General features: G+C 41.7%; 3 protein-coding genes across 8 annotated transcripts; 2 read left to right on the top strand and 1 right to left on the bottom strand.

Annotated features, from left to right (window-relative positions):
- Window positions 1-11,864: 11,864 nt before the first annotated feature.
- On the top strand, window positions 11,865-14,186 carry LOC121615332 (tripartite motif-containing protein 16-like). Its single transcript, XM_041949647.1, has one exon. The coding sequence runs from the start codon at window positions 11,969-11,971 to the stop codon at window positions 13,658-13,660; it is 1,692 nt and encodes a 563-aa protein (XP_041805581.1). The 5' UTR covers window positions 11,865-11,968; the 3' UTR covers window positions 13,661-14,186.
- Window positions 14,187-22,163: 7,977 nt separating this feature from the next.
- On the bottom strand, window positions 22,164-61,152 carry amph (amphiphysin). Of its 6 annotated transcripts, none has more exons than XM_041948528.1 (23): window positions 61,020-61,152; window positions 56,603-56,683; window positions 53,876-53,930; window positions 53,362-53,456; window positions 51,415-51,510; window positions 51,221-51,328; window positions 50,503-50,588; window positions 44,832-44,907; window positions 44,040-44,122; window positions 38,378-38,516; window positions 35,529-35,648; window positions 35,368-35,451; window positions 34,843-34,869; window positions 34,594-34,617; window positions 33,871-34,098; window positions 31,616-31,645; window positions 30,415-30,456; window positions 26,451-26,717; window positions 25,832-25,876; window positions 25,011-25,061; window positions 23,544-23,732; window positions 23,303-23,404; window positions 22,164-23,183 (listed from the first exon to the last, which is right to left on the bottom strand). In XM_041948528.1, the coding sequence occupies exons 1-23, from the start codon at window positions 61,086-61,088 to the stop codon at window positions 23,079-23,081; spliced, it is 2,202 nt and encodes a 733-aa protein (XP_041804462.1). In that variant the 5' UTR covers window positions 61,089-61,152; the 3' UTR covers window positions 22,164-23,078. The 6 variants fall into 6 exon arrangements, with proteins under 6 accessions (XP_041804462.1, XP_041804463.1, XP_041804464.1 ...); XM_041948529.1 differs by having other exon boundaries at window positions 35,529-35,639; XM_041948530.1 differs by lacking the exon at window positions 33,871-34,098.
- A 4,692-nt stretch (window positions 61,153-65,844) lies between these two features.
- Window positions 65,845-69,404, top strand: inhbab (inhibin subunit beta Ab). Its single transcript, XM_041949556.1, has 2 exons — window positions 65,845-66,262; window positions 68,626-69,404. Exons 1-2 carry the CDS (start codon window positions 65,845-65,847, stop codon window positions 69,402-69,404), a joined length of 1,197 nt encoding a protein of 398 aa, XP_041805490.1.
- The last annotated feature ends 2,685 nt before the right edge of the window (window positions 69,405-72,089 follow it).

The raw sequence follows: 72,089 nt of genomic DNA, 5'->3' as shown, positions 1-72,089 counted from the left end.
TATTTTAAACAAATTAAATATGTTTATGACTCCTCCCTCCAAAAGGTCTTCACTACGGCAACCCAGGGTAGTATTCACACAAAAAATTGTGTTTATTTGATCACATGCAAACAATGCAGTATGAAATATGTGGGTGAAACTAGTCTAACAATTCAGGTCAGATTTACCTGTCACAAATATAATGTCATAAGACAAAAAAACACGGATCGCCATGTCGTAGCCCACTTTATTTCTCATGGTTGGAGTTCAGTCCAGGTCTCTGTATTACAGTGTAATCCACACTGGTCTAAACAACAAAGACGTAGATCAGAGAGAAATTGGATAACTAAATTGAGAACGATTTACCCACAGGGATTAAATGAGAGAATTTATTTCAGACCTTAAAAAGCTAATAAAAGGTCTTTTTTCCTTTTCTATGTATGATGTTTGTATCGTGGCAGGACGTCTTACTTGTATGCCTCAAAATGTGGATAAGTTTCCTTTCTTCCTGCATCTGCAGTCTCCCTGGAAATACCTGCAATAAAATGGAAGGTCATTATTAATATTATGGGCATGATGATTATTATTTATATCATTATTATGGTCATTATATTCATCATTATATATTATATATTGTTATACTTACCTTATACTTACCTTATACTTACCTTAACCTGATCCTTGCCTTTTTCCTAATCCTAACCCTCCCCTGTTCTCCTGACCCTAACCCTAACCTCTCTTGACCCCCTGGCCCTAACCCTAACCGTCATTTTGACCTCTCCTAACCCTCCCCCTAATATAAATACACAACTATTAATAAATAAATAAATAATAATTATAAAAGTAAATGAGGGTTTCCAGACACGGGACCTGATGGACGGAGAATGCACTGGGCTGTGCCACGCCTTCGGCGTGGCACGGCCCACACTTCCTCCATCCTAACCCCCCTCCCCCCAACCCTAAGATAAATATATCTCTTTAAAAAGCTAAATAAAGTTAAAACCTAAGATAAATATATCATTTACAAGCTAAATAATAGTTAAAATATAAATATAATTCATAAGGAAAGTTAATAAATACTTAAAAGACAAATAGTTCATACAAAGGATAAATAAATTCATATATACACACACACAAGGAAAGCACAAAAGTTTATTTGGGTTTATCTGTGGAGGAGAGAGGACATGATTATTTTCGGGGGTGCCATAGGGAAAGAGAAGGGGGTGCCATTTGTCTGTGTGCCGGCCTGAAGAAGACACAAACAAAAGTCGAAACGCGTCGCCGGTTGCACACAGACCAAGAAAACAGAGAAGAAAAGAAACAAAGAGAACAAATAAAAGTAAAGAAACAGAGAAACAAACAAAGGAAAGAAAAGAAACTAAGAGAAACAAGTATAAGTGAAGAAACAAAGAGAAACAAGAAAAAGTAAAGACTAAGAGAAGTATAAATAAAGCCAAATGAAGACCAAAAAGGACAGTAAGGGCAAGAAACAGAAAGAAAACCAAGCAGAGGAAAGAGGAAAGGGAAGAACAGAGGACAGATAAGCCAAATAAGGAAGGACAGATAAGCCAAATAAGGAAGGGGAAAACACACTAAATATATAAATAATAATAATAATATAAATAATAATATATATAACAAAGGCGAACATGTCAGTGGGGGCCGCTGATCTCCTGGTCTGTGGCCCGTGCCTTTTGTCTCCTCCATCTGGAGGGGGCAGTTCATTCCCTCAACCTAACCCTAATCCCAGCCCTTTTCTTAACCCTCACCCATATCCCTATATAGATAACTTAATAATAAATACATAAATACATAAATTAATTAATTAATAAATAAATAATTAAATAAAATATTGTGTGGGCATATGAAGGGTTAAAAATATTGATTGGGCACATGGAGGGTTTAAAAACATTTATTGGGAATATGAGGAGTTAAAAAGTTCAACAATTAAAAAATTAATTTCTTAAAATATTAATAAATATAATATAAATAAATAAATAAATATAATATAAATACTCTGAAAGGGTTAAAAACATGTTTAAAACTAAGAACATTAAAAAGAAGTATGATCCAAACTAATTGGCCATATAAGGGATTAAAATAGAAATATTGATTTGGCACAGTAGGGGTTAATTGATTTAAAAATCTAAAAAAAACAGCTTAAAAAGGGTTAAATAATTCATGTTTATTGAAAAAAATCATTCTAATAAATAATTGACAGTTTATTTCATTTATTTTTAATGGGGTTAAAAAATCAGTTAAAAAGCAATAAAACTATATGTACAATTAGTATAATTTCATTAATATATAAGGGGTTACATAAATTAAGTTTAAAATTTCATATAATATAAGGGAGGAATAATAATTTAAAGAGAGTGGATGCTAAAAACCTTAAAAAAGTTCATGCAGTGTGGCTCTTTTAAGAAAGGGGCGTTACCCTGAGTGAGTGTGCTGAGTGCAGACTGAGCAAAGCCTCACTCTGCATTTGGCACTCGATGAGGACACACTGCTTTTGCTGCTCTGCCTGCCAAGCCACTTGTGCTTCTTTGGTGTGCATTTTACCTGAAGAAGATATAGTTTTTTCGAAACGTCGTTTATTTGCACACCCTTCCTTTGTTGATTGTTTTGTTTATTAAGAATATTTAATTATTTTGTTTTTAAAGGGTAATTTCCCTGTTTTTTGATTTCTTTTTTGATTTTTTATTTCTTTTTTCCTTTCCCCTTTGGGAAAAAGTGTTTTTTGTTGTTTATTTGGTTTTATTGTAAATAGTTAAAAGAAAAACAATTAAAAAACTTACAAAAAAATCATAAAAACAAAAAAATCATTAAAAAAAAGTAAAAAATAACAAAGAACATACAAAAAAATTAAAAAATAAGAAAAAACAAAAAAAGTAAAAAACAAAAAATAAAAAAATAAAAAATTTATACAGACATGGATGATTGGGCAGTGGTGCGTCGGGGAGGGCGTCGCCCGCGCGCCCGTCCGGATGATTGGGGCCGGGGGAACGGGGGGTTCGTGGACTGGAGGGCCCGTGCACTTGCCTTCCCTTACGGGGGAAGGGCTCAGACCCACTGTCCTAAGCCTCACTCTGCATTTGGCACTCGATGAGGACACACTGCTTTTGCTGCTCTGCCTGCCAAGCCACTTGTGCTTCTTTGGTGTGCATTTTACCTGAAGAAGATATAGTTTTTTCGAAACGTCGTTTATTTGCACACCCTTCCTTTGTTGATTGTTTTGTTTATTAAGAATATTTAATTTTTTTGTTTTTAAAGGGTAATTTCCCTGTTTTTTGATTTTTTTATTTCTTTTTTCCTTTCCCCTTTGGGGGAAAGTGTTTTTTGTTGTTTATTTGGTTTTATTGTAAATAGTTAAAAGAAAAACAATTAAAAAACTTACAAAAAAATCATAAAAACAAAAAAATAATAAAAAAAAGTAAAAAATAACAAAGAACATACAAAAAAATTAAAAAATAAGAAAAAACAAAAAAGTAAAAAACAAAAAATAAAAAAATAAAAAATTTATACAGACATGGATGATTGGACAGTGGTTCGTGGACTGGAGGGCCCGTGCACTTGCCTTCCCTTACGGGGGAAGGGCTCAGACCCACTGTCCTAACCTCTTTGACCTCCCGGCCCTAACCCTAAAGGTCAGTGGGACCCCTACCCTCTCCTAAATTTAAGGTGTCTGGAGACTGCACTCACCACGGTGGTCGAGGAGATCCAGACACGGGACGTGATGGATGGAGAGTGCATTGGACTGTGCCACGCCTTCGGCGTGGCGCAGTCCAAAAAATCCTCCATCCTAACCTTTAACCCTATCCTTGCCTAACCCTAAATCCCCCTACCCTAAAATCCCCCTACCCTAATATAATAAGCTGACTAATAAATATATAAATAAATTCATTATAAAAGACTAAATATAGGTTTAAAAAGATAAATAATTCATTATTACAAGATAAATACATTCATAAAAACCTAAGTATGTGGAAGGATTAAAAACAAGCTCATTTTGGTTTATACTGGGGAAGGAAGAGGATGTGCTTTGGGGGTGCCATATAAAGAACAGATAAGGGGGTGCCATTTAAGAAAAAGAAATACCTGTGTGTGGGGCCTGAGGAAGACTAAATAAAGCTCGAAACGTTGCCAAGAAGACACACACAGAGGAAGAAGAAACAAAGAAAATGAAGAAACAAAGAAAACGAAGAAACAAAGAGATACTAAGAGAAACAAAGAGAAGCAAAGAACAAAGAGGAAAAGAAATGAAAAGGGGTACGAAAAAAGTTCCGTATACGAAGTCAAAGTAATGAACATATAAAAGGAAAGTAAGGGCAAGGAATAAAAGGACAACTAAGTCAATAGAGAGAGAGAGTAGGGAAAGACTAAAGGACAGTACAAACCAAAGAACAAAGGGGAAAATAAAACACAACACTAAATAAGAAAAAATATTTTATTAATAGATAACAAAGGCAAAACTGGTCAGTGGGGGCCACCTACCTCCTGGTCTGAGGACCGTGCATCCTGTTCCCTCCATTTGGAGGGGGCATTTCTATCCCTACAACCTAACCCTTCACACCACTCCACTCCTCTCTTCTTTAATACTCATCTCCTCTCCAATCCACTCCTCTCTTCTTCCCTCTTTACCACTCCTTTCCTTGAACATTCTCAAGTCTGCACTCCACTCCTCTCCTCTCTTTTATTTTTGTTTTCACTCCGCTTTGTCTGGTTTGGTGCCACATAGTAAAGAGGAGAGGAGAGGAAAGCCAAGGAGAGATGAAGAGAGGAGAGGAGTGATGAAGAGCGGAAAGGAGTATAGCACAGACAAGAGGAGAGGAGAGGAGAGGAGAAGCCAAAAAGTACTTGTTTGAAATTGTTCTAACACTTCAAAAATGTGTTGTTTCAACAATTCAAATGAATTCAGTATAAACTGTTCAAATAAATCCAATTCAAGTTAATTCAATTCATTCAAATACATTTAGTTGAAAATCACAAATTCCAAAATTCAAAGAAATTCAATTCAAAGAAATTCAAACAATTCAAAGAGTGCCTTTTTAATGCACTCTTACACTTTAAGGGATTGCCCCTTTAGTCTCTGACTGGTAGGAATTCCTGAGCAGCCGCTCTTCTATCCAGAAATTGACAAGCCCGGAGGCACAAGGTTTGAGGACTCAAAATGCAGACCACAGACAGCTCAGCAGAGTTTCAAAATAAAAGGTTTTATTAATTCAAAGCGCTCAGGATAAATGGCGAAATGCAAACTGATAAAGAGACAAAGTACAACAGAAAACGCTAAGGATAATTTGGCAAAATAAGAACAAAGCTAGCAAAGGCTCAAAAACTGACTCGATAACAAAGTACTAACAAAAGGTGCAAGGTAGAACTAATCTCAAGGCTGGATACAAAGTAGCAAACAAAAGATACAAGGCTTGACTAGATACAAAGTAGCAAACAAAAGATACAAGTCTATACGGATAACTAGACTTACAGGGACACAGAAGACAAGGATCATGGAACGCTAGATAGCAAGGCGAGTACAGGACAAGGCACAAGACAATCTGGCACAGGACAAAGGGAGACGCGGACTATATATACACGAGGTAACAATGAACAGGTGGAGACAATTAGGGCGGGACAATCAGACAGGCGGGAAACACACCGGGAAGTCAAAGGCCTGAAACGAGAGGAGAGTTAGGTTTCACAATAAAACAGGAAGTGTATGACAAGACATGACGCTCGTGAACAAAAACACAGAAATAAACACTGCTCCATTTGAGCCATTTACCAATCACAATGGACTATTTACGATCCCCATCTTCTTAATATATATATTAACTATATATTAAAATACGTAATATGTAATATATATGTATATATATGGAATATATATATGGAATCCATCACTTATTGGACACGTTACATACGTCAAATGCGTATTTTCACATTAAAGTCTTTTTTTCCGTTTTACACTTTTCGGCCGCATATTTTACTTGCATAAATGTACTCAGTTATGATCAACCACTGCCGGCTGCTACTGTAAAGTTTCAGCGGCTTTAATGAACCTTGCCTGACAAGAATAAACCTCTGGCAGGAATCTGTGGGGGCTTTCTGGGGCTTTAACCCCTGTGTGGTGGTGACGTTATGATATTACATACAGAACGCTGCCTGAATTCTGAGCTAACGTCGGCTAAAGGATGCTAACGTTAGGTTCCGCCCTCATAACCGAACCTTCTTTCCAGCTCTGTCTGTCACACGGTTCACTATGGACCGTCACAAAAGTAAACACTTCAACGTACAACTCTACTTTTGTGTCTGAATGTCGTCTTTTGTTCAAGAAAATGCAACTTTCCAGCTGGCATGTCGGACTGCCAGTAAACAGCTTGGGCGGAAGTGCGCCTTCTTCGTCTTGGGCTAAAACGGAGCGGGTTTGACTTGCTGCCCCCTACAGGCTGTATGTCATAGATAAGCAAATAGTATTGGAAACTAGAAAATTCCCTCTGGGAAATTTTGAAAGGGACACGGGGTGTGTTCGAGCCGACAAAATTATCTACGTTTTAAAGTTTGAATGAAGTCTCTAGGACCAAGTATGCCCGAGCAGCGGACAATTGAAAAAGGCTGAAATTTGAGGAAATTTCCCCATTCATTTCTTATGGGAAATTTATCGCAGTTGTTTGCGTCTTACGTCGGCCTTCGATGGTCATAGCTCGAAAACCGTAAGAGATATCAAAATGTGCCGAGGGTCATTTTGAGCCGACAAAATTATCTACGTTTTAAAGTTTGAATGAAGTCTCTAGGAGAAACTATGGCGAAGCAGCGGACAATTGAAAAAGGCTGCAAATTGAGAAAACGGCAGATATCAGAGGTAGTCAGTCCCTGATTAATGAATTGCTCTCAGCTGTGTTTCTGTGGCTTTCTCCTTGTCTGTCTCTGTTGATCACCTCAGCTGTCTGTGTCTGCTTCTCTCCTCTGCTTCATGTCTCTGTTAACATGAATTAATGAACTGAATCAATAAACATGAATGGAGCTAATGCTAACGGAGCTACCAGACCTAACACTAACGGAGCTAACTGTGCTAACAGAGCTAATAGAGCTAACGGCGTTAACAAGGGGGCGGGGGGATGGGGTTTTCATTATGCATTTGTCTGTGTGTGTGTGTTTATGTATCTGTCATTGTGTGTGACTGCGTATGTGTGTGTCTTCGTCTGTTTGTGTGTGTGTGTCTGCTTGAACTACACAAGCAGCCCAATCTGCTCCTACATGGAGATGTGTATGGTATATGTGTGTCTGAATGTGTGTGTGTGTGTGTGTGCGTGCGTGTGTGCCTGTGTAACTTCTGCCCCACCTGCTGATAATTACCTCTGCACCTCTCCCACTGTTTACCTGTTCCTGTTCAGTTTTGACGTGCTGTTTTTAATCACTTTTTAGCTGTTGGTTAGCCCTGCTTGTGTGTGTGTTTGTGTGACTACTGTCTCAACCTTTTTGCGAAACTGCTTTCTGAAGCTGAGTTTAACTGTTTGTTGGACGGAGATTGTTTTCAAACAATGCCCTTGTTTTGACTGAGCTCGTTAAGATAATCACTCTCAGGCTGGTTGTCCTGCAGATGTGTGTGCGTGGGTTATTGACCGGTGTGTGTGTAAATGACAGTTGCACCTGTTAAACTCTTCCCTTGAAAAGCGGCTTTTTCGCTGTCGGTTTCTTCCGAACAACTTGCGATTGTGTCAAAACCGTAGCTGCTATCAAAAAACCGATTACACTGTGAGATGCGGACAAGTCTGGGCCAGATGTACGTGTGTTTTATGTCCAGATATTCTTTAGAAAAATGACAAAATGGTCGACTTAAAAAGACTCTGCGACTCAGAGAACAGGAGTTTGTATTGTATGCAGTGAGATTTGGGTTCGGCGAACCTCCTGAACTAAATCCTCTGGTGAGAGAACCGTACCTCGTATCAGAGTGTACTATAGATCATCGGACTCCTGAGAACTTCCTGAGTCCGACCATCTCCTCGTTTTATTCCTGACACAACAACTTTTCGTTTTATGGCGATCTAAAGACAGGAGGCATTTCTGCTTTGCTCACAAAACAGCTCTGAATTTTAACATGGGACTTAATGGGAGAACAGGAGGGCGCTGGCTGCACAAAACGTCTCACTATTTAAATTCAGTAAGTCTCTCGGCTTTTTCGAGGACATCACACGAAAGAGGACAAGTTTGTCTACAAACTGGTCCCAAAATTATGCGTGTAGAGTGTAATTTGTGGCCGTAGCGACGAGAAAAAGAGAAGATTTTCAGATCGTTTTTAGACTCTGTGCCACTCTAGCACGCACTCTAGCACGAACATTCCGCGCAATACACACCCATTATAATCTCAAAATTTCCCTCCAAACGATCACTGTCATTGAACAGTGACTGATCAAAAACTATACGACCAATCAAAATGTGGATGAACACACCAATAGACCAGACTTGGGTCTACATTTTAAAGTTGAAATGAAGTCTCTCGGTGAATGTATGCCTGAGCTACAGATGTTTGAAAAACTCCAATTTCAATCTTGTTTTTTTCACCCGTCCCATTCATTTCTTATGGGAAATTTATCGCAGTTTTTCGCGTCTTACGACACGAAAAACTGCGATAAATTTGAGAAAAGTAATAGCACACCGATCCCAATCAAACCGCACGTTTTGATATATAATTTGCCAGGGTTTTCTCAAAGCTGCAGGGCGAGTTAAGGGACGAAAACTTGGAGGAGGATGAAAAATAAGAAGAAGAAGAAGAAGAAGAAGAAACGCGCGGGATAGTAATAAGTGACTCGGGACGTTGCCCCGTGTCCCTAATTAGTCCAAATTGGTGTGTTTTAATACATTTGAATCAAATCCACATGATTCACTTGAACAAAAACAATAAAGCAATAAATCATATAGTTAAAAATTACGGCCAATAAAAAAGGAATTGTGTTTTTCAAATGGAAAAATGTGACCCAATCACCGAAGAAGAATGACAATATTAGAAAATTCTGCAAAACTGTCATTTAGCGGCATTTTTAAAATCTTTGTTTCTACAATGTCTGCCCATGGAAAAGATTTGGTCATTACAGTCAAGTGACGGCAGCAAACTTCGTCACATCTCCTGCATGAAAGTCTGATCCACCCTCCACCACACGCCTCCTCTCCTCCACCACCCTACATGTAGGCCACACGACTTCCAGCATTAATACTGAATGCTGCCATTGCATGTTAAGACAAATATACACGTATTTTGGGACTATTAGGCTGAAAATGGATTTATGAAGGTTTCTTGTCAGAAATAAATAAAACAATAACATCTAAACTAAGTCAGTGATGCAACAAAGCAAAGCTAGAGAGAAAAATAAGAAGCAAAAAGCAGAAGCTGTGTCTAAAGACTGGAATCCTGGAGTCTCATCCACCCCCCCAGAGACGCGATACATTACATTAATGTAACACATACAAATCCTCTGCACTGTTATGTTTGCACATTGCACATATGCGAGAGACCCCACCCACCCGTCACACAGCCTCTTCAGCCTGCTGCCATCAGGGAGGAGACTGCAGAGTCTGCGGGCCAAGACCAGCAGACTGCGGGACAGCTTCGTCCACCAGGCTGTCAGGATGCTGAACTCTCTCCCTGCCCTCCCCCTCCTCCACACAAACACTCAACCTGGACTATAACTTCCCCCCCAACACACACACACACAGACACAGACACACACACACACACACACTCACTCCCTGGCTGGACACTGAAATACCCCCCCACCACCACCACCACCACCACCACACACACACACACACACACACACACCCTGGACTCTGAATGCCCCCCACCACACACACACACTCTGGACTCTGATATGCCCCCACCACACACACTCACACACACACACACACGTATACACCCTGGACTCTACAAACTCTCACTGATGTGAACCCCTCCCCTCAGGAAAACAACACACTGTCACTTTATTGACCACCAGTTGTTAAGCTAATTCTTTTTGCACTACCGTTTACATTTGCACTATTACATTCTCAATGTTTCATTGTTTAGTTTGTACAATTTTTACTTAGTCTGTACAGTTTTTATCTAGATTGTACAGTTTTTACTTACTTAATTTGTACAGTTTTTATTTAGATTGTACAGTTTTTTTTTGTTTTTTTTTAATCTCTTTTCTAATATATGTCCTGTCACAAAGGGTTGAAGAGTAACGCAATTTCGATTCTCTGTTTGTCCTGTACATACTGCAGAATTGACAATAAAGCTGACTTTGACTTTGATATTCTTTATCCTTCATACTGTGAAACTTTGCACATTCCTTGGACAATGTCATATTCCAGCACAGCTGCACAGCTTTAAAACAGATATATTGAACATATTCTTGAAAATATTCATATTTTTTCATATTTGTTATTGCTTTTCCTTTTATATTTGTGTTCCTTGACTTGACACCACTTGCTTCTGTCTTTTTAATTTTCTCCTGCAATGTAAATTATGCTTCGGTTTCTCAGACCCACGCAGAGTTTAAGTCACAGCATTAACTTACACTATGCTTATAAAGCAGCTTTTATTTCAAGCCGACTCAATTACTGTAACATTCACAGTTGACTTTAAGGTCCTCCTCCTCGTACACAAAGCCCTTCATGGACTGGGACCGAGCCACATTGCTAACTCCCTGGTTTATTATGTTCCTTCAGGAACACTGTGTTCATCTGCTGCTGGTTTGTTGGAGGTTTCCAGAAGCAACTGACACGGTGTGATACCACATCTATTTAAATCTCTCTTTTCTGAAGCTGTTTGAAGCTGCCATGTCTTTCTGCAGCAGGTCAACAACTGAAATGTGAAAGTGATGCACAACACAAGAGGGTGCCTTCATCCCGCTGAGCAGGGACGTAGTGGAGGTCAAAGCACCTCAGCTCACTTTGGTCAAAGTGCAATACATCTTTATCAGTGCTGTGAAACTGCTGTGACGCCTTTAGAATCATATTTTCATAGAAATAAAGTCAAAAAGTGATTGCTTTTGTTTGGTCTTATGGAAAACAGGCTGATTGATTTGATGGAGTTTAGGCTGTACTCTGCCCTTATTTAAGCTCAGTAACCTCACGTGTTTGACTTTCTTTTAATAGTCATCTGCTTTATTTTCTCTACATCTCGCTTGTGCTTGCAGTCACCAAAGTTCAGCTTCACGCCGATGTGTTTGGTTTGTATTAGAAGGTTGTTTTAATGCTGATGCGTTGTGTGAATAACTGTATTGATAGTCAAAGCATTAAAACCAGGAACTAAAGTTGCTGACGTTGATTCATTGTGACCAAACTGAACGGATAGGTATAAAACTGGACATTTTGCAGATTCATCCAGTCATTACAGTCTACAGCTGAACTGCAGAGACAAACGATGATCTGGTGCATTCAGGTTCTCTGGGATTCAGACATGTAATATTCTGAAATGAACCTGTTTGCATTAGAAATAATTAAAGGGCTTCACGATTTAAATTCTCCATTTTTCATCCACTGGATTTGAAATATTTTAATCACTAAAAAACTCGAATCAAGCTGTATTTTAGGAGAATAGAACAGCTAATTGTTAAATCTGGTGAGCGTCTCCAAACCCTCTGATTGTAATCAGAGTTGACCTCCTAAAAGCTGAAGTGAGCAGTGGTTTGAAATGAGAAATGAGCTCTGTTGTAAACAAGTGTTGAACACACAGTATCTCTCTCAAACTGCTCGTCTTCCTGAATGAGTCAGAGCTCGATAACCCCTCCCTCTTCTGCCTGCTCTCAAACACAGCAGCTCCGCTCTGTCCACGTATTTCCTGGTTCCCTCCCCTTCAGATCTACAAGTTGAAGATGGGTGTAACCAACATGTGGTGCGGTGCAGGAGCTGACAGGCCCCATTCACTGCAGAAACACATGCTGTTTAGATCAGAGCTCAAACTGGTTTCACTTCTGAGAAAGTGAAACTCAGACAGTCGTTGACACTGAGAGGAGAAATGGCGCAGAAAGGAGTTCAGCTGGACCAGGAAACCTTCTCCTGTTCGATCTGTCTGGATCTACTGAAGGATCCGGTGACTATTCCCTGTGGACACAGCTACTGCATGAACTGTATTAAAAGATTCTGGGATGAAGAGGCTGAGGAGAAAATCCACAGCTGCCCTCAGTGTAGGCAGACCTTCACTCCGAGGCCTGTCCTGGTGAAAAACACCATGCTAGCAGCTTTAGTGGAGGAGCTGAAGAAGACTGGACTCCAAGCTGCTCCTGCTGATCACTGCTATGCTGGACCTGAAGATGTGGCCTGTGATGTCTGCACTGGGAGGAAACTGAAAGCCCTAAAGTCCTGTCTGGTCTGTCTGGCCTCTTACTGTGAGAAACACCTCCAGCCTCATTATGACGCAGCTCCATTAAAGAAACACAATCTGGTGGACCCCTCCAAGAAGCTCCAGGAGAACGTCTGCTCTCGTCACGATGAGGTGATGAAGATGTTCTGCCGTACCGATCAGCAGTGTATCTGTTATCTCTGCCCTGTGGATGAACACAAAGGCCACGACACAGTGTCAGCTGCGGCAGAAAGGACTGAGAGGCAGAGAGAGCTGGAGGTGAGTCGACAAAACATCCAGCAGAGAATCCAGGACAGACAGAAAGATGTGAAGGTGCTTCAACAGGAGATGGAGGCTATCAATGGCTCTGCTGATAAAGCGGTGGAGGACAGCCAGAAGATCTTCACCGAGCTGATCCGTCTCATGGAGAAAAGAAGGTCTGATGTGGAGCGGCAGCTCAGATCCCAGCAGGAAACTGAAGTGAGGAGAGTCAAAGAGCTCGAGGAGAAGCTGGAGCAGGAGATCACTGAGCTGAAGAGGAAAGATGCTGAGCTGAAGCAGCTCTCACACACAGAGGATCACAGCCAGTTTCTACACAACTACCCCTCACTGTCACCACTCAGTGGATCTACAGACTCATCCGCCATCAAGATCCGTCCTCTCAGCTACTTTAAGGATGTGACAGCTGCTGTGTCAGCAGTCAGAGATAAACTACAGGACGTTCTGACAGAGGAATGGACAAACATCTCACTGACAGTGGCTGAAGTGGATGTTTTACTGTCACAACCAGGACCCAAGACCAGAGCTGGATTCTTCAGATATTCATGTGAAATCACACTGGATCCAAACACAGCAAACACGAAGCTGTTATTATCTGAGGGGAACAGAAAAGCAACAGCAACGACTCAACAACAGTCTTATTCTGATCATCCAGACAGATTCACTGGTTGGTTGCAGATCCTGAGTAGAGAGAGTCTGACTGGACAGTGTTACTGGGAGGTGGAGTGGAGAGGGACAGGAGTTTGTGTAGCAGTCGCATACAAGAATATCAGCAGAGCAGGGAAGTGGAATGAATGTAGATTTGGACTAAATGACAAATCTTGGGCGTTAGATTGTAACAAAAACAGTTATAAGTTTTGGTACAACGAAGTGAAAACTCCCGTCTCAGGTCCTCGGTCCTCCAGAGTGGGAGTGTACCTGGATCACAGTGCAGGTATTCTGTCCTTCTACAGCATCTCTGAAACCATGACTCTCCTCCACAGAGTCCAGACCACGTTCACTCAGCCTCTCTATGCTGGACTTCTGTTTTGTTACACTTTTCGAGACTCTGCTGAGTTGTGTAAACTCCAACAGTCAGAAGTCATTTAAGGGACAGTGGGTTAAATTGTGTGTTTGAATTGTGAAACTTGTCTTCATGTTTGTTGCTGAGCGCTGATTGTTGTGGCATTGGTTCACTGCACAGAGATCAGCTGTCAATCAAACACTGTGGGTGGGACATGTGTTGTGTAAATGTTTGAGTGTGTTTAGGTGGAGCTTCTTCCTGTGTCTGTTCAGCCATGGAGGCTCTCACTGCTCAGGATGATCGCTGTTTACCTGAACTGACTTTTCTCTGCATGAAAACAGAAACTTCTCTGAGCTCTACATGTCTGTTGAATATTTCTGCTGATTTATTTGTATGTTGTTTCTCCTCCACTGCACGAGTGTTGAGAGAGAAAGCAGCAGAACATCCTTTATCGTACATGTTCTGTTCTCACCACTTTGTACATTTGTACAGAAATCTGTGATACATTTACATTTATTTGTGTGGCAGAGCAAATGTTGTCATTGAACAGACTTTATTGATACAATGTGTGAACAAACTGAAGTAAATCTTGAATAAAGTTTTTTTCAAGACCGTAAACTGCATTTTGTACTTGTCTTTGTTCCAAGACATCATACAAACCTGATGGAGAAAATGTGAAATTAATATTAGTTTTTTTTTTAATCACGTGCCTAACCCTAACCCTTTTTACAGCAGTGATTTTCTGTGTGCACTTTGTCATTAAAGATGATTTATTACACAGACTGAAATAAAATAGAACATTAGGGAGTTTGGGTGTGAAGCTTTCTGGAGTCCTGACACACATGAGACAACAGATGTTGTGTCGTTGAGGACTTGAGCTCCTTTCATTTGTTGCTGCGTTGATTTTCATGAAGATGAAGCTGCAGAATGAGGCTGTGGTGTTGATGTTGTTTAGCTCTGTCACCTCACAGCCAGACCGTCCTGAGCTGAACAGTTTGAATTCAGACTTCATTCAAACTTCATGTGATTCATTTTGTCCAGGCGCTAATCTGTCGATCCTTCTGTGACGAAGAGTTTTTGTTATTTATCCTCAATTGAGAACAAATAAATGCATGAAATGGGGGTGGGGTGGGTGGGTTCCTGACAACTGGGATTGATTTATTGCATCATCACAGTTCAGTTGCTCCTTTTCCAGCACAGAAGTTCTTGAAAAATGATTTCATGGCCATGATTACATCCACATGAAACGCTGCATTCAGTTTAATCAGAGTCAACATCAGACGTTCTTTAGAAATGAATTCATGCATCAGAGTCAACATCAGAGTCTGGATGTCTGAAAGCAACATGTTCAGTCTCATTTTAAGTCATCGGCATCAGATAATTTATGGTTGGTGGATATTTATGTTGTTGTTTATGTTGTTGTATGAATCTACAGACTGGTCCAGGATCAAAATCTGTCCTTTCAGGATGTGACAGCAGATGTATCAGAGGAACAGATGGAGATCACACTGACTGAGGTGGATGTTTTACTGCTGCAACCAGAGCCCAAGAGCTGGATTCTCAAACTATTTGTCATGACCTGCGCCTTGCACGTCGGTTTTTGTTTAGTGATCTCTTGTTGATCTTTTGCCTCATTCAGTTTGTAAGTGTTCATTGTAGTGTTTTCTTAGTTCATGTTCGTTTCTCTGTTCAAGTCTGTGTTATCCATCATGTCTTCATAGTCATGCCATGGTTTATGTAAGAGTTTTTGTATTGTCTTAGTCTCAACCCTTGCCCTGTCTTGGTTGTATATTAGTTAAGTTTCCCATTGTGTCTTGTCTTTGCCTGGTTTTGGTTACTTCCTGTTTTATTTTGAAGGTTCATGCTATGTGTCTTTGTGTTGCTTTACTTCCTGTGTTTTCCCTCCTGTGTGATTGTCTGATGTGTTTCACCTGTGTGTCATTTGTGTTCCTCCCTAGTGTATTTAAGTCTGTGTCTTCCCCTTTGTCCTTGTCGGGTCGTCGTCAATTTACCTTGTCTTGTCCCCTTGCCGTCTATCACAGCCACAGTCCTTGTCCTAGCCTTAGTGTCCATAGTAAGTGTTTGTGATTTCTTTGTCATGTCCGCGTCGTGTTCCATGTAAGTTTGGTTCTAGTTTTGTCATTGTTTCTTGTCGTTCTTGTAGTCTGAGTATGCGTGTTTCTTTAGTGTTGTCTGTGTAACCTTGCTGTCTACGTTCTCATAGTCATAGTTCAAGCCATAGTCCGTTAGTGTTTGTCATGTTTCATGTAAGTGTTTCTTGTTGCGTTTCCTTTGTTCATGTCCGTGTTTCGTCTTTGTCTTTTATTGTCCACAGTTCTAATAAGTTTTTTGCCTTGTTCTTGTCTTTGTTCTTGTCTTGATTTATGTAGGGTCCCTGTCCTTAGCGTTGTTTCTCTCATTAGTTTATGCTCCATGCCCTGTTCCTTCCATAGTGTTATTTGTTTGTAACGTTATAATTTGTTTTCTGTTTTCTTGTCATAGTTATAGCTTAGCCGATTCTCCTCATTTAAGAGCGATTTTCTGTTTGATCTCTTATTTAGATTCCTATTCCTCCGTTTCATAGCCCTTTGTGTTTTCCTCCTTTGGGAGCGTTTTTGGTTTTCTAGTTTTGTAACCGTAGTGTTGTCGTTGTGCCATGTTTCATGTATGTGTGTTTCTTGCATTGTCTTAGTCGTGCCATGTTTTATGTTAACATCAGTTGCTAGTCTAGTCTGTGTCCTAAGTTGTCTTGTTCCAAGTTCTTGTTTTCCCTGAGATTTGGGTTTTGTTGAATTAGTTTTGTGTGAATAAATTCGTTTATTACTTGGAATCTAGCGCCTTCCTTGGTTTGTCTGTGTTCATGTCCTGAGTGAGTTTTCCTTTTATTGTATTCTCCAGAGTCTTGTCTGTAGCTTCATTGTGTTGCGTGTTAGTCTATGTTCCCCGTGTGTCTGCACCTGGGTTCTACCCATAGTTTCCCCAGTCCCTGACAGTATTCACCTGAAATCACACTGGACACAAACACAGCTGTTATTCTCTGATGGAAGAAAAGGACAGATAAGCAATACAGAGAGTCCTCCAGAGTCCAGACCACGTTCACTCAGCCTCTCCATGCTGGACTTTGATTTTTGGTGCTCCTGTTGGAACCACCACTGAGTTATGTGTAAATAGACAAGACTTTATTAATCCCCTGCTAGGGAAATTTGAGTGTTATAGGCAGCAAGAAATAGTAGTTGTAAAAACAACAGAATAGAAAATACAAAATAAAAGTTGACTATATGTACATTTATACAAAGAACTATAAAAAATACATTTCCAGAGAATGCTAAGACAGTTGCACAGTTTTGAGAGAAATTGCACATGATGGGTTTGGAAAAATTAGGTGCAGTGTTTGCTCTATTGCACATTAATCAATATATATATGTCACAGAGTAAAAATATATATTGCACAAGGTATTTCATGTGTGTGATTGCAGGCTGAAGTTACCATAAATCACACATGAGTGCAACAGCAGTGTGAATATGGACCCAGAGCTGCATTAACATGCTGGAGTTGAACTTTCTGACAGCTGATGGAATGAAGGACCTGTGGTAGCTGCGACGCTGGCAAGGCTCAAAGTACTGGACTCAATTGCACGACTCAGACACTTCTTTCAAAAACAAAAGGCTTCCAGCCGATTTATTACAAAACTCAAGGTGATAATACAAAATAGAACAAAAGGAGTCAAAAATGCAAAGAAATACTAAAGTACAACAAAAAGCGCTAAGGATATTCTCAGGAGACAAAACCAAAAACAAGACTCTTTTACTATAATGTAGACTCACGAGGACAAATGCTGGACTGTGTAACACAGGGTTGGCACGAGACAATCTGGCACAGGACAGGGGAAACGCAGACATCATATACATGAGGTAACAAGGAACAGGTGGAGACAATCAGGGCGGGGCAGACAATCAGACACGCAGGAAACACCAGGAAGTCAAGGGCCTGAAACAAGAGGAGAAATAGTTTTCACAATAAGACAGGAAGTGCAAGACACCGACCAGACAGCAGTGAACAAAACCTCAACAGACCCGACGAGACATAACAGTAGCGTTCCTTCTTAAAGGGTGGATGCAGCAGTCTGTTGCTGAAGGAGCTGCTGAGGGCCCCCACTGTGTCATGCAGGGCGTGGGAGGGGTTGTCAATGATGGATGTCAGCTTGACTAACATCCTCCTTTCGGCTGCCTCCTCAGTGGTGTCCGGAGGGCAGTCCAGGACATCTGGATCTGAATACTTCTTCCGCCACTGGAAATCAAAACCCAGTGCTGTGAGGAGTCGGTGGTTCATCTAAAATCAGTATAACTGAGTTGTGGAAACAAAAATCAACAGACATTCAGCTTCAGTCGTCGCTGTCTGACAGAAAACCGCACAGAATAAAACAACTCTCCTGTCCTGACACATTTCCTCACACTGGTGAACTTTCAGTGGAACTCTGTCGCCTCCTGCTGGTAGAACAGTTTCTCGCAACTTGTAATGCTGCTTCTGACAGAAAGGACCCTCCCCTCATTAAGTCTCTAAGCTTTGCCCTCCCCATGACTGTGCTATGTGCTGTATATTTACACTGATAAGAGCTCACTGGCAAATGCTTGTGTTCTATGTGCAAGTTGAATGTAAGCACTCTGAACATCAGAGAAATAAGTTGTGCACGTGAATGTTACCACAGAGAACCCAGTGTGGTATTTATCTCCTCAATCACCTTTATTTAAAAGGCTGACAAAGACAGTGAGATGTCTCTGAGCTCCTGTGCCAGTCTCGGTTGTCATTAGTAAGTTATTTGGACCAGAAACAAAAACAATAAATCATAGAGTTAAAAATGACGGACAATGAAAAAGGAATTGTGTGTACAATTCAATAGACAATAAAAATACACACAAAAAAATCAACAATAGATAAACAGAAACAAAATAAAAACTACAGAAGGCTATGCATATTATATACAAACAGCATACAAATAAAAATATTGGCCAAAAAAATCCAGTTTATTTCCCCGTACTTATTTATTTGTGTATTTTGTTTTTCCATTTCTTATGCATTTCTGCTGAATGATGGAAATGACGGTAATGCCCCATAAAGTGTGTCATCTACGGTCTGATGGACATCAGAGTGTATAAATTGAATGTACATGCCTTGCGTATCGTGGATCTAAGACATAGATGTAAAACACTACATGTGATGTGTCACAGCGACTTGCCATTTGGAGATTGTAAATTACAAATCCTACTATGGAGACGGGCCCTGGTCTGCCTCTGATTGGCTAGTACCATTGTTGGTTGGGTTGCAAAGGTTTAGGCATGATGAGTGATGATTGGTTACCCAGCTGACTAATTGTTTATAGTTTTAGAGCCAAATGAAATCTCTTATCTACTCTATAATGATGTGTGGAAAGGGACAGCGGCCTCCCTGGTGTCTTTAGTTGTTTATGTGTTGCTCATCTGACCCTCATACTTTCTGTCTATAGGTGGGTATTGTCAACAACACCCAGGTAAGATGGTGGAGAGTTATCCCGTGAGCTATGATGTAACATTGCATGTAGGGCCCGTCCAAAATTCCGTCCTAACATAGAAATAGAGCATGCTGAAGTAGTAGGAGATATTTCAGTGTGTCACACGGCGTAATAAGAAGTAAACAGTATGTGCGGTGCAGACTATTTCCAGTGAATATTTCAGTATGCAAACACTGGACACTATGCCAGCACACATATCCCACAATGCAATGTGGCATTCACAACAAGAATGATGGCTAGACGCTACATCATGAAAAAAGATTGGAGTAATAGTTGCTTACCTTCACACCACTCCACTCGTCTCTTCTTTAATACTCATCTCCTCTCCAATCCACTCCTCTCTTCTTCCCTCTTTACCACTCCTTTCCTTGAACATTCTCAAGTCTGCACTCCACTCCTCTCCTCTCTTTTATTTTTGTTTTCACTCCGCTTTGTCTGGTTTGGTGCCACATAGTAAAGAGGAGAGGAGAGGAAAGCCAAGGAGAGATGAAGAGAGGAGAGGAGTGATGAAGAGCGGAAAGGAGTATAGCACAGACAAGAGGAGAGGAGAGGAGAGGAGAAGCCAAAAAGTACTTCTTTGAAACTCTTCACACTTCAAAAATGTGTTGTTTCAGCAATTCAAATGAATTCAGTTTAAACAGTTCAAATAAATCCAATTCAAGTTAATTCAATTCATTCAAATACATTTAGTTGCAACAAATCACATAAAACCCAAAATTCAAAGAAATTCAAACAATTCAAAGAAATCCAGTTCAGTTTTTAAAAAGATAAAAACTGACTCAACTTATGGAACAAAACTTTTTCACTGGAGTCTCACATGAACACTTACCGTCAGGTGCAGCAGCTCTCTTGAGTCCCCCACTGCCACGCTTTTCCTCTCATTCAAAATCCTCCCTGAGTTTTTCACCCACCTTGGCTGAGGGACGGTGGGGCAAAGCCGAGGCTTTTTACTTACCTGAGGGAGGTTTCAAAAAGTATGGAAGGAACATACCATACCAATAGTTACCATAGCAACCACAGGGACATACCACAGTGGTTACCATGGCAACCACAAGTACATGTGGACATCAAAGGGTTTGTTCAGTTTTTAAACTGTAAAGTTAGTAGAAACACAAAGGAGTCCTGAAAGATATTGTCTAAAGCAGTTAATGAATGTGTTACTTTGCCACTAGAAACAATTTACTGATGTTTACGTTTCCATTTTAAGGAAAACCTGTGCATGAGTCAACGGAGGCCGAACGAACAAAATCAAAGATTGGGTTAAACTGGAGTTTATCTGAATTGAATAACTTTGTTTGCCAAAGCTACCCTGGCATCAGTTTAAATTTGGTAGGCTTTGAATTGGCCAGGGCTGGCAAAGGACGCAAGATCCAGAAATTACAAGTTAGTTCTGTGAGAGATCTAAAAGCATGTGTTGGCAAAAGCAGACTTTACAAAGTGCCATGAGCCACTGTCTTGCAGGCATGGAATTTTATACATACGGATTTATGTTTCTGTCACAGGTACATAAAGGACAAACAATAGTGTTTCTGTCACAGGGCCACCTGTCTTTCAGGTTTGGAATTTTATAAAATGGATTTATATCATACTACAAGCATATATATATGTTCTCTATAATGTCTATGCCTTTAACTGAAGTTACCCTCTCTACCCTCAGGTAACATCACCACCCTCTGCCGTGCTCCAGAATTCATTCCCACCACTCTCTACAGCTCCAGCAGTAGCTGAGACCTCACAAGGGTAACTCCTGCTAAGGAAAATGTGCATTCAGATGAGGTCCATATTAAAATGATTGACATGTTTTTGTCACAGGAACATACCATAGTGGTTGTCATGGCAACCACAGGGACATACCACAGTGGTTGGCATAGCAAGCAGTTCAGAGAAGAAAACCCACAAAATAGATCCATTCCGTTATTTCTAGCTGCAGTATTCAGGCAACGAGGCCTTTATGAACAATCCAATTTTTTAAAAGGAAATGCTTCTGACCCTGTGGGACACTCAGCTGAGAGCATCGAGGGGCCACCAAGAGGCAGGGGATGGGACAGACAATAGCTCGCCTTGCAGCAGACGATCAGCTTTATCCCGAGATCCAACTACAAGATTTTTACTGGAGCAACTTTAAGACACACTATTGGAGCTGGGCACCAGACTTGCCCTTTAATTGATTCTTGTTAAAGGATTTAAAGTGTACGCATTCCGATTACAGGGCCTCGAAAGTCAGGAGTGGCTAATTTGCCGGGACCCGCCACCCAGTGATGAGTTCTGTGGAATGGCAAATAGGGCAGACGCGGTGTCTTGGTCTTGGTACCAGGAGGTTGGCCTTGGAGGGGGGTGGTGGGACCAGGGGGCCCCCACGGGCACCGGCAACCCTCTCCACACACACACTCGCTGGCCGTGGAAGCAAACCTACAGGCCAGAGGAACCATCCACCGAACACCAGCGCTGAAGGCTGGCTTTCCAATGGCGGGTCATTTTTTGCAGATCCATCGGGGGTTGCTGACCTTTTGGTTGGAGCGTTTTGAGGCCGGAAAGCTGAGCAGGCTTGGCCACCCTACCAGAGTGAAGCCAAACGTGGGTAGCGAGACTCCAGGATTTTAGCATCTCACGTTTTTTTTAAATCTGGGTTTCTGAAATCGTGCGAAAGGTTGCTTGGAAAACCAGGTAAAACCTCAGCCCATCCGTGGAGAAGGCAAAAAAGAGCGAAGCTGTATTTCAACAGCTTCTCGCCTTTCTTTCAGTTATTTCGCAAATGCTTCTGAGCAGCTTTGGGACAATGTGTGAAGAGTACACTCTAGCATGACTTGACAGTGATCTAAGACTGATCGGTACATAATAATGTCAGGTAAAATCTGATGAATACTAACTGTTCAGTCATTATGCCCAAGTCTGAACTTGGATTGGCCCAACAATACTTTGACAAATTGTACCTTAATAACTTATTTATTGATCTTCACATTAATGTTTATGGTATGTACATCACAAACGTCTATATTGAGATTTAACCATCAAAGGAACTGACATCATATTTAATGATCTACATATCTGTTTAACTATGGAGACTTTAAATATACCAACAACATTGATTGCATATCATATTTTTTCACACCATCCCTGTGATCATACACTTGTGAATGAACAACTGGTAACCTTTAGATGTCTGATTGGATCCATTTCTTGCAAATATACTCTTCATTAAACGTGACTTATACAGCTACACAATGATGTTTCAATCGTGGGATAGACTTTATTTTTTTCACCTTTGAAAACTTGTTCATGCTGGATGTGGACTGGATTCTTTACCAATTCTCAGGTAATGAATATCAAGATTATTTTGGCAAAAACACTAACACTCATCCATGAGTTAATTCATTATTACATCTGCCAAAGAAAACATCACCACACACACTCAAACGTGATATTACAGAAATACACTAACAGTGACTCAAGGGTAATAGTAATGATGTATCTGAAAACAAATTAAACTGAAAAGTTTCATGTTACACTCAAGAACATTTAAAATGATCACAGCACTACAGATTCTGGTATATTCCACAGCAGAGCAACAAAACCAGGACCACACACCCGGTGCAAAGAAGGTAGAGTTTTTCTTTTCTTTTTGGTTTGTTTTCTTCTGCAACATTTTTTCTTCTTTCTATAGGTGTGGACATTTCCAATAAATCATACATTTTTTTCTTTCAACAACAACAACAAAAAACATGTCTCAGTTCAAGAGAGGGGTAGACCGTACTATCACATCATGCTTATTAATTTCAGATATTATAATAGTACTAGTTTTCATTATCATGAATTATACTTTCAACAGAATTTCATCTACCAGAGAAAAGCTTTGTGCTGTCCAGCTGCAGCAAGTTATAAGGTGTTTGCAAGGGTTGGCTACATGCTGACTGGACAGCTCGGACACCAATGTCTTAAACTTGTTAGCTGAAGAGACTTATTACTCCAAATGCTGAATAAAGTTTTCTGGAAAAAGTCCTTTTTGAGCACCAACTCCATGTGTTAACCAGTCACTTTCTTTGATTCCTGTCAGCCAGCCGGCATCCTGGAACAACAACAAAAAATCACTACCAGCCAGAATTTCTGTTAAGATTATTCATTGGTTACTTCCAGGATGTTTGGCCTCAAACAACTGGAGTTGAAAATAGCACCAGCCACTCTCACCTGATCCTCTACTGAAGCAGTGGGAACCACCAACACCACATCTCCTCTCTTCAGTTCAAGCTCATCTGCATTTGCAGCCTCAAAGTCATGCATTGTCTCTACCTGCAGGAAGAAAAATGGTGTCAGTACCTCAACTGACAACAGATTTGATTGTGTGCACCAATTCTTTATGTACAGCAACTGTGTATTTCTTGAATTTGCAGCTTTAAATCTTAGCAGTTTCTATGTGGAGGAGTCACACCTTGTAGAGAAAGCCATCAGGGAGTCCTGACACTCCACTAGATGGACTCATATGTTTTATGGTCTGGTTCTCAGCTGTCACACCATTGTCACTGATTGCGGTGGGAGAGATGATGTCAGCATCTCGATCGTCATCACCCTCATTACTGGAGGCAGGCTCAATCACAACCGAGGGGATCGGCATCTTTTCCTGCAGAGGACAAGCAGCACTTTGCTCTCATATTCATTCTTTTGACTTTCTCTCACAAACGCACATACAACAAATATTAGAGTACAGGCCAAAAGTCTGGTTTGAACGCATTGAATGAGAAGGTGTGTCCACACTTTTGGCTTGTACTGTATATGTGCACATACAGATAATTCTACATAATTTAAAAGTACATTTACAACCCTGTTTCCACAAAAGTTGCCATGTATGCCATGTAAAACATAAATAGAAACAGGATGTAACGATTTGCAAAACATTGAAAGCTCATATCGAATTGAAAATAGCACAGAGACATTAAAATTGCTGAAAGTGAGAAATTTTTTTGGACAGGTTTCAAAAAAGTTGGGACAGCAGCAACAAAAGAACATCTCACAGTTAATGATGAGTGATTAAAGTGATTAAAATGATGTAAGAATTTGGACCCCAGACCAAGCTGTTTTTGAGATACTTGCAAGAATGTAAAGGTGGTGGTTATAACACCATCTTCAGGCAAATAAAAAACATCCAAGATGGCACCAGGAGTGGCTGCCTTGGTGGTGTTCTCTCTAGTACTCTGTACATTGGTGAATGGGTTAACTTTGCAGCCAACCTTCCCATTTTAGTGACTTTTTAGTCTTAGAGTTTTGCTGTGCAAACACTTCTACTGAAGAAGATGGAGAAAAAGAAGAAAAAATGAAAACAATGAACAATAAGGCTTGATTCCTGGATGCTGAAAAGGGATCTTTTTGGTTGAGGTAAGGACTCATTCATTTGTAGTTGAACTGTTGGTTTTGTATTGAACAGTGACTGTGTCCTTGGTGGAGGTCTGACAGTATTTTCTAGTTAAGTATCTACTTATTATGGACTTTACATACTTATACATTATTATTTTCCATGTTTTCACAAGTCTGTTAACACAGTTTGTAAAAAAGTGAAAATATGAAACAATAATCAGCTAGTCATCATTCACAGCAATGCTGTCCCCAGATGAATGTGGTTTTAATGTAGCTTATTTCCCTATGGTTGACATCACTGTCATGATGGAGTTACCTGCTGGAGAGTGGTACTGCTAAACATGAACATTACACCAGATAATTTGCTATCAGCTCCTAAATCACGGCTAAAAAATGTATCTGACCTTAAATAAAATCAGATGCAGACCTTTGAGTAACAATTTGAGAACCCCTGAAATAGACTATGCCAATTTTGAAATAATTTATTATTGAATTAATTTTTAAAATAAGATTTGAGTGATATATTAATTCGTTAAGTGGTAGTTACCGATGGGGCTGCTTCACCTGGAGATGTGGTGGCTTCATCAGCAGTGGGAATCTGTGTGCAAACACAAATGATTTCATTAAACAGGAACAGAAAGTTTTTTACAGTCACAAACCACAATTTAGAGTAGCTGTTAGTTTACAGCAATATGAGTTCGATTATTTCAGATAAAATATCAGTGTAAGTCATGAGTATTTAGATCAGAAAGAAACAACAAAACTGATCTTGTAAAACAATAATTTGATGAATTATTGTAGAACAAGATCTTTTACTTAGGTTACAGGGTCAATAATGAAGTTATAAAATGACATAAGTTAGAGTTCAGTGTTCTGTAGGGGTGGTGTCCAGTTTCTGTTGTCTTAAATCTGACCTTGTCCTTAAGGACTGATCTTCACATTAATATATCTTTAACAGTATTAAGTTTGACTTTGTGTGTGGCCCAGTCATCCTAATTTTTTATACTAATTCTCAAAATTATCTTTGTAAATTCCTCTATTTCTTTGCATAGCCGTTTACTGGAGATATTATAGTTCAGTATGCTTCATGTAGACTCACAAAATCAAATTGTCTGAAATATGATTCAGAATGCCTTAGAAAACTCACACAAAACATTTATACAGCGTGAAAGTTGCATATGAAACCAGAGTTTAAAAAAAAAGGCACATGAAGTGTTGGGTGACACAAACTCACAAAATAACACACTCAGAACTATTTATTGTTTAATCAGTTTGGTCCAATGATAAATTAACAGCTGCATTTTGAGGACTAAATTCTGACAAACTTGACAAAAGCCAACAACAAATAAAAAGATCGGAGGTACATACCTCACCAAGCTCTGCCTTTTCAGAGCCTGGAGATCCAACAGTTGACTTTGGAGAAGAAATCACATTTTTTCAATTATTCTTTAAAAATTACAAACTCACAGTGAGACGAACTCTAACCATAAACCTACCATCTTTCCACATAAACTGATTACAACAATTAATTCAAAATCTGAATATGTAATTTAGTGTTAAATGTTCATTATTGACACAAAACTAATGATTTGGATTAAAAGATGATAATGACATAATGATGAAGATGAAATGGTGATCCTATGAGATGATGATGAAGCTGTTGTGATGGTGATGATGACGTGATGATGAAGCTGCTGATGACAGTGATGACAATGACGATGATAGCGACGATGATGGCGACGATGATGATGATGATCCTGATAACGATTGTGATGATGATATTGTGGTGATGTTATTAATGATGGTATGATGACATATATAGTAATGATGATGGTGATTATGAAGAGGGTGATGATGATGGTGATGATGATGATGATGATGATGATAGCAAAGATGATATTGTAATGATGATTATGATGGTAATGATAATGATGATGGCGATGATGATGATGATGATGATGATGATGACATAGTGATGTTAACTCACAGCATTCTCCTCCATCATGCTGCCAGGACATTCTGCTGTATCTTCCTCACCAGCAGGGGCAGCTACAGGTTCTTCCACCTCTTCTGCAGCAGGAGAAGCTGGATGTTCGCTTGCCTCTCCTCCAGCAGGGGGAGTTTCAGGTACACTGGCAGCAGGGGGAGCCGGAGGTTCCTCACCAGGAGGGGAAACTGGAGGATTGTCTTGTTTCTCAGCAGGTTCTGTCTCTGAGGCTTCAGGTACCTCAATTGGTTCAGCATCAACTTTGTTCTTTGGCAAAAAAATAATGTGGTTAACCCTAAAACTTGTGAAGTATAATAAGAATAATGCATTTTATTTATAGGCGCCTTTCTGGACACTCAAGGTCACCTTACATAACACAAAACAAACACAGAGTTCAAGATAAAATACAATTTAAAAAGATTTAAGATAAAAGAAATAATGAGAGAAAATTGGACAATGGTGGTGGTCAGATGGAGTTCACTACTCTGAACAGATGAGGTTTGAGTTTGAATTTAAAATGTGGGAGTGAGTCAGTGATGGGGAGCCAGTGGAGCTGTTGAGAATGAGTGTGATGGATGAAGGGGGTGCGTGTGATGATACGGGCAGCTGAATCTTTGAAACAGTTGTAATTTATAGAGGGTTTTGTGTGTGACGTCAAACAGAAGAGAGCTGCAATAGTCTTGTGAACAAGAATGGCAGTGAGTGGGGAGTGAGAGAAGCACGGGGGCGGTTAATATTACATAAGTGGAAGTAGGCAGACCAGGTGACATGGTTAATATGGGAGGTGAAGGAGAGGGTGCTGTCGAGGATGACACCCAGACTCTTCACCTAAGGGGAGGGGAGATGGATGAGTTATCAATGGGAATAGAGAAGTTATGGAGTTTGTTTAATGTGGATTTTGTGTCAATTAAAAGAAGTTCTGTCTTATTGCTGTTAAATTTGAGAAAGTTTGAAGTTAACTAGGATTTTATTTCTAGGAGGCAATTCGTTCGTGGAGAAGGTGCAAGTGAGGAATCAGGTTTGGTTGAGATGTAGGGCTGGGTGTCATCCACATAGCGGTGAAAGTGAATATGATGTTTACAGAAAATGTGACCAAGAGGGAAGGAGGTAAATACTGAACAGCAGGGGCCCCAGGAAAGAGCCCTGGGGCACACCTTTGGTGATAGGGACTGCATTGGAGGTGAATGATCTAAACTGAATTAACTGAGCACGGCCTGAAACATATGAATGAAACCAGTTGAGAGGTGTGTTGGTGATAACAATGGAGTAAAGTCTATTCAGAAGAATGGTGTGCAAAATAGTGTCGGAGGCCACACTCAGGTCAAGCAGGAGGAGAATGGATAGTGAACCGGAGTAAGCAGCAGGGAGGAGGGCATCAGTAAGAAGTGCCATTTCAGTGCTATGGAGGGGATGGACACCAGACTGGAATTGTTCATATAAATTATTGCAGGATAGATGGGTATGGAGTTGAGCAGCAACTGTTTCAAGAATTTTAGAGATGAATTAAAGTTTCGAAATGGGATGAAAATTGTTGAGGTTGTTGGGATCTGAACCAGGTTTCTTGAGTTTGTACTAATTCTGTCTCTCTCTCTGTCTCTCTCTGTCTCTCTCTCTCTCTCTCTCTCTCTCCCCCACCCAACCGGTCAAAGCAGATGGCCGCCCACCCTGATCCTGGTTCTGCTCGAGGTTTCTGCCTCCTAAAAGGAAGTTTTTCCTCGCCACTGTCTCCAGGTGTTTGCTCATGAGGGAACTGCTGGTCTCTGTAGATGAAGAGTTTGGTCTGCACCTGCTCTATATGTAAAGTGTCCTGAGACGACTTCAGTTGTGATTTGGTGCCATATAAATAAAACTGAATTGAAAAATTAAATTGAATAGAGGGTAGGGTGAATGCTGAAAGTGAATTGGTCCGGGTAAATCGAACTAGCACAGATTAATACGGAGCAGAAGTGGGTAAAGGTTGGTAGTGGATATGTTCGATTTTTGAAGTGAAGAATGGTATGATAGTGTTACAGAAATCAGAGGAGTGCAAGTGAGGAGGAAGTGAGTCTGGTGGTTTTGTAATATTTGTCAGGAGGGAGAAGAGGGCCTTGGAGTGTCCTTCATTTGAACGGATTAAACTAGAGTTATAGATGGATTGTAGATTTGGCTTTCAATATGCAGTCTTTGTTGTGGAGAATGTGGTTTGAATACATGTCTTTGTGCACAGTGAGACCAGTTTTCCTGTGGAGTCTTCAAGTTGACGTCCTTTTGCTTTTAACTGTCGAAGAGTGGAAGTGAACCACGCTGCAGTGACAGTTAATGAGACAGATCTGGTTTTGAGTGGAGCAAGATTATTTAGAAGGTTATGGAGGCAGTTGTTGTAGTGGGAGAGCAGTTCATCTGGGATAGAAAAACTGTCAGCACTGGCAAGGCTGTTGATGTCCTTAATTAAAGTTATAGCACGTGAAGGGTTGGATTTGAAGAGTAAAATTGTGAGACAGAAAGACAACAGTATACGGTCCGAGACAGGGAAGGAATGTGCTTTGCAGTCAACAGGTGTAACACCTGACCAGCAGATTAAATCCAAAATGTGTCCTTTGATATTTGTGGGAAAGTTAACATAAACTGTCCAAACAGGATGTGAAGTCTTTGGCGAGGAAAGGTGCGTCAGGAAGACAGCAAAGTCAGGAATAAAATCCTTGTTGGACTTTGATGGGTGATACAGAGTGGCAACGATAGTGGGAACAGGTCCAGAGAGCTGACATACAGTGGCCTCGAATGAGTGGCAGACAGGAGCATTCACAGGTGCTATCCTCCACTTCTTTTGGTAAATTATTGCAAGACCTTCCCCTCGGCCGGAGACACGTGGTCAGATATGTACACAAACCCCGGAGGAGTGGCATCATTGAGAAAGGTAACGTCATTTGGCCTCTGCCACGTTTCAGTTAAACACAAAAAGTCAAGCTTACGGTCAACAAGGAGATCCTGCACAAGATGCCCCTCACTGGTGAGGGAGCGGATGTTGAGGAGACCAAAGTTGACAGTAGTACTACTGAGTTTGACAGCCGTGTTAGCCGACCTAGCTAGGCAGGCTAACACACTGTGATCAGCACGACGACTGGTGTTCTTCAGTGGACGTTGAGCAGTAGACCAAAATTACTTGATGGAGTTGGGTTTGTTGTATTGAAAGTTCTGACAGAACAAATGTATTTCTCACAAGGCAGGTGTAGGATGTCCGGGTGCAGAGGCAGAGGTGGTGGTGTAAGTGGAGCTTATGAAGCTCAGCAGCTGAGTACTGGAGCAGTGCTGTCGATAGATGATGACAAAAGACAGGACAGTCCAAGCGAGCACAAGCCACACAGTTAATCCACATAGTGGTCAAAGGCTCTGACAACGGTGGAGGCAACAGGTAGGCTAATCTTGGCCCAAACACACACAGACACGGATGTCAGTTCATATAGTATAATAGGAGGACTGGATTAACAAATGGTCCACACAGAAACAACAACTCCAAAGTCCACAGATGATAAAATTAATTAAAATTACTTAAAAGAGGCCAGGGAGCAGCGGCAGCTCAAAACGCGCCAGTGTCGACTCCATCCAGGTCCACCCGGCACTTTAGCCACAAACATTTTGTATAAAATGGAATAAAATGCTCATAATTCTTTAGAGGTGTCTAAATGGAACATTCATGGCTTCACACCGAATGAAGCAAATGATGGAAAACCACCATACCAGCTTTAAAAAATTACTATTACAGACAAAGATTTATCAGAATATGTTTTGAGGAAAACAAAAAAAAAACTGTAGATCAAACAGAAAGAAGAAATAAAAATGACAAAATGTGTGCAACAAACAGATTAAAGAATATAAGTTGTAGTAAATTAATCAAAAGAAGAAGAAATTGACACACCATTCCTCATATACATGCATATACTACCTACAATAAAATATTGCACATGATGTACTAAAGTTTCAAACTTACCATCTTATCAAAATCAGCAAAAAATGATGGGGGGGTGGCATCCTTCATAGTGCACATGTTGAAAACACAGAAGAGTCACAAATGTTGGTTAGGCACAGGAAATACAGGATTGTTTAACCTTCACAGAAAATGAAGAATATTAATATAATATTAAGATACAGGACATTCACAGACAATACTGAAAGACGAGACATTAAGAAATGGGAATTAAGAGATGAAACATTAAGACACGAGATATTGAGAGTTCAGACATTTAGCAATGAGATATTAAGAGACGCTATTAAGAAACAAACAAAGGATGAAACATGAAGAGACAAGAATTAAGAGAGGAGGTATTACGAGACGAAACATCACTGGATGAGATATTACATGAAGAGACTAGATATTAAGAGATGAGGCGTTAATAGATGAGAATTAAGAGACGAGATATTGAGAGAAAAGACCCAAGATATTAAAAGACTAGATACGAAGAGACATTAAGAGATGAATTATTACGTGACGAGATACAAAGAGATGAGATGTTAAGAGATAAGACATTAAGAGATGAGGCATTAAGAGATGAGCTATTAGGAGATGAGATATTGAGAGATGAGATACGAAGAGACAATAATTAAAAGACAATGTATTAAAAGAAGAGGCACTAAGAGACAAGAAATTTAGAGACAAGCTATGAAGACACAAGATTTTAAGAGACGATGCATTTAGAGATGAGGATTAAAAGACGAGACGAGATATTAAGAGACGTCTTAAGAGAAGAGATTCTAAGAGAAAAGATATTAAGCGACAAGACATACAGACACGAGATTTTATGAGACACAGAATTCAATGATGAGAATTAAATGTTGACCAGATGAGATATGAAGAGACTTGACAGTAAGTGATGAGGATTAAGCGACGAAATATTAAGAAAAGACACATTAAGAGAAGAGAGTTCAGAGATGGCATATTCAGAGACAACATTTTAACAGATGACAGAATAAAGGACATTTCTGGGGAAATTGTCCTCTGATGGTTTCATGATGTAAGCATGCAGTTAGGGTCAATGTCTCTTTTAATGTAACACTTCACAGGCTGACTGACACTCCTCCAGTAACGAGTTAACTAACTGGTTAAATATGAAATGATCATCTTTTGCTTGTAGTGTCTTTCATAATTTCATCAGGACATTGTGTGCAAATTTAGGTTTACTTTGAGAAATTACCTGTGAAAATCCATTAAATGCATCGGTCACCTGAATTGAATTGCAAAGACACAGAATCAGTATTGAAAACCTTCAGGAAAGATTCATGAGTCGTACAGATGGATTCGGAATGAAAACTAAAGTATGGAAGGAACAAAGCAAGCAAGAGGAGAGGCGGGAGGAGCTCAGGCTGGGATCCAGGTTTTAGGCGACTACTTTCACTTTGTTTCTCGATATGTGGGAGAGTAGAAAGTAGGAAAAGGGTTTTCATTTTGTTCTAGTCTACTCTATGCTATAATCTACTACACTGGAGAGGGTAGGAAGTCCAATACCTCTTCCTTTTCTGTATCTAGCTCTTGGTACAACTTCCCAAATCTCCGGTTTGCAGCCTCATCTTCGGACATGTCTGAATTTTCTGGTTCTTTTTGAATTCTGGGAACATTAACGTCTTTAATTCCTTCTGCTGCTGAGACAGGCGCAGAGTTTCGTTGAGCGATGGAAGAGTTGAAGCCACTGCTGTCACTAACTTCCTGCCAGGAAGTGGTGTTGGAGGCTGCTGGGAAACTGTTGGCAAAAGGGTCTGTATCCCACCCACTTCTTCCACCTCCAGTGGCCACAACTTCACCTTCTCCGGAGGTCTCATCAAATGTAAAACCACCCCCCGTGTCCCCAAACTGTGTTTCAGCAAAAGGATCTGAATCAAACGCACCTCCTCCCTGTGTTTCAGCAAAAGGATCTGAATCAAACGCACCTCCTCCCTGTGTTTCAGCAAAAGGATCTGAATCAAACGCACCTCCTCCCCGTGTTTCAGCAAAAGGATCTGAATCAAATGCACCTCCTCCCTGTGTTTCAGCAAAAGGATCTGAATCAAATGCACCTCCTCCCTGTGTTTCAGCAAAAGGATCTGAATCAAACGCACCTCCTCCCTGTGTTTCAGCTGAAAGAACAGACTCAAACGCACCTCCTCCCTGTGTTTCAGCTGAAGGAACTGAATCAAACGCACCTCCTCCCTGTGTTTCAGCAAAAGGATCTGAATCAAACACACCTCCTCCCTGTGTTTCAGCAAAAGGATCTGAATCAAACGCACCTCCTCCCTGTGTTTCAGCTGAAGGAACTGAATCAAACGCACCTCCTCCCTGTGTTTCAGCAAAAGGATCTGAATCAAACGCACCTCCTCCCTGTGTTTCAGCAAAAGGATCTGAATCAAACACACCTCCTCCCTGTGTTTCAGCAAAACGATCTGAATCAAATGCACCTCCTCCCCGTGTTTCAGCTGAAGCATCTAAATCAAACGCACCTCCTCCCTGTGTTTCAGCGAAAGGATCTGAATCAAACGCACCTCCTCCCTGTGTTTCAGCAAAAGGATCTGAATCAAACGCACCTCCTCCCTGTGTTTCAGCAAAAGGATCTGAATCAAACGCACCTCCTCCCTGTGTTTCAGCTGAAGGAACTGAATCAAACGCACCTCCTCCCTGTGTTTCAGCTGAAGGAACTGAATCAAACGCACCTCCTCCCTGTGTTTCAGCAAAAGGATCTGAATCAAACGCACCTCCTCCCTGTGTTTCAGCAAAATGATCTGAATCAAACGCACCTCCTCCCTGTGTTTCAGCAAAAGGATCTGAATCAAACGCACCTCCTCCCTGTGTTTCAGCAAAAGGATCTGAATCAAACGCACCTCCTCCCTGTGTTTCAGCAAAAGGATCTGAATCAAACGCACCTCCTCCCTGTGTTTCAGCAGAAGGATCTGAATCAAACGCACCTCCCTGTGTTCCGGATGTAAAAGCTTGTTGGTCTTGTTCCCCTGCAGTTTCAGAACATTCTCTGTAAACTGATGTGAGATCAGTTTGTTTCCCTGGCAGCTCTTCCTCAGCTGAACAGTTGCCTACTTCACCACTCTTTGGTAAAAGCTGTGTAACCCCATCAAATCCACTTCCCCACCCCTCCAAGGCGTTCACTGGGCAATGTTCTTCGCATGAAATTTCATCATCAGCACTTGCCCAGCCTCCCCCCTGACCTCCATCACCCCACTCCTCAGCAGTCTCATATTCAGATCCAGACCCATCTGGAGACCTAGACCACTTGTCTTGTCTGTCCTCTGTGCTGTCCTCAATCTGTTCACCATACTCATTGGTGAATATAAGTCCTGGGGTGGACTTCCTGCGGTCTTCCAGCCATGCTGAATCTCCCTCTGAATCTGCCCGCCCTGTTTCATCTTCATCACCTTTGTCTGCAGAGGGTTGAAGGCTGGGAATACATTGAGAGTCCGAGCTGCTAACCTCAACTTGAGCTGCTGTGGCTGTCTCACTGTCCTGAGGAGGTGTAGTTGTGTCTTCACCTGGCTGCCAGCCGTCTGCCTGGGGCCAGCCCTGAGCCCCACCCTGTGCCCCACCCTGTGTCCCCTCCGGCCCTACAGCAGCAGCCTCGGCTCCTGAAGTAGCATCTCCATTAGATGACAATGAACCAAAGTCAGCAGACCAGTCGGCGACGAAGCCGTCATCTGCAGCCTGCTTGGGAAAGGCAGGGAAGGTGTTAAAGTTTGTGCCCAGCCCCCACCCCAACTCAGAGTACCAAGTCTGACTGGAGGGCCAGTGCATGAAAATACACAGACTTTTGTTTTTTTAAGACAAAGAACAATGTAACAATCAAGGGACTAGTGGCACAAACAAAGACTGATATAATACAATATCAAACAGATTCACTTCGAATTCTTTTGGCAAATTAAGATTCTGTTAAAGAACTACAAACACGGCTATCAGAGAGCATTTTTCAATATTTTTGGAGGAAAATTATTCGTCAATCATTCATTGAAGTGCCATGCTTCATGTATGTCATGATTGCACTGTTTTTTCAATATTTTGAGGGTTGTTTTTTTTGGGAGGGGACATTTGAACACGGGGATACACAATGTATGTAACAATATCATTGAGTGTGTTTAACTTTAAACTTGCTCTTCATCAGCAGTGAATGATCAGATGTGTTGTGTAGATGTGTGTACTTACAGGCTGAGCTGTTTGGGCGTTTGCCTTTAAAAAAAGTGATAAAATATGGTTCATATCTACAGACAAACATATTGCACAACTGTAAAGTTTTTTGACCACCTTCACTTTTCATTCATCCCCTACTCTCCAGATAAGTGACATTTTACCCTCAATAATAATTTGAGAATAAATATAGGTTTAAATATGATAACTAACAGTGTAAAGTTATATCCTTAAATAACTTAAAATGAGACAGAAGACTTTACTCACCGACCACATATCCCAAGGTACAGCTGTCTGAAAAGGCCAGAGTACAAGCTGTTAATGTACATGAACCCATTTCAAGCTGATGACAAAGTCATTTCAAGAACAGCTCCTGATGGAGTAACAGAGACAGACTGGGAATGATAAACTATACTTTTGACTCTGATCAGACATCTCCACTCATATGTCACTAAATGTAACCTATAATGATGGTTAACTTTTACTTATTATTGTATATTGTTCCAATGCCAAGAGAGTAAATATCAAAGTCATTAGAGCACCAATGAACAGCGTCATCATCAGGTGATCAGTTAACTGTCTACCTGTCAAGCAATCGGTCACCTAAAATATGCTGAGAGCAGGTGAATTATGCAAATCTGCGAGTTTTTTGTAGTCACTGGTTTAGTAAACTATAGTTTTAACACCGTCGTTCAATCAATAAGACCAGTGTGTTGATGCAGCTTCTGGTGCTGGCATTTCTTTATTCAGTTAAACATGTTCATGTGTACATGGCTACACTGCAAACACAACCTGTGGTATCGGTGAAACACTTTCGTCTGGCTGAAAAGCGTCAAAGTCCAAGTCGAGAAGGGATTCTCCTGGTCGTTCGTTGGGCTGCGAATACAACACGCTGTGCATTAGTTGTCTGGTTTTATCAATGAACACATTAAACCTGTGACAACTTCACAGACCTGTGAGGGTGAAGGTGCTGGCAGAAACTCTCCTCCAAAAAGGTCGATGATCTGCTCCTCTGCCACCTCCTTGGTCGGTGTGACCTTTGGTGGTGGGGGCACCGGTGGTCCCTTTTTAAGCTGCCAAAACATATGATGACCCATTATGAAATCAACTCCAGAGTAAGTTTGATTTAGCAGCACGTCTTTACTTTTTCTGATCTACGTCACTGTTTAATGTGATAAATCAAACAGAATGGATGGAGCCACACGTGGACGATACCGAAACAATGACACCACACGCTTTGCCTTTTATTGTTAAGATGAACTACTATTATTTAAAACTGGTTGCACCTGTGGGGCTGCCACAGTAAGGATGCAATAGTTGGTTGTTGGTTGGTTGCAGGGCTTCAACTAAACTGTGGTGGAAACGTAGGATGGAAGTGCTTCTATTGTATTTCTGTTGACAGTGTCACAGTATTAAAACGTGGATTAGGTCAGCAGCCAGTGTCGACAACAACTGCTGTGAATCATGAAAGGTTTACTTATGGGTCGGGACCAAATCTATATCTTGCTATTTCTTTTACCCTATTCTTTGGCAGACACCAGGAAAGGAAAAACATGTAAATGAGGAGATCAACTAAATTCTTTATTTGGTAGCATATAAGTATAGGTTCTCACAAAGAGAAGGTCTATGCTCTGGATAAAGAATAATTCCTCAAACCATCCCTCTGATCTTCAATGCAGGCAGCAGGTAACACTTCCCAGAAATCAGACAGGCTAAAGGTGCCGATATGCAGTTTCCTTAAATACTTAAATATTTCCATGATTTGTGTCAGATTTCAGGATGCAGAATAGAATATAAAGTCAGTGCAGGGGGTGTCAGTCAGTCAGTCAGTAACACACACAATCACAGTGAAAGACTGTCAATACAGATAAAACTTGAGTTTCTGCCTGTAGCACAGATACTTTACGACGTTGTCTTTTTATTTCTTGGCAAAAGGGTGAGTGTTTCACAGCGAATATCAAAGTGCAAGAAAGAGATGAAGCCATCTCCGTCTCTTCAACGTACTGAGGGAGAATTAAAATAGTTTGTTGCTGGTGGGACACACTGACAGTAACTAGCTCATTAAGCAAAAATCCCTTCACTCCACAACAAAATGTTGAGAGAAAATTGAAACTGAAAACCAGTGACACTGAAAAAACCTAACAGTGTAAAAAAAAGACAGCAGTGAAGAAAAAAGAAAAACACATCAAAATCCAAAAATATCAAAATGAAATCAAATATTTTTCATGCTTGTGTTTTATTTTTCAGTGTCAATACTCGTTTTAGTGCCAATAGTGTTTCAGTGACAATGTTTCCTTTTTCAATGCCAAATTTGATTTTTGATGGCAAAATTTATGGTCACTGTTCTGGCCCCATACAAAACACAGAACTACAGGAGCAATTCTGATGAATTATACCACAATTTCTACTCTATTGCTCTAATGGTGGATGATACATTCTATAACGCTGGTTCCCAATGGTAATCCTTTAAGGGCAAAGAAATTTGAGGTGTTGGTCCGCCAATGTGTTCCAGTTATATGCAGCCACAGTGCTCACTGATCTTTCACCTGGCCTCGTCACATGTATGTCACTGCTCCTTTCAAGGTAACAGAAATTGTTAAGGCTGATCACTGCTGTCCAGAGATTTAGACTCAACCTTCTGGCACTGAATGAATCTCTACAGAGGGATCACTTTTTGGTTTTGAGATGTTGCAGAGCCATCTCCCCACCATCCACATTTTGTATGCATTTTCTCAGCTGTGAGCAGCTTCACTGTTTCTGCTGCAATGTTGCATCATGTGTCCATCACTCAAACATCCAGAGATTTTAGTTCCGCGTGCTGAGCCCTGCAAGAACTGCAACTCATTAAAGGTTGGCTAACACCAAGATGTTGGATGAGTCTGTTACAGAAAAGACTGGGAACCAGTGTTCTAGAAACACACTGTGTGACTTTACCTATAGACACACACATACTGTACATCACACATACACCAACATACATACACATATTTGCCCAAATCCATTCGACAAACATGTAAACACTAATGAAGGCTAACAGTAAACAGTCACTGGACACGAGGTGATATTCTACTTTAAAGGTATCACTAACAGTATATAACAGCGGTTGTGTTATATATCCACCCAACACATACATAAAACAGACAAATGGCATAATCTGTTGTTACATGTTCACTCACCAATTAACAGACAAAAGTGTGCAGCAAAGAAAAACAGTCACAGAAAGTTACTGTGAACAGTCGACTGAACAGTGAAATATATAGAAACACTGTCTGCTGTTGCTGAAGTCATTTCACTATATCGATTAATCACTGTAATCCATCAATCAGTATCATCCATCAATCACGATTATCGATCATTATATTACCCATTAGTCACGCTTATCTATCAATTGCTATTATTTATAAACAATACTATATTATCTATCAATCACAAACATATTGTCTTATTATGTCATCTAAACATTTATATAAACTGCATATTTCATGTTCTCCAGTCACATCTAACAAATACCTGTGATGGAGAACAGGATCCAGTTTGTATAACATTTACCTCTGCTACAGATCTGGGTGGAGTCACAATTAGACCTGCCTATACGGAACTGGATCCAGTTAGGACAACATTTACCTTTAATGGCAATCTGGATACAGTCAGGATTAGGTGTACCTGTGATAAGGATCTGGATCTACCTGTAATGGAGATCTGGATCCAGGTAGGATAACAACATCCTGCATGGGAGATCTGGATCCACTTATGATTAGATTCTATTATTATTAGGATCTGGGCTAAATAATATCTGATGTACCTGTGTAGGGGATTTGGGCCGTGGTGGTCCAGGTGAGATGGGGCGGAGCATGTGATTGGTGCTAGCATCTGGACTCTCCGGTGGACTCTCATCTTCTGGTGGTGACGGGGTTCTGGCAAGTCGCAGTGGTCCTGAATCACTGAGAGACAAAACAAAAACCTCATATTCGTGATGTCGCAGTCTTTTGACTGGCTGGCCCCTGTCAGATGTTTCAAACAGAGTACTGGTATAACTGGGTTTATTAGCTAACTTTCCCCATTCTGCAGTTTGAGTCATTTTATCTTTATGAAGAAATTAACTAGAAAAGGAGACAAAAACTTAACATTGCTCATGTAAACATTAACAAAACAGAAAACCTTTCTCATATATTGTGCACAAGTAAATCTAACTGGACTCAGTATATGTAAAGCAACTAGAAACTGGTATCTTTATGACAAAGAAACAGATGTGAGGTCAAAAATAACAATGTGGATTAGCTTTGTGACTCCTGAGAGGCCAATCCTCAGTGATGTGTCACAGCTTATCTGTGATGAATACCAGTTGTTGACCATCAGGAGATGCAGGGAACCACCTTTGTGGACTTCCCGTGCCCAGCAATCCTTCATACCTTCTCGTATTGCTTCCGAAAGGACAATAACCAAAAACAACTAAAAAAACATTCACTCAAAAATAATCCTGAAAAAAGTAACTAAACAATTTCCATGAAACTAAATTTAGTTAATTTAAACACAAGATACTTGTGCTCAAAAAGAGGATTCATTCTCAGTGAAGAACCTTGGAGCTCTAATCTGCCTCTATACCTGCCAAAGAGCAGTGATTCCTAACACGTCTCTGGGGGTCATCAGGTGGAAACCTCCCTTCAACAGTGTTTCGCCTACTTAGTCCCACTACACCTCCAGGAGGTTAGGCAGTGAACTCCGGCGTCCCAGAGTCACCCCCCCTAGTGCCAGTTCACACTGCTCCTACACAATCCAAACAGCACCGCCACGTTCAACTGACCCAGAGATGCTCCAGGTAGTGGCCAGTACCGATGCTACCATTTAACTATTGCTAATGCTACTGCTAACCGCTAGGAAGAACAGAAGAAGACAATACAGTTCCGATGCTACCATTTAGCTAATGTTATGTGCTAACCGCTACCTGCTAAGAGGAACAGAAGAAGACAATAACGCTAGATTCACCTATACTGTTAATGTTAATTGCTAGCTACCAATACTAACTGCTAAGATACTATCATACTCTCACCGCTTTAGCTATTGTTAGCTGCTACAATGCTACCACAGGCCTAGATGCCACATGTAACTGCCGATTGCCACACTACCATCATCTACCCCTGCCTCTCACCAACTGCACCAAGAAAAAGCGGGGTGGGAATACAAACCCTGGTTCGGGTAGGGGATAGAAAATAAAGAGGTAGAGTCAAAAGATGAAAGTAGGGATTGGATACAGACCCTTGTTCGGGTAGGGGGTGGAAAATTTAGAAGGTGCTGAAGGTGGAGGCCTAAACCACAGACTAGATTTAACAGCCTCTTCTAACATTTCCTTCAAGAAGCAGCAAACCCTACCATTTCCTTCAAAAAGCAAACAGAGCAGGAAAACAAACCCTAACATTTCCTTCAAGAAGCAGACAAAACAGGAAAACAACCAAAAAGATCAAAAAACAAGCCAACTCTGTGTCTTACCACGCAAACTCACCTGAACAGGCCGCATGGTCCCAAAGAGAGACTCTAGCTGGCCACACCCTCACCTTATCTAAACTTCCTGGTTCTCTTCCTATTGGCAGACGGGGAAAGCAGAGCAGAGGAGAGGTGTCTTGTTCAGACTTTAACCTCTTCTCTTGCCGGGTTAGGCATGCATGTCCTCTGCCTGCCCCCCCCACTGTCCCTATTTCACCCCCCAACTACTATTATTTCTCCTGATCCATATCCACTGACTAGACCTAGCAGCCTCATCTGACATCTCCCTCACTGTCTTTCTTAAATTTTGCCCATGCACTCCCAGCTCCCTCAACAGTGAAACAGCTGACCCTGCAACAAAACCTCTACACCCCACTTCAACCGGACAGACCCTGGTCTTCCATCCCCTCTGCTCAGATTCTGTCTTTAAATCTGCATACTTAGTCTTCTTCCTTTCATAAGCTGCCTCCACTGAATTTTCCCAAGGGACTGTTAACTCAATAAAATACACAGTCTTTTTACTCATGGACCATAAGACAATGTCTGGCCTCAGATTACTATAAACTATTTCCTGGGGCACAACTAGCTGTCCTCCCAAGTCGACCTGCATTTGCCAATCATCAGCCCCTACCAGGCAGCCACCTCCCTGCTTTCTCCCTGACTTAGCAGCTTTATTTTTCTCCCCCTCTCGAACAAACTGCACATCTTACCTCTCCTTTCTAGAACTTCCAGAATTCACCTGCTTCCTTCTCTCCTCAATGCCTGCGGCTAAGCTTCTCAGCACCTGATTATGCCGCCATGTATACCTGCCTTGTGATAAGCTAATTCTACAACCTGACAAAATGTGCTTTAAACTTGCTGTACCTGAGCAGAGTGGGCACGATTGATCGCCCTGTACCCAGAGACTTAGGTTCTGCGGGGTTGGCAACACATCGTATGTCGCCCCTATCAGAAATTTAATACGGCCTTCCTCCATATTCCACAGGTCCCTCCAACTAAGTTTCCTCTTCTCAACACCTTCCCAATTCAACCATTGTCCCTGTTTGGCTTGACCAACTGCTTTTGCCCCTCTTAACAACTCCTCCTGCCTACGCACCTGTTCCACTACAAGCTTTCTTTTCTCCTTTAGACCTGCTTTATTCCACACTGGTTTGCCTGGGCCAAGCCCCAAGCCTCCCCGGCCAAATTGAACATTTCCTACTATTTCTGCATGCCTAAGAGCTGCCTCTGCCTCCTGCACTGCTGCCCTTGGGTTCCATTTCCTCCCCCCAGAAGGATTCGGAACCACATTGCTAACTAACATGTCCTTACTCCCAGATAATAAAAGTTCTGTCCTAACCTTAGTGCATTTAAACTCCTCTGTTAGACTGGATCCTGGCAGCTGAAGCATTCCTTTCCCATACAAAGCTACATTGCTTAAGCACCTGGGAGCACCCAACCATTTTCTAATATAAGAGCTAACTAGCCTTTCCATTGTCTCTGCTACAGATAATGGGACTTCATATACTGACATTGGCCACATTAACCTAGGATACAAGCCAAACTGCAAGCACCACAACCTCAGTTTTCCTGGGAGCCCTGATTTATCTATTCTCTCCAGCCCTTCTGCAACATCCTTTCTAAATTGCACAACCTGTTCAACATCATTCAGGTCCACATTGTACCACCGTCCTAGACTCTTAACTGATTTCTCCCTAATTGTTGGGATTTCCTCACCATCTATAGCAAACTTTCTATCACTTACTTTCCCTCTGTATATTGAAATACTCCTTGACTTACTAGGCTTAATCTTCATACTAGCCCACTTGAGATTCTGATTGACTTTATCTAACAACCTCCTTGTACATGGCACTGTTGAAGTTAGCAGTGTCATATCATCCATATAAGCCCTAATTGGTGGAAGACGCATTCCATTCTGCCGTCTCTCTCCACCTACGACCCACTTGGAAGCCCTAATAATTACCTCCATAGCCATTGTGAAAGCTAGCGGGGACACTGTACATCCTGCCATAATACCAACCTCCAATCTTTGCCAGCCTGTTGTGAGCTCTGCGATACTTGCACACAGTCTGATGTCTTGGAAATATGCTTTCACCAAGTTAACAACTATCTCCGGCACTTTAAAGTAGTCAAAGGAACTCCAAATAAGGTTATGTGGCACTGACCCAAACGCATTAGCCAGATCTAAAAATACAACATTCAAGTCTCTTTTCTCCCTCTTAGCTGTCTGAATCTGATGCCAAATCATGCTAGTATGCTCTAAGCATCCCGCAAATCCTGGTATCCCTGCTTTTTGCACTGTCGTATCTATCATACCATTCCTTTCTAAGTATTTAGCCAGCCTCTGTGCTACGATACTAAAGAAAATCTTTCCCTCAACATTTAGGAGAGAAATCATCCGAAACTGGCTAAGGTCCGATGACTCCTTCTCCTTAGGGATGAAGACACCTCCTGCCCTGCGCCATGCTCTTGGAATACTTTGTTTCTCCCAAACTATTCTCAGGTATCTCCATAGTGTCCTTAAGATGCCAGGTGCACTCTTATAGACACGGTAGGGGACTCCATTAGGCCCTGGGGCCGAAGAAGCCTTTGCACGCCTAACCACCTCCACCACTTCTCTCCACCTAGGTGGGCTCACATCCATCTCCTGCTCCACTTCCCCTAATGGTGGCATGTCAGGTGGAAGACCTATGTTCCTATTCTCCTTTGAATCTGAATACGTCGACTTCAAATACTGTTCAATCTCTGATTTCGTTGCCTTAAGTTGCCCTCCTTTTTCTTGATTAAACAAGCCTTTCACAAAATTAAAGGGGTTCCTAAAAAATGCTGACCTTGCACGTTCCTTCTTCTTTCTCTTCTCCCTAAGGTGTTCTGCCCTTCTGAGTACTGCTAACCTGCTTCTCAGTTCCTCCTGCAACACCTTAATTCCCTCCCTTTCTTCTTCTGTCGCCTTCCTCCACTGCTTTCTTAACTGCCTCCTTTCCTTTACTAACTTCTCTATTTCTCTTTGCCGCCTAGACTTGCCGACCTGCACCCTCTCGCCTTTCCTTTTGACAAGCACCCCAAATCTCTCTCGACCATAGGAGTAGATCACATCTCCAATTTTATCCAATTTCTCCACTACATCTCCTCTAAGCCTGCTTAATATGACTGATAAATCTCTATCAACTGCCTCCCACTCTTTGCTATCATTAGCCCTCGGCCACTTAACTCTAGCTTTCTGCTCCATGCTTCTCTCCTTGGCTGGCCTGTTGCCCTCAACACCAACTGCATCCCCTCTCCGTACCTCCTCCTCTCCAGGGATAGTGTTACTGATATCCTGCGAACTGTGGTTTTCTACCTGTCGCTGGACTTCATCCGACTGATTCGACTGACTTCTCAAGAAATACTGGTCGATGCGGCCACTCTGCCCTTCCACCGCTAAACACTTCCTCCTTCCCTGATGAGTTCTAAGGCCTCGGATTGATGTTATTTTCTGCCAGCCACATGGGCAAACTTGAAGCTTCTTATCCTCTGCTGCACAACTTTTGCTCTCCTTAGTTGCCTTCCCTGTCACCTGAGTACTGCTACCTCTGGCCCTAAGAGATGGGTCCGTGCCCCCATCCCTCACTGAGTCATGTATCCAAGGCATAGTCATATCCGTTATCCTGTTCGTTACCATGCAATCCACCTGTGAGTCATCTTCCACCCCTGCTCTCGCTGACTCTTGGGGTATTTTCCTTATATTGGTTGTAGCTAAGTCTGGTTGTAGCAAGGTTAAGGCTTGCCACTGCTGCCATGGGTTGCTAGCCCATACCAGCACCTGTGGGGTCTTTTCCCTCCTGTCAGCTGTCTTTCCAAGCAGTCACATGGTCTTTCCCATGTTGTCAGCTGCTCTATTCACAACAGTCACTAGCCAAGCTAGTAAATAAAATATTTTGAGAAACAAAGTAGACGTTTCTGTTTCAAAATTAAAAGTTGAACTGTTTCCCAGAACTCATACAGACCTCGGTGCTCCTTGAATGGTGAACATTTTATCAGAGTGCTGCTCGCCCACTTTGGTCATCACCTCGTACAGCTGCCTACATACCTGGAGAGTCAGAACAATGATTCGTTATTTTCCTTCTATAATAAAAACAGCAAAGTCGAACAACAACGAGTCAGTTTACCTTTGCATAAATTTGAGCACCACACTCTACATCCACAGAAACACCTCTCCCCAGGTAACATGTGATGTCACACAATTTCCCTAATCCTATTGGTTGCTCAGCTGATGTCAGTGATGGTTCAGACTGAAAACAGTCGGTCTGCAACCCAATCGCCAGAATAAATGTTGGCATTGCACGTTTCTGCAAACAATGAATATGTTCAAACTTTACATTTCTTTTAGTTTGAAGGTTAGGAAAGGATCATATTTTGGCATAAAATGCCCGGCTAAGTCAGCACAAACACGATTCAATAATGCTTCGACGCCTCATTGAAAACAGTTTGTTGCCACAAATATGACTTAAATAGTGTGCTGCTGCTTGGCGGTCTCACTGAGCTGTCAGGCCACCTCCATCCTCCTCCTCCTGAGAAACTCAGCTCATATACATGTACCAGTAATCTGAACTATGTCACTTGGTAGAAACATTAATTGTACACTTAGAAAACTATTTTAATGTATGTGGTTTGCAGGAATTTTATTCTGGCAACTGGGCTGTTGTCTGTCTGTATGAATGTTCCTCTGGATTATTTAACATTCAAAGAAGCTCTAAAACATTTTTATTGTTTTACTGTGTATGCTGATGTCTCCTCACCAGAGAGATTTCGCGGTGAAATTTAGCCTCCAGATTTGTCACACTCTTAAAGGTGCTGATGTAGAAGCCAACCCGGCTGCAGAGCAAGAAAGACACAAGTAAGATCATTATTATGTGTCATTGTTATTCTCCAGATGACTGAAACATTGGTTAAGAAACTCATCTGCTTCTTGGACATTTCCTAGCTGGGTCTCTGTAGATTTTACAACAGATGAAGTCCAATAAAACAGACAGAAGTAGTGCTAGAAAGTCTTTGGAGAGTCAGTCAGATGACAAACTAATAAAATCCAAGTCTGCGAGTCCGAGTTACACAGAGTTGCACATGGTCACACACAGTTATATGCAGTAGTATACAGACAGACACAGATATACAGTTACACACAGTTCAAAAATAAACAAATACAATCAGTATAATCCACAAATATTTTACTATCCACACACAAACACCTCTCAATTTGTGTTTTGTAATGTATATAAAATTTCCAGATGTGTTCCCGATATTTACATTTCCAAATCAAAAGCTTTACGTTTGTGGATCGAATTGATATACCGGTGTAATTTTCAGACAAATATTTTGCTGTTTTTCTCTGTATGGATTCACAAAGCTCCTTCCCTAATGCCATGTGCATGTTAAGCTCATGATTTACATGTCATGTTTTATATGAAAGTGAAAAAACAGACTCTAGATTTTATAAATATTTTGTCAGGGTCACATCTCTCACCCAGAAAAGGATGTGTCACCCGGGTATATATTTCATACCGTTTCCATAATAAAACTCCAAGTCCCATGATTTGCGCACACTCACCCGGAAGTCAGGCGCTACAGCAAATAAATGTAGTGGCGTTTTAGCGGCACAAGACAAGTGGGGCTCGGAGGAGGCTGCGGGTGCTTCATTGCGATTACTCAACCATCACACTGTGCTTTAATAATTCAATGGATTCGGCCAGGTTTGCTGGGGCAACCTGCAAGGTTGAAAAGCCTGTGAACTGTTTATGATTCCTCCACGTCATGAACATCCTTCGGTTGACTCCCAGGCACGTCTGTGGTGTCCGGTAGGAGGCTTTGCAGCCACTCGCATCCCCATTACACACACGTTCTCCCCTTTCTTCAACATAAACACTCTTGTGGACTCTGTGGGACTCGTGAATCCCATTGTGTGTTTGGGAAAATTAATTGCATCCTAAATTGGGCTGTAAGACCTGTATGGACTGAGTACAGGACTGAAATTCACAACCCAATGAACTCACGCTCATAGCGGCCACATGTGTCAACCCTCTTGTTTTTCAAGGGCACTTCTGTATAAAGTTGTAAATACTGTATGTCAAATCATTTCACTAAACTTTATTTGGTAGCACCGCATACTTGTGTTGTCCTTGATTAAGCACACTTCCTCTCCTGAGAGACAAATTATTAGTCTTCTGACAATTAGTAATTTGGTATAGCAATTAATATATTGCTCAATAACAATAACAAGTGTTACAGACGCACAATTAAGCAGTTTAACGTTTAGACATGGCTATATTTTTGTTAATGTTGTGTGACAGTATGTGTCAGATTCTGGGTTTAAATCTCAGCTGTGGTCCTGTCATTGTGTATATGTGTTCCTTCAGCTGCATCAGTGTCCTCAAAGTGCAAACATGTACGAATCAGGTGAACTGAACTCTATATGTTCAATAGCTGTGTGACTGTCATAGTTCACCCAGTGATGTAGAATATATATCTGTAGACTTTCATATAATACATGACTGATGGCAGATACAGATGACGTGTCACAACTGCGACCACACTGTTTCAGCTGGCTGTAAACATTCAGCTCAAACCTCTGAGTTGGCACAGTGCTGTTTACGTAGTCCTTGATGCAGTGCGTGAGGCCGTCGATGCCATTTCAATAAGAGCTGCAGAGCCTGCTCCAGTCTGTGGTCTGGAAACAGTCCCGCAGTCTCTCATTAGCCTCCTTAGTCCATACTTTCACAGACCTCTTCTGCACAGGTTCCTTTCGCACCCTGGGTGTGTATTGGACAAGCAGATGAACAAGGTTGTGATCAGAGCACCCAAAGTGGAGGAGGGGGCAGAGGTGTAAGTGTCCTTTACATTCGCATACAGCAGGTCCAGTGCCGTATTGTCCCTCGTATGACACATACTGTGTGGATGTTGGGAGAGAGGTGGAAAGAGAAGTGTGATTGAAGTCCCCGCTGATCAGCAGCAGGGCACCGGGATGGCGTGTCTGGATCTGGCTGACAGCACTGTGGAGTTTTCAGGACTTGAAAACAGATCTCTGCCGAGCCTGCTGCCGTCGCGCCCACCATCGTCAGACTCCGGAGACTGCCGCTCGTTTCTGGTACCTTCACTTCATACACTATCTGGGTGCGTATCAGACCGAGCCTGCAAAGTTGCCTTCACGATCTCCCACCTCACTGGACGAGCAGCGGCTTGGGCTACTGCCGAGTGGGCTAGAGAAACTGTACTGTGTCATGATGTGAAGTTCTTTTCCAAGATGCTAACTGATATTATTGATCACAAGTCACCAGGCCAAGAAGCGTCGCGGGCCTTGCTACGTTTACAACAAGGGCGCAGCCGGGTGGTGGACTATGCTATTGATTTCCGCAGGTTAGCCGCCGACAGCGGATGGAATGGTCCAGCTCTCAATGACGCCTTCCTCCACGGACTGTCCGATCCCATCAAGGATCAGCTTGCCCCGTTGGAATTGCCACCCGACCTGGAATCCATCATTTTGACTGCAGTCTGCATAGATTCCAGATTGTGCGAAAACGAGAGGGACCGCCGGAGGGAGATGCTTCCGGGTATGGAGGGATGGAAACGACGACCCGGAAGTATGGAGGGACAGCATGCTCTTTCCCCGCAGGGTCGCCCGCACACTCCAACACTGCCATCTTCTGGTCCCGACGAGCCCATGCAGATAGGTCGAGCTAAGCTGAGTCCAGAGGAAAAGCTACGACACTACACTCTGGGACACTCTGACCCTGTATTGACTAGAGCCCTCTTAACGAAATTAGTACACACACAGTAAAAAATCGCGATCCATTACCCTTAATGAACTCTGTATTTGAACTTTTGCAACAGGCAAGCTGGTTCACCAAACTCGACTTCCGGAATGCCTATCACCTCATCCGCATCCGACATGGCGACGAGTGGAAAACCGGCTTCAATACAACCAGCGGACACTTTGAGCACCTGGTCATGCCGTTCGGACTAACCAACGCCCCTGCCGTTTTCCAAGGGTATGTTAACATTGTATTAAGAGAATTCCTCAATGACTTTGTTTTTGTTTACCTGGATGACATCCTGATATTTTCCCCAGATTTGGAATCACATCAGCGCCACACTCGCCAAGTACTGTCCCGTTTATTAGAGCATCATCTCAATGTGAAGGCGGAGAAATGTGAGTTTCACACTAAACAGGTTTTGTTCCTGATACATTATCAAGGAAAATCAGATCCAAATGGATCCAGAAAAAGTGAGTCCAGTGGCGGATTGGCCCACCCCCACTAACCGGAAAAAAACTTCAGCAGTTCATAGGGTTCGCAAATTTCTCCAGAGGCAGACATCTCCTTACAGCGGCTGAAATCTGCCTTCACCTCGGCTCCAGTACTCACTGTTCTCAAGCCACAACGGCAATTCGTGGTGGAGGTGGACGCTTCTAATGAAGGCGTGGGAGCAGTCCTATCTCAGCGAAATGCCCAAGAATCGGATTCATCCTTGTGCATTCCTGTCACGTAAGTTGGCACCGGCTGAGAGAAAATATGATGTGGGGAACAGGGAATTGCTAGCCGTAAAAATGGCAAAGAGTGGTAGAAGAGTGGAGACATTGGTTGGAGGGAGCTGAACACCCGTTTGTGGTGCTTACGGACCGCAAAAGCCTGGAATATATTAAAGAGGCCAAAAGACTTAATTCTAGACAAGCTCTGTTCTTCAGCTGGTTCCGGTTCCGGTTCACCATCTCGTTTCGACCAGGGTCACAGAACGTCAAACCAGATGCTTTATCCCGACTGTATGAACCGGAACCAGCTGCCACGGAACCAGAAACCATCTTCCCACTGAACTGTGTGGTGGGTGGAGTTTCATGGCAGATAGAAAATTATGTGCAACAGGCCAATGGGGGAAAAGAATCCCCGGCGGGATGCCCTAGCGTCTGGTTGTTCACACACGTCTTTGCTAACTTGCCATCCAGGGGTTAAACGCACATTATTCGTGGTGCGACAGAGGTTTTGGTGGCCTACGCTTAGAAGGGATGTCTTGGAATATGTTCAAGGATGTGAAGTGTGTTGTATGAATAAAACACCCAAACAGAACCCCATGAGACTCCTACAACCCCTGGATGAGCCTCAGAGACCCTGGACTCATATCTCCGTCGACTTTGTGACCGGACTTCCCACCTCCAGAGGTAATACCACCATCCTCACAGTAGTTGATCGCTTTTCTAAAATGATTCACTTTATTGCCCTGCCTAAACTTTCTTCTGCCAGAGAAACAGCTGAAGTGCTCATGAAAGAAGTATTCCGGATTCATGGTTTGCCCAAAGACATTGTTTCAGATAGAGGACCACAGTTTATTTCCATGTTCTGGCGTGAGTTTTGCAGGATGATTGGGGCAACAGTGAGCTTAACGTCTGGTTACCACCCCCAATTCAATGGCCAAACCGAGAGACTTAAGCAGGAACTTGAGACGTGCCTGTGATGCTTGGTTTCCCAAAACCAGACCACGTGGAGTGACAACCTCAGAATACGGGTAGAATACGCCCATAACACCCTGCCCACCTCTGCGACAGGCATGTCCCCCTTCCATTGTATCTACCGTTACCAGCCGCCCCCGTTTGAGGTTAATGAACAGGAGGTGGCATCTGGCATCTGGGCATCTGGGCATCGGCTCGGAAAATCCTGCTTAGGAGCCAAGCCAGAATGAAGGCAGCAGCTGATCGCCACCATAGAGTTGCAGAAACGTGGTCAAAACGAACCTGTCGTAGAGGGGGGGGGTATTGTCATGTCTCGTCATGTCTGCTGATGTGTCTGTTCACAGTGTCAAGTCTTGTCATGCACTTCCTGTCTTATTGTGAAACCCTAACTCTCCTCTCGTTTCAGGCCCTTGACTTCCTGATTGTCTCCACCTGTTCATTGTTACCTCATGTATTTATAGTCCGCGTCTCCCTTTGTCCTGTGCCAGATTGTCTAGTATGTCTCGTGCCTTGTTGTGATCCTGTCTTGCTACCCTGAGCTATTAACCCCCGCCGATTCACCTTTTATTTTTGCCTTTTTGCATTTTTGTCTCTCTCAGCCTAAGAGCCTTTAGTTTGTATTTTTTGATGCTCGCTTTAAGTTTGGAGAGTCTTTGTGTTCTGCTTGTGAGTCCTGAAACCCCGGAGCCCAGCAGGCCTTTGACGTTTTCCTCCGTCCGGAGTGGTTTTCATTGTTAGTTGTTTTTGGTTTTTTTTGTGATGTTACCATGTTACACAGTTTACACAAACCTGCACACAGCTACACACATTTGTACAGAAATATACACAGTTACACACAGTTACTCTAAAATACACACTGCTACACTCAGTTACACAAGTTACCCTCAGTTACACACTGTAGTGTCCAGTGATCACTCCTGTATTCAGCAACAAAGCGTATTATGATGCATTCAGACAGGTGTGTTTGTGATCTGACTCACCTGTCCCAAAGAGTTGGCAGTTCATTCTGCAGACCAACATTCAACTCATCAAACACTCTCTGAGCCTTTTTCAACTCATCTTCAGCCTGCCAACAAAAACAAGTCTGTTTTAACCACTTAACGTCGATTGATGCAAATTCGCCTCATACCGCTTTAATCCACATTGCAGCCGAATCGCGCTGCATTCCTCTAATGCCGGTTTGTGCATATTCAACACACACATAGGAACCTTTGCAAGCACTGGTTTGTCATCGGATCGGTCGAAGTGAAAACCACATCCGTTGTGTTGTTGTTACAATGTAATGGTTGTAAGCCAATTTTGTGGCTGTTTTGATGAAATAAATGAATTCTGAATGGCTTTTATGATGCAAATTGATGAATTTTGAAAAAAAAAGTATTTTTATTGCATTTAAGTATTAATGCCTGTTGTTGCTAATTTGCATCATACCTAAATTTATATCTATTGTATGTGCTACAGAAAAAATAACAAACTCCTCTTAATTTAGGATCTATTGGAAAGCAAAAACACAAAGAATTATTAAAGAATTATTTTTTGTAATTCTAAATAAGTTCAGGCATCAAGGGGTTAATTACATTAACTTCATACAACACCTGAACGGGTGTGAACATTTTAGACATGCACAAGTGGTATATAACAACTGGAAATTTATCTTCTGAATTTCTAACCTCCAACACGATCACAGACGAGTGGACTCACCTTCATCATCTTGCGATCGTTCTTCATCCCCGACACCTGTAGAGTTTCAACATGATGACGAGCACTATCATAGTCGATAAGTTTCCGACTTCGTTTGGCCACACGAGTCTGAAATGTCATAAAGATACAGTTTTAAGATGATGAACCACCAATACCATAAAGATTCTCGAAGCGAAAGTCAAATTGTTTATTACTTTGAGGTCTGGAAACTGTTGCAGGTACGCATCCAGGTTCAGCAGAGTTGAGTCCACCAGTTTGTTATGGAAGTCTTCCCACAATGCATCACAGTCCTGCAAGAAAAACACAACAACTTATGTTGTAAAAGCAACACATTAAAAATTAATAAATGTATTCTGTACAGTTAATTACTAATTAATACAGAATTAGTAATGATTAATTAATTAATACCGTTAATTTATAATTTATAATTGTATGTCCCAACCCCAAAGCTTATTGCTGTGGGTGATGGAACTACAAGGCAGCAGCTCCATGTATTATTTTTTTGTGCTGTGGACAACCAGGTCCCTGGGGTCAAGACCTGGTCACCAGATCAGATCACCTAGAATTGAGCTCCACTGCTGGTCTGGCTCCCTGTTCCTGATAAGTTTGTGTTGTAAGATACAGAGTTGGCTTGTTTTTTTGTTCTTTTTTTGGTTGTTTTCCTGTTTCGTTTGCTTCTTGAAGGAAATGTCAGAAGAGGCTGTTAAATCTAGTCTGTGGATTAGGCCTCCACCCTCAGCACCCTCTAGACTTTTTACCCCCTACCTGAACAAGGGTTTGTATCCAATCCCTACTTTCATCTTTGACTCTGCCTCTTTACTTTCTACCCCCTACCCGAACCAGGGTTTGCATCCCCACACCCCGTTTTTTTTGGTGCAGTTGGTGAGAGGCAGGGGTAGATGATGGTAGTGCGGCACTTGGCAGTTAAATGTGGCATCTAGGCCTGTGGTAGCATTGTAGCAACTAACAATAGCTAAAGTGGTAGTAAAGTGGTAGTATGATAGTATCTTAGCAGTTAGCATTGGCATCTAGCAGTTAACATTAACAGTATAGGTGAATCTAGCTGTATTGTCTTCTTCTGTTCCTCTTAGCAGGTAGCGGTTAGCATTTAGCATTAGCATTAGCTAAAGATAGATAGATATACTTTATTTATCCCAAGCTGGCAAATTGCAGTAAATTGTAAATGGTACACTAAATGGTAGCATCGGAACTGTATTGTCTTCTTCTTCTTAGCAGTTAGCGGTTAGCATTAGCATTAGCTAAATGGTAGCATCGGTACTGGCCACTACCTGGAGCATCTCCTAAACAGGCCTGGGTCAGTTGAACGTGGCAGTGCTGTTTGGATTGTGTAGGAGCAGTGTGAACCGCCTAGCCTCCTGGAGGTGTCGTAGGACTAAGTAGGCGAAACACCGTTGAAGGGAGGTATCCACCTGATGACCCCCAGAGACGTGTTAGGAATCACTGCTCTTTGGCATGTATAGAGGCAGATTAGAGCTCCAAGGTTCTTCACTGAGCATTAATCCTCTTTTTGAGCACAAGTATGTTGTGTTTAAATTAACTAAGTTCCTGCAGCTCCATTGTGACTGATCCATATGGGGTTTAAGAATCATTGTTAGTCTGGCACCTGGGACCCATTTGACTTGGAAGACTTCACAAGGAGCTGTCGCCAACATCACAGGGACACACAAATCACCATGATATGTGATTCCCAGAGGGCAAAGTGTGATTTAAAAAAAATAACTTATTCTGTTTATTTATTTATTTAGTTATTTATTTTGCTGTGAAATTATTTAATAACAGCTGGTTAAAAAACAACTATCAAACAACAGTTCACCAAGAATGAGTGTTTGTGATTAGCACGCTACACATTAGCTGACATGGCTTCTGTTGAGAATTAATTTTAAAGACAGAAAATAATGCAGTTTTAAAGTTTAATGCTTTTTGCTTGTGTGGGAGAACGCTGTGGTTGAAAACGTGTTTCACTTCAGCTGCCCGTGAAGACACACTAACACCTGGACCCATTTGATGTCTTCAAATGTCATCCTGTCTTGCTTGTGTGTTGTGTTCAGGTGTCATTCTGTCTTCTTTGGATGATGTGTTCAGGTGTCGTCTTGTCATACTGGTGTTTTTATGACTCTGACCTTCCCAATGATCATGACATCATCTTTTCCATGCCAGTCTGGTTCGTAGACTTCATGCAGAGACTGTGTCAGGTTGATGGAAGCCTGCTGCATCCCTGCAGAAACAAAAACACAGTCAGCTAATGAACATCTTTTCCATTGCCTTTGCTATTTTTATTGATGCTGCCTTTAACACCAAATTTCCCCAGGTGGGGATTAGTTTATCTTATCTTATCTTTTCTTATCTTAATAGTGACCTTTAACTTTTGTCACATATGTTTAAAGGAAGATTGACTGACCTATATGAAACAGATCAATAAATTAACTTTACTGTGCACCAGAATTATTTAGTACAAGTAGTGTAAAGACAGTTATGTCAGGAGTGTATAAGTGTATATTATATATATCAAGTTGATATGTGTTTTAATTATGACATATAGTATATGTGTTTTGTGCATATGTAAGTTATATATGTGTTATACTGTATACATGAAGTGTGATATATGTGGACAAAACAATAAAGACTCTTTCTCACCTTTAACAGCAGACAAGTAGGACTTCATCTCCCTTTGCAGCCGAGAGCCTTCAGACTGACAGAAAACACAGAGTACTGATTAATACACACACACCAAAATATTCTAAATTAATCATTTCACTTTTATGAAACATGATGGCTGGGTGTTTGTCATCAAAACAGGCCTTTGTATGGAGACACAGTAAGGATATTTCCTATTAACTGTAGCAGGAATTCCTCTGTGAGGGGAAACCTTCCTGTAGAGGAAGTTTATTGTTTATTAATTAGATAATCCTTTATTGATCACCTACAGGGGATATTAATGTGTAACAGCAGTGCAAGGACAGAAATACGTCCAAACAAGTTATGAAGTAAACAATTTAAGATTATATAAAAGAAAATAAGAATAGAATGAGACAGAAACTACACAGAGAAATTAAACTGAAAACTCAAAATTACAGCAACAGTAGTGCACCGACAGTACCCACTACGGGTGATCTGTTTGAGCAATACTGTCTTAAGCAAAGTGGTGATATTAGCATTCCGGTCAGCAAGTATAGTATATGAATGAGTAATAAGATACCATCAGATATAACAGTGTATAGCATGTAAATGATGAGCTGATTCCCAAACAGCATTAAGTTAAAGATGACACATTTCCTTAGTATTGTAAGAAACATTACGTCTTCTTTCCATCTTTGATGGTTTTAAAATAAAAAAAGGAAAAGGGCATGAAACAAATGTTGGGCACCCAGCATGGTCAGTGCTTGGTGACACTCCCACCCACAAGTATCACAGCCTGTAAACGCTTATTGTAGCCTTTAGTAAGCAACTGTGTCGACTGTGTTTTCAGACACATTGCTTTGGTATTTGTGGTGCCCTCAATAGGAAGAAGTCATACTGGAAGTACGTGGGTGTCATGCAGAGGTCTAGCCGGCTACATCTGTGATCCAGGGTGAGGTTGGTTCTGTTAGAGAGAGTGCTGTCCTGTAGCAGTCGCTAACTTACAGTCTTTACTGTTTCCAGGGTGGGAATGCATGTGAAGAGTGAAGTGACAGCGTAGGATGCCATGGTTTCAACTGAGTCCACTTATACATTTTAGTATATTTCAGCTGCTGTTGGTATTTCACTGGTATATTTTATTGTTTATCGTTTAGTATATTTTTATTGTCTTAGTATATTTTCATTCTGGTATATTTTATTACATTTATGATTATTTTTCTGCATGTCGGTTTTTCTAGTATCCTAATTTTATTTCATAATCTTTCTTATTATCTTGTTTCTAACACGGGGGTTGCAATGCAAATTTCATTGACATGTCATGCTCAATGACAATAAAGAAATCTTGAATCTGAATCTTGAATCTCTGCTTTTTGCGGATGATGTTGTCCTGTTGGCTTCTTCAGGACCTCCAGCATGTGTTGGGGCAGTTTGCAGCCAAGTGGCTGGGATGAGAATCAGCACCTCCAAGTCCGAGGCCATGGTTCTCGACCGGAAAAGGGTGGCTTGCTCCCTCTGGGTTGGAGGAGAGCTCCTGCCTCAAGTGGAGCAGTTTAAGTATCTTGGGGTCTTGTTAACGAGTGAGGAAAGGATGGAGCGTGAGATTGACAGGTGGATCGGTGCGGCGGCAGCAATAATGCGGTCGTTGTACCGGTCCATCGTGGTGAAGAAGGAGCTAAGCCGAAAGGCAAAGCTCTCGATTTACCGGTCAATCTAGGTTCCTACCCTCACCTATGATCATGAATGGGTTTCCTCCGCAGGGTGGTGGGGCGCTCCCTTAGAGACCGGGTGAGGAGCTCTGTCACTCGGGAGGAGCTCAGAGTAGGGCCCCTGCTCCTCCACGCCGAGAGGAGCCAGCTGAGGTGGCTCGGGCATCTTTATTACATGCCTCCTGGACGCCTTTCTGGGAGGGTGTTCCAGGCATGCCCCACCGGGAAGAGGCCCCGGGGAAGACCCAGGACACGCTGGAGGGACTATGTTGCTCAGCTGGCCTGGGAACGCCTCGGGGTCCCCCCGGAAGAGCTGGAGGAAGTGTCTGGGGAGAGGGAAGTCTGGGCATCCCTGCTTAGACTGCTGCCCCCACCACCCGGATAAGCGGAAGAAGATGGATGGATGGATAGACATTGTTGGCAACGCCCTGGGAGTTTTTGATGTGGTGTGGAGTGTTGCCGACCAAAGGCGCTAGGATGTTGGCTAGATGTTTGACAATGTTGTAAGTAACCGATTTGATGCTGCTGATGATGGGTCTGAGCAGGGCTCCTTCCTTGTGTATCTTGGGGAGTCCATAAATGCAAGAAGTGGTTTCCCCAGAGTACAAGCAGTAAATTGGTGTCCAGTCGATGGTTTTCTCCTTTTCCAGGAGCAGTAGGCTGTTGATTACTTTCTTTTTCCAGTGGGATCTTGCCTCTGTGTCTCATAGGTGGTTGTGTAGCTGAGTAGACTGGTCAGCTTAGCATGGTAGTCAGCTGTGTTTAGAACCAATGTGCAACTTCCTTTAATGGCCAGCAAAATGGTGACGTTTCGATCTCTCTGTAGTGATGACAGTGACTTTCTTTCTTAGAAGGTGAGGTTGGAAGACGATGCTTTAGCACTGGAAAGAGTGGCTGATACCTTCAACCTGCATTGTTTGGCCTCTGCCAAATTGTTGTTTCTGATGGCTGATTCTGTGGCCATGGTGAGGTCTACCACTGGTATCTGTACTGATAATGTCTTCAGTTGTCTTAATGTCTTCATGTAGATGTCTCTCACCTCCTGTCTTCTGAAGTTAATGACCACTTGTTCAAACTGCTCATCTTTGGTCTCGTCTGCTTTTCCCAGTTTCTGCAGCACCTGAAAAATCATATAAGACCCTTAATACATCTGTTTTGAAAAAATGGTTAATTTACATTTTTACAGTTATTTGGATAATTTTGTACTTAAACATCCAAGCAATAGACACAGGAGAGGGCCACGTGTTCCACTCCACTTTCTCATTCCAGGTGGATGAAAGTGGTTGTCAGAGGCTGAAAGAAAACATGGCGGTGTACAGCTGTGAATGAGACCTTGCCTGAGTTGCTCACCACCTCAAACTGCTTCCTCCCTCTGCAAAATGACAGTCTGGACCACTATCCCACACGGTCCCATCGGCTGCTTCCACTACCTGGCAGTGTATCACCGCTGCTTCACCTCCTCCCCCGGTTCAATCACCTGCACACACCAGCCCTTCCACACTCAGCATAAGAGACTGTCGTTCCCAAAACAGCCCACATAAAAAAAGATGTCCACTGTGAGAGCTGTTGTTGATCACGCTGGCATCAATTAAGTTTGAGCTCTCACACTGTGGATTTTATAGACACTGTGACATCTCCTAATCTTGCCCTGTCAGTTGAGGGCCCACTCGCTCCCTGTCCTCTGGCTTTATTCTTGACAGTGTTGAGGTCAGCTCATGTATTTCTGACCACAAAGACAAGCAGAGCAGAAGTGGAAAAAGGAACATCTGGGGCTGTCGTATAAAATCTTGAAAGGACTAATGTCCACTGATCACAATGCAGTAAAAGAAGCCAGGTCGCCTTATTTCTCCAACATCATTGCAGCAAACTGTCACAACCTCTCTTCTTCTCGAGTTCTCGTCAAAAACCATTGAAACCATAATTAACCCACCTGCTCGCCAACACACTAAAGCCTCCTCCACCAGCTGTGACCAATTTTTGTCCTACTTCACAAACAAAATACATGAACTCAGGCTCCAGATTAGTCATGTCACTGGAACAGTTCTGCACGAGGGTTGGACAAGTTACTTTAAAAATGTGATATATTCGCTACATATTAGTGGTTACTTTCATTTGAAAATAATTCAGTTACTTTAAAATATTAGTAATTTGTTACTGATGACATAGATTTTGTTTACTTTTACCAAACTAACTGCAGAATGACAACAGGTAGTTTGGACATTATTTCTATTATAACTGCATCATAATTTAGTCTTTATGGCAACGATCACCCCGATGAACAGCTAGCAGTCATACTGTGTCACTAACTCTCACACAAAACATCCACTGACTGGACATTTATCATCAAATAATGAACAGTTTTAACATCTACATTTTTATCTCACTGTCACTGTCAACACACATTGTAAAGTTCATTTTATATAATGTTTATTGCCTCATCATATATTGTATACATTATTTATAGTATATTTTCAGTGCTTAATTTATTGCTTAGTCTTTTGCTTTTGGTGTCATTGAACTGTATGTCTTTTTTCTTATGCAAGTACATTGAGTGCAATATTTAAATCAGATTCAAATTCCTTGTATGTGCACACATACTAATAAAACTAATTCTGATTCTCAACAATCATAAAATCCTTGACAATTTTTAATCAGGTTTGCAAGCATGTCATAGCACCAAAACTGCCCTCATCAACGTTACAAATGACCTTTTACTTACAGCTGATTCAGGAGATTGTTATTTACTCTGTTGGATCACCTTGAAAAGTGGGTTGGCATCATGTGTACTCTTCTGGACTGGTTCAGATCTTACTTATCCAACGGACATTTTTCAGTAGTCACTGACTTCGCTGTGTCCCCTCTGACCTGTGGTTTTCCTCAAGACTCCATGCTTGGCCTGCTGTTATTCTGTTTATACATGTTGCCACTGGGGCAAACTTTAGTACCACTGTTATAATGATATCATGTAAATGTCTGTGCTGTTAAAGGGTTGGGGTTAGGGTTAGTTAGTTATCAGTTATTTTCAGCTACCTTCTGTAGCTAAATCAAAACAAATCTGATATAATTCTTTTTGGGGGGGTCTGTCCCTATCTCATAAAAACATCTTGACCTGTCAAACCTGCAACGACCTTTCACTTGAGAAAAATGTTCAGAGAGGAGCATCTCAAACATCAGGTGGTCTCTCTCGGCCTACTCTTGAGAAGGTCTTTCATGTTTTTAGTACTCAGTCAGATCACTGTAATTTGATTTGAACCAAAAAACATTTTTACATTTCAGTTGGTACAAATCACAGCTGCTCAGCCCTTAACAAATACGAGAAGGCAAGATCACATCAGCCTGTTTCAGCTTTGATTTTAAGATTGTACTGATTACCTTTAAAGGACTTAATGGATTAGCTCCCAGTTATATTTCTGAACTTCTGCTCCCCTACGAGCCGCAGTGCAGCTTCAGATATTCAGGTAGGGCTCTGCTGGCGGTTCTTGAGTCCTGACTCAAAACTAAAGGTGCCCAGAGTTTTGTGGTCAGAGGTGAAGGCACTCAACCCCACAATATGCTCCCCGGGCGCTCCTGTGTGTGGTTCACTGCATGTTGCATGTGTTTCTTCAAACAGAGATGGGTGAAATGCAGAGAATAATTTCCCAGTCTTGGGATCAATAAAGTAAAGTGTGTCTTATTATTATTGTGCTTGTTCTTGCATCTGATTTTACTCACCTCAGTCCTGAAATGTTTTGTTTTATCTTGTCACAACTGTTATTATTGTTATTATTGTTTTTATTGTTACTGTTACTGTGAAGGATCATCAACATACGTGTGACTGAGATAAAAATAAACAGCATTTTGTTGTTGTCTTCTGTATTAAAAGGCCTGAACGCAGCTTGTAGTGCTGTAAACAGAAAGTTAACAACAACTAAGATATTGTTCAGTTGATAATGATTGTTTGAATGAACGTACAACAGCTTCCCATCTCAGTGTGGAGATGTGTTTAAGTTCATCCACATCAGAAACAAGCAGAGAGACAGAGAGACATTTAAAACAAGTACTAAAACTGAGTAGTAACTCGGCTCACAGTGACTGCCATGTGTTTAATATTTAATAGGCTGACAGTCTGGTTTGAGTTTCTGGATAAAACCTGGTGACACCTCTGACCAACCTCCTGAGCGTGCCATTGAACGCAGCACAAAATTTATGTTCCACCTGAAGAAATTTTCTATTCACACACATTGTGACAGATGTTGGCTAGTTCAGCAGAAACAAAACCTCTTCTGTCCTGTTTGGACTCATCTTAATTGTTGTCACTGCTTGGCTGCCCATATAAGGAGCTGTTGAGCCATAACTCAAGTGTATCTGTGTAATGTCAACTCTATCAGGTGATCTGCTCAAACAGATAAACTCAATAAACTATTTCAAACCTGATTTTAACTTCCACAACTGGAAACAAAAAGTTTGAAGGAAATAAAACTCCTTTAATTTTACCTTTTCAACCTTTCTAAAAGTCTGATGGTCAAGGACATGAACAGGCCTCTGAGATTCGTTGGGACATGTAGTGAAATTTCTTTGAACCAGAAGTGACCAGACAAATGTAATCACAGGTGCTAAACAGTAAACACCAAAACTCGTCATTTGACGGACCAGCTGAGGACTTTGCCTCATTACTGCAAGGATACAACCCTGAAATTTCACTGTCCAGTCAGGACCAGGAAGTGTTTCAGCACCATGGACAGTCCTGGCTGTCCAATCAGAACCAGGGAATGTTTCAGCACCACAGTCCTCACTGTTAGATTATGTATTTCAAGGAATAAACAAATGCATTGTTAATTGTATATATTCAGTACACATGTATAAAAATTATTTTGTATTTATGTATATATATTTATATATAGTCTAGTAGTCTATTCAGGTCACAGAATATAGTTTACCATCAGCAGTCATGCAGCCCTCTCCTATAAATAGCCTAATGTGCAGGTAACTGATCTGGCGTCAGAGGTGACATCATCACGTCACTGAGAGGGCATCCCCGCCTCCCCTTCTGCCGACCTTGGAGCAGGAAAACACCTCCTGGCAGTCATTTGTTTAAAACATGAAATAAACACGTGACATGTTTCACCGTACATGTGACGTCATCGCGAAGCGTTACACTCAATGTTAATCTGTCTGCTTCAGCCAATCAAAACGTTATCTCCTTCAGCCTCTGATGATTTTATGTGCTGATTTTGGAAACATGACGTCATCCTCTGTGTGCGGATCAACACCAGAAAATCCAAATAATAATAATAATAATATCGGAAATACCGGAAAAGACGTGAACAATATCAGACAGAAAAGCTCCACAGGCCTGCAGCCTACAACCAGCTGCACGTTCATATACCACAGTCCTCGACCATCTGTCCTTCACCGCCACCCCGTCCTCATCCCTCATCTTCATCATTCAGCACATCATCGTCATCGTCAGCTCTTACCTTCTCCTGCGCTCGGTTCAGTCGTTTCTGTACGTTTTTAGCGAAGATTCCAGTTTTAATTTCCGCCATGATGACTGCAGAGAGAGAGAGAGAGAGAGGGAGAGAGAGGCGGATTAACAGCTAGAGAGAGAGAGATGCGCTGACAGGAGGGGGAGGGTGCGTGTGTGTGTGTGCGTGTGTGTGTGGAGGGGCGGGGTTTAACGACAACACTCCGTCTGCTGATTGGATTGTTTCAGTCAGCCTCCTGTTTTCTATCATTTTTATGAAACAGCATTTTACATCAGTCTGAACAAACAGTCAGTTTACATGTAAATACATTTAGTTCAAATGACGTCATCACGTCTCCTCCTGTCTCAGCAGGTAATCTCAAGGTGTTTGTGTACAGGTGGAGCTATTTTTGTGTTGTTTTTCATGCTCTTTATTCTTCTTGACTGGCTGTCAGGTGTCAGATCTGTTGTTGTTATTCGAGTTCATGTTGATTTTAAAGACAGCAACACTTCACAATGTCTTTTAATCTGAATTAAAAATCTTTGAAGATGAAAAATCTTAAAAAACTTCACTTGAACTTTAGCCCTTTGTCAGGTGGTTCTGTTTACCTGCTCTTCATGCTATTTAACTCAATGTTTCACTGTTCTTCATGCTATTTTAATGCAGTGTCTGAAGTTATGCTTATTAGTAAAGCCTGTCATTAAGGATTTTGTTATTATGAACAGTTTCTTCCTAATAGGTAATGGTCTTCTCTCTCTTCACTGGGCCTTTTCCCTTCACAAAGAAACTTTCCAAACACGTCTTTTTAGCTTGTGGGTTAAATTTGAGTACTCAAGCGACCGAGATGTAACCGAAAGAATCCGGTCATATTTCAAAATTAAATATATTTCAAAATAAAAGATCGTTCGACTCAAATAATAAATAAAATGGAAATAATTAATTATTTCTTGTGCTGCCCGGTAGTATACTGTTAAAATGAATAACAGTAGACGTGCTGTAAAATTACCACACCACCCACTATCCTATGGTAATATACTGTAATTCAAGTACAGTACTATACTGTTAAATTAACAGTAAAATACTGGCGTCCCTGCTGCCAGTATTTTACTGTTAATTTACAGTGAAATTATTGAACACGAGAATTGAATTGAATTTAAGCGCTGCTTAAAATAAACCCATCAAGAAAATCGTGGATGAACGTGCCGCTAAGAAAAGGAGATTGAAGTCTCTCCAACGACTTTTAGGGCTGATGTGTGGCATGTTTCAAGAACTGATTATGGCGAAAAGGAAACTGACGGCCGCTAAACAGTTTGCAAATCCTGTCGGACGACTGTCAGCTACATGACAGCTAACACATCAACATGAGAAGCTGTTTGGCACATCGCCATTAAAAAAGGTCAAATCACAACAACAACAAAACTTCAGCCAGACCGAAGGAGGCTGAAAGAAGCACCTGGAGCTCAGCTTCCCATTAGCAGTCCCAGACCAAAGAAATGTTCTGAAGTGCTTCTGTAAGAGTGAATTTCTCCAGTGTGAGATTAATGAAGTCCTATCTTATCTACAGCCAGACACTGAAGGCTAATTTCTGTGGTTCACAACGATGGAGGTTAGAAAACACGCCGGAGCCAAAGTCTACAGTAACATCAAGGCCTCACTTTATTCACACAGTGACAGCAGCTCTGGACCAAAGACAAAAGCTAAAGTGACACAGAGCCTCAAAGCAGCAGAGAGCATCTCAATAACCAGAGATAGGAGGACGTCACCAGCTCCTCAGAGCCACATCACAGTCACAGCTCAGGCTACGACCAGCCAAAGGGAAATGACTGGACTCAACACAGCTGAGGTTTCGAGCTCGACATGAAGAACAACAACAATCATCACGTTATCGCTGTCATTACGGACGATGCAGGAAACATAGATGTAGTAATGACAGAGACCAGACCGACACACTTTAAACCTGGCTTGATGTAGGCCACAGCAGCCATCTGATTGGTCAAATGAGGTATGTAGGGTTAGGGTTAGCGTTTTTTCACTGCAGTTCAACTACCACAGCTGAGGCGACCACCAATCAGAGACTGTTAAACCTGCCAAGACGTAAACTGCTCATGGATATGGTCGCCTGATGGAACAGCTCTGTGAATGAGTTTATAAAAGGCTGCTGTCACATTGTTCATGGTTCAATCACTCATTGCCAAAGAATTCATGGCAGGTTTTTGTGCACATGCTGAGGTCATGGCTGGCTACTTTGATTTATTATTTATCAAAGAAGGAGTGTAGAAGCACTTAAAATCAAAAACTTATTTGCTATGAACACAATAAGTTATTAATAAAGGGCATTCTTTCTTGGTACTTTTTTTGAATATCACAATAAACATTGTATTGTAGACTTTTCATCGTGCTATTATCATTGTCCTGTGAGTTTTTGGTACTGTTATATGTTCAGCCTTGTTGACAGGTTGCCTTTCTATTTTAAATTTCTTGTATGTGTTCAAATTAGGTTAAAAAAAAGTGATTTAGCTTCTGGCTCATTCATGCACAGGGTTATTAGTTTATCAACCACCTGTGCTTGAACACCTGTAAAACAAAGGAGATGGTGGTTGATTTCTGAAGGAGGACACGACCACACTCACCAGTGAACATCCAGGGGGAGGACATTGAGACAGTGAACTGTTCCAAGTACCTGGGTGTTCACCTTAACAATAAACTGGACTGGTCCCACAACACCGCCCTGTACAAGAGGGGCCAGAGTCACCTCCACCTCCTGTGTGTGCAGACCCCTGCTCAGGACTTTTTCTGACTCTGTGGCAGCCTCTGCTATCCTCTAATCTGTCGTCTGCTGGGCCCCCGGCAGCACAGAGCGGGACAGGAAGAGACTGAACCAGCTGGTCAGGAGGGCCGGCTGTGTCATGACTGTACAACTCCACTGTGTAGTTATTATGTGCAATAAGCTCTGTTCTTCTCTGATTACAAACATCCAAATCCACGACTGCAGGGAAAAGGTCACTAAAACTCTTACAGTTGTAAGTCCTTGATCTTTCTATTGTTCTTATTAGCACCCTTATTGTTCTTGTTTTTCTTATTTTGCATCTTCTTGTGCCTATTGCCCCCCCCCCCTTGTGGGTTTGAAGATCTTCTGTATGAGTGAATTTCTCCATTGTGAGTGAGAACAATAAAGTCTGATCTAATCACACTACAGACTTTCCAAAAACATCCACCAGAGAGCAGCAGAGGTCCAAACTGTAACTGGAGTACAGACATGCGACACATAAAAAGTTTATCTGACCACCTATGAGTGTATATTTAAATAAAAACTGTAAGATTAAAAAAATAGTTTTACTGCTTATATTTATTTTGACTGAAGTATTGTTTTCAATGGAGGCCTTTTTTTAAAGATTACTTTGGAACCATCCAGTACAGACCTGACAACATTGCAGTAAAGGTATGACAATAACACAGTACAGACCAAAAAACACTGCAGTACAGATAGGATAATTCTGCAGTACAGACAAGAAATGTATTCATACAGATTTTTTAATTTAAAGACCTTTAATTTCAATGAGACTGTGTGTTTAAATAAAAAGAGTAAAATTAAAAGGAAGCATCATTAGCAGAATTTCACTGCTTATACTTTTTTTGATTGAAGTATTGGTTTCACTGGAGGCCTGATACTATGAGAAAGATAAAAAGGTTTGAAATCTTTTTAAAAGTGGTTATTATGGACAAAACAACGGCCTGAGGAGGAATTTATTGAAATCCATGTATTAATTAACCTTGTATTTCCCACTGAAGCAGCTGGAGAGGCTCAGTCTGTCTGCATCAAGTGAACCAGTTTGTGTCACATGTTACTGGGACAGACAGGGAGACAAAAGGTGAGTGAGTAGACACAGCTCAGGTGAGGAGGACACTGTAACACCTAACTCCCACCAGAAGAGGGCATGCTGATGTCACAGTGTGTGTGTGTGTGTGTGTGTGTGTGTGTGAGTGTGTGTGAGAGAGAGAGAGAGAGAGAGACAGTCTGTTCGGAGCGTGCTCCATCTGCTGTGTGCAGGACTCTGATTATAACAACAAAGTCTCTTTTTACCATCTAAAAATGTATTTTACACCAACAGAGTTTCTCCTCCACGTGAGGTGATGATGACGCTGTGCTGAGTCATCACGTTGTGTGTGTGTGTGTGTGTGTGTGTGTGTGTGTGTGGTATGAATGAATCAGGGACACTCTCTCTTCCTCCTCTTCCCTCCTTCCTCCTCTTCTTCTGTCGTGACGTTCATTCAGGAGGAAACACCACAAACTGTCCTGAGATATTCTGAGACTACTCACTGTGTGTGTGTGTGTGTGTGTGTGTGTGTGTGTGTGTGTGTGTTTTACTCACAGGGAAATACCTCTGTGGATGGAGGGAGGGATTAAACAGGCAGAGAGGTATAATTACAGTAACAGAGCAGAGGAAGAGTAGAGTGACCCTGCACTCAGCGTGCATTCAGCTCAGACCACCAAGCCATCAGGACCACTGAGGACCATAATCATCAGGACCAGATTCAAAGACCAGACCGAGGACCAGAACAACACCTGCTCTTTCTTCCCTTGTGAGCTCTGCTGATACGCTGTGGGGATTTTTAACTTCACCGTTGGCTGTTGAACTCTGTTCCTGTTGTATCTCCTCCGCTAACTCTGCAGCAACTGTGAGGACTTGATCTGAAGGATACTGAACTTTTCACCAGCAGCTTCCTGTTTCTGCATCAAGACCTGCTGCATTGCTGCCTGTACTGACCCTGACTCTGTCGTGAGCCTCTGCAGAATCTACTGTCAGTGTTGAAACTTAAGTGTCAGTCAGAGCCCATCATGACCTCTCTGTTTGCCATGTTCTTCTTCATGGCCGTCCGTCTTCTTGTCGACTCCTCTCCGACAGTCTCTTCAGCTCCAGAGGTTGACGTGGCATCTCAGCTCCGGGAGGGGGCGCCGGCCTTGGACTGTCCATCCTGCTCTCTGTCTCAAATGAGGAAGAACTCATCTTTGTCGGGGGGACAGAGCGACATGGTAGAGGCGGTGAAGCGTCACATTCTCAACATGCTGCACCTTAGCACTCGGCCCAACCTGACGCAGCCGGTCCCACGTGCCGCTCTGCTAAATGCCATCAAGAAGCTCCATGTCGGCCGAGTGGCCGAAGATGGCAGCGTGGAGATCCAAGAGGAGGGCCAGGGCCCCGGGGCCTCGACTCCACCCGAACCACCCTCTGAAATCATCATGTTTGCAGAACAAGGTGAGTCTGGCAGCCAAACAGAAACGTCACTTTAATTTTAGCTTCAGCAGCTCTGAGAAAAGCACAGAGAAGAAGAGTGACAGCGACAGAGTAACAGTCACAGCTGTACAAAGTTACAGTTACAGACTCAGAGTCACCATTACATTAAAGAGTCACCAAGTGACAGTTAAAAGCGGCACTGTTCCAGAGTTATAGAGTTACAGTAAATCTCAAAATTACAGTTCGAGTCAGAGATGCAGAATCACAGCGTTACAGTTATAGTCACAGTTAAAGAATTACAGTGGCAGAGTTATCATCACAGGTACAAAGTTACACAGTTCACTGAGGCTGGAGTTATTCTTCTGCTCAGAGACATGAAAACATCTCTGTGAACCTACAGGAGCGTCTTATGGGTGACTGTAGATCTCAACTCTTAGTGTCAAACAATCAGGAGGTCTGTTTGACACAACATGTCAAAGTTTTAAAAAAAGGTGTTTATCTACATAGAGCCTGAAAAATCCCGTTCCTGCCATGACACTGCCAGTACACCCAGCAGACCACTTCTCATAAATTCAGTAAAGTCGGCAGACTCAGAACTGCCGGGGTTTACCGACCATCAGATGTCGGTCTGTCTGTGTGGTCTCTTATCAGCTCATTCACAAAATTCCAAAAAGTTCAAAGTATGTTTACAGATTTCCACAGTAAGAATCCATCAGCAGCCACACAGCCGATTCTATTGATTCTGTTCAGTCTGAGTGAAGTACTGTACATTTTTCATCATCATGGCCTCAAACAGAAAGTCAAATAAGACCCGAAGAAGTTAGTAATGAGAAACTGATCCAGTCAGATCCAGTCAAATCTTCAGTCGTAAAACGAAACAAACCTTCAGTTTGTCTTTGTCAACAAACTGAATCCAACAGTTTTACTCGCTGCTTAAAGTCGTCGGTCCCGTGTTGTTGTGGTTCCTCAGGATGTCACAATCCGTGAGAACAAATATGAGTCCGAGGGTTTCGCCTTCTTAAAAACTGAGATATGGAGACTTCCAAACCGTCATGTTAAAAACAAGTTTTGATCAGATGAAATGTTATTTAAAGTCAGATGAGGACACTCTGGGTGTCAGTCCCATTGTTCGCTGAGCTGTAACAACCATAATAACTACTTACGGAAAGTTTCCTGCTCTGGGCTGATCTGACAACGTCTATACCCTGGACCCAGTGTAGGAGGTTAAACTGTGAGCGGTTACAAGTTTAGACAGAAACAAAAGGAAGTCCTCATCCAGTATGTGTTTTTTATCCTGACAAGGTGTTTTCTCTTTAACGTAACCCTGATTTGGATGAGCCAGTCGGGTCCAAACTGCATCATGAATTCTACATTTAACTGTGAGTGAAGATAATCTGACAGAAAACAAATGATCAGACTGGTTTAAAGTTTTCTGTGAACGTGAACCAGCTCGTGACTGTTCACATTGTCCTGTCATTTGTTTGCTTACATAAATGTACAGAATGGCTTTGTGCTATAAATAGTCTTCTCTTTGAGAGGAATCTTCAATTAAAAAGGTCCCTCAAAGGCTTGAAATTAGAGGACAGTAACAAGAGGGGGGCATACCGAGTGGGCTCAGGCCGTAAATAATCTCCTCATTCAGAAAAATCTGGGCCTCAGTAATTATTTGGCAGCAGAGACAAAGAGAGAGAGCGAGAGAGAGAGTGGCCTTGTTAACAGCATTCCCTGAAACCAGGCCTTTTCTTTTTTTAGTGTTTCTGCTCATTTTGAGTATATTTAGAGGCAGCGGCTCCATTCATGCTTTTATTAATAATGACATTTTCTTTGTGTATTCAAATGGCAGGAAGACAAAACAGAGGGGGGGCAGTTCAGACAGCAGGGTCACAGCATCTTTATGTTTATAATTGCTCACTTCACAGAAAAACCAGCAAGATCAAAAAACGTCTTCTTCAGTTTTTCCTCAGACGTTCATGTTGTAAATTCATTGTTTGAATGTAAACATTTGATGAATCTGGTGTCAGTAAAATGTTTCTCGTTATTTAAAACTGTAGATTATTTGGCTTCTCAGTCAGAGACAAAGAAGAACTTTGAACTTCTTTATCTTCTCCCAAAGTAAAAAGGTTTCTGTTGTTCATCATTTACATTAATAAATTTTTTTTTTTATGATAACGAGATAATGACCAGTAGGGACCAGTACAGTCCAGTACAGATCAGTAGCATGCAGTAGAGGCCAGTCAAGTCCAGAAGAGACCTTCTGTTAGGTGATGTCTTTCTTTTGACTGTCTCATATTGATATTAGAAATGTGTCTGTTTATCATCACTACTGTTCAGCTGATGGATGTGGCTAATTCCTGCAAACATGCTAACTGTGCTGTCTTCTGCAGGAGACTCTATGAACACTGTGACCTTTGACATTTCAAAGGAGGCCGATGGCTCAATGCTGGTAGAACAGGCGAACATCTGGATCTTCCTGAAGGTGTCGAAAGTAAACCGAGTCAAAGGCAAAGTGATGCTGCGGCTGCTGCTGCAGACGGACGATCAGGAGGAGTGTGTTTCCGAAAAGATGGTGGATACTCGTCGCAGCGGCTGGCACACCCTCGACATCTCTCGCATCATTCAGACTCTGCTGGATGGCGGCAGGAGCTCGCTCAGCCTGCAGGTTTCTTGTCTGCTGTGTAGCGAGGCTGGAGCCTCGCCCGTCCTGGTGCCCGCCAACGGCGAGCGAGCAGGAGAGCGAGGCCAGTCTCATCGACCGTTCCTCATGGTGGCGCTGCGAACTCAAGAGGAGGCGACTCAACGACGAGTCAAACGAGGTCTGGAGTGTGATGGAAAGATGCATGTCTGCTGCCAAAGACAGTTTTACGTCAACTTCAGAGACATCGGCTGGAACGACTGGATTATCGCTCCGGCTGGTTACCATGCCAACTACTGCGAGGGTGACTGTCCAAACCACATGGCGAGCATCAGCGGTTCGTCCCTCTCTTTCCACTCGGCGGTCATCAATCATTATCGTATGAGGGGCTACAGTCCATTTCAAAACATCAAGTCGTGCTGCGTGCCGACGAGGCTGCGTGCCATGTCAATGCTCTACTACAACGAAGAGCAGAAGATCATCAAGAAAGACATCCAGAACATGGTTGTGGAAGAGTGCGGCTGCTCGTAAATACTTAGAAACACTTCCTACTTTCAGCAGGAAAAACATCCGATCAGCTCTTTCCCAGTAACGAGAAAAGTATTTATGTTGAGTGACAAAGTGTTTCTTACTGGGAGAGACTGTTTTCCACATTGGAACGACCAGAGATTCTATGCAACACTTTATCTGTCTACATTTCTATGTGTGGTCCGTCTGTTGTATTCCTTTGTTTGTCTCGTTTTCTATTGTTATAGAAAACATGTTAGCAGATCATTTTTGATACGTCTGACTGTTTTGAAGGTTCAAGCTGTGTAAAAAATCTCTGATGTTGAGATACTTTCAAGAAATCTGTTCGACTGGCTGCTGCAGCCAAACATTTTTATTATTTTTATTATTTTTTTATTCTTGTTATAACCCCGATTCTACAAAGTTGGGACTCTGTGTAAAACATGAATAAAACAGAATGTGATGACTTGCTAATCCTTTCTGACAGAATCTCACCTGAAAACAGCACAAAGTCAATATATTTACTGTCTGAGCTCATCAGCTTCAGTGATTTCTGTAAATATCTGCTGATTCTGAATCTGATGCAGCAACACGTTTCAAACACGTTGTGACAGGAGCAACTAAAGACTGGGAAAGATGTGAAATGCTCCAAAAACACCTGTTTGGATCATTCCACAGGTAAACAGGCTGATTGGTAACAGGTGATAGTATCATGATTGAAAGGCTCAGTGGTTCACAGCGAGGATGGAGCGACGTGATTGGATGAAGAGATTAACACCTGGACTCAGGAACACTTCAGGGTACTGATGTCAGGAAACTCAGTTTGTCCGTAAATGACTGAAATACGTTTTTATTTACATTTTACACAGCGTCCAAGCTTTTTTGGGATCAGGGTTGTACTATTCTCATTATTTAAGTTGAATATTGATATTTGCACAACATTCCTGACAGAAATTTAGATTGAGAAGAAAGCCAAAGACCGTTAACACTGATGATGAAAGTTTGGTTCACAGATGTATAAACAAAATAAATTCATTGATTCATAAAGTAAATTCACAGGATGATGTGTCTGTTAACGAACAGTGAGTAAATTAACTGGACCACAGGCCAGTTAAACTGGGTTTTATGGGTATAAATTATTTAATTGGTTAAAAAACAAAACAATGTTTCATCAGCTTTTGTTTCTTTACTGTACAACAAATGTTAGCAACTTGATTTTAGCTTCTTCATTGAACGGTCAACATTCTCAACAGTATTAAAAAACAGACGCCTTCAGACCGCAGACAGATTTAAATATCTGATCAGATTAAACTCTCATTCATGCTCCTTTGAGGGTGAACCCTTTTGATTTTCATCATTCCATGAGCCCTCCTCCGGCGCCGCCATCATGACACATTTGTAATTGGCGAGACTAAGAACAGATGAATCATGATGTAGTCAACACTGCAGCCAACAGTAACAGGAGTTAGCGCCATTTATCACATGAAGTTAGCGGTTAATGCTGCGCATTTCATTTGGGAATCTGAAACAAGATGAGAAATTCAGATCATATTAAATGTGGAACTCATAAAATAAATCAGATTATATTTATACTGCAGATTAGTTAATTTCATTGTGATTTTATGATCCTGACTGACTCTTGTCTCGATGGTCAGTTGGAGGTCAGCCTCTTGGTCTCCTGTTCAGGTGAGATCAGGGTCAGGTCTGACCTCCGCTCTGAGTGTGATATCAGAATGAATCGGTTCTGATATCACACTCTTTGTTTGCAGGTAAAAAGTAGAATGATGGCGACAGACTGAGCGATCCCTCCACTTCCTCCTCTGACAGCTGGACCAAAGTGTTGCTGATGTTGGTAAAGTTAAACCTTTGCAGGTCCAGAAGAAGCGAGGCAGCCACAGCCGGTTGGCAAGCCAATGCTCTGTTTGTTCACTGACCTACAAACTCATTGCTGAGTCGACAAGTTGATTTAAGAAACACAAAGACTGCTGCTGAGGGAAACACAAAGCACTGTGGGTCATGGAGCACATCATGGAGCACACTTCCTGAAAACAGCCTGAAACATTAGATTCACAACATTCAAACAGTCACAATAAAATGTATTGGTATGATACCTTTCATACAAGAAATACAGCTTTATAAGATGCACTAAGTACTCCACGTTGACAAAAACTAAATGAAATGAACATAAACAGGGACGGAAAATTAATGCATCCCAAGATAGAGAACAAAACCCACTTTAAACGAGATAAATAACATAATATGGAAAACAAAATCCACTGAACAGAAAAGTTAAAAATGGAGTAGAAGAATGCATAAAGTACAGCAGTGTGAGGCAAAGCAGCAGCTTCAAACCTGTATCAGGACGTCAGAGCTAGTTGAAGGCTGAAGTGAAGAGATCCGTTTTTTCTTTTGAAAATATTCAGTGAGCTCAGGTTAGAGCCTGCAGTCCCGACCTGTCGCACTTATTCAAATAAAATTTAAATTCAGATTTAATGAAGCCAACCACAGAAAACTTGGCTGAGGTCTGGGTGTGTTTGACTTCTGATTGGCTCGTGACCTTCTCACGAGTAATCTACCTCTTACACGGTGCATGCTGGCATAAATTCCAGTCTGTAGACGGTGATCGGTTTCAGCTTTTCTCAAACCAAATTAATCGGATTCTGATATCACACTCCAATAGAATTTATTTCCAAACGAGTATAATGGCAC

The sequence above is a fragment of the Chelmon rostratus genome, chromosome 12, assembly GCF_017976325.1.
Source record: "Chelmon rostratus isolate fCheRos1 chromosome 12, fCheRos1.pri, whole genome shotgun sequence".
Lineage (NCBI taxonomy): Eukaryota > Metazoa > Chordata > Actinopteri > Chaetodontiformes > Chaetodontidae > Chelmon > Chelmon rostratus.
This window is presented reverse-complemented; position numbering and strand designations above follow the sequence as displayed.

Coding starts and splice junctions, on each gene's coding strand:
- LOC121615332 (XM_041949647.1), top strand. CDS start 11,969: ATGGCGCAGAAAGGAGTTCAGCTGGACCAGGAAACCTTCTCCTGTTCG.
- amph (XM_041948528.1), bottom strand. CDS start 61,088: ATGGCGGAAATTAAAACTGGAATCTTCGCTAAAAACGTACAGAAACGA. Junction 34,618..34,842: donor TACCTTGGGATATGTGGTCG/GTGAGTAAAGTC, acceptor CTTTTTTTAAAG/GCAAACGCCCAAACAGCTCA. Junction 26,718..30,414: donor TTGCTGATTTTGATAAGATG/GTAAGTTTGAAA, acceptor TTTTTGCCAAAG/AACAAAGTTGATGCTGAACC.
- inhbab (XM_041949556.1), top strand. CDS start 65,845: ATGACCTCTCTGTTTGCCATGTTCTTCTTCATGGCCGTCCGTCTTCTT. Junction 66,263..68,625: donor CATCATGTTTGCAGAACAAG/GTGAGTCTGGCA, acceptor TGTCTTCTGCAG/GAGACTCTATGAACACTGTG.